This window comes from Globicephala melas, chromosome 15 (genome assembly GCF_963455315.2).
Source record: "Globicephala melas chromosome 15, mGloMel1.2, whole genome shotgun sequence".
Lineage (NCBI taxonomy): Eukaryota > Metazoa > Chordata > Mammalia > Artiodactyla > Delphinidae > Globicephala > Globicephala melas.
In genome coordinates this window covers 37,225,815-37,294,484 of record NC_083328.1, presented here as the reverse complement: position 1 = coordinate 37,294,484, position 68,670 = coordinate 37,225,815, and the positions used below count along the sequence as shown (strand labels likewise).

Sequence of the window (68,670 nt, the reverse complement as noted above, 5' to 3'; positions counted from 1 at the left end):
GTGATTCGGGCTGGGGGGGCAGTGGGGGAGCCGGTTTGCTCAGCGTTAAGCCTGGCTCCACTCCGTTGGCTGTGGAATTCCTCCTCTGATCCAGCTCCAGATTGGCCCAGCAAGAAATTGGGGGAGAATTGATTTGTGCCACATCCAGGCGACCGCAGGCAGGGAGCCCCCTGCCCATCCCCCCCATCCCGCCCTCGCCCCTCCCTACCCTCCCCACGCACCCCTGGACAGCCTGCTGGCGCCACTGTGAAAAGCAGAGCCAGGACGGTGGGTCAGGCCCGCCTACAGGGGTCTTGTCATCCCGAGGCAGGAGCCCAGCAGGGTCTCCACGGGGCTCGCTTTGCCAGCCAGCACTGTGTCAGGCACGAGACCCAGGGATGATGGACACGCCCTGGCCTGAGTCCTCCAAGGACAGGGACATGCCTGTGGGGAGTGTCAGAGACTGGGGCTGTCACCGGGCCTGGGCAGCCAAAGTCGGGGTTGAAGGGAGAGCACGGATACAGCCCGGTTCCCTTTCTTTGGCTCTTTCACTGCCCACTATGAGCTACAGGGAGGAGAGGGAGGCCTTAGGCATGCTTCCTGGAGGAGGCAGCCTTGAGCTGTGCAGTGGGGATGGGGATGGTGGAGCTTGGCTGGGCAGGGACGAGAAGGTGAGACCCGCGGCCCCAGCCAGGCTGCGTGTCCCCCCTGGGCCAGGCCTCAGTGAGGCGGCTCCGCGGGCCAGGCCCAGGGCGGGCAGCCCTCATCTGGCTCCGGCTTTGGTGAATCAAACGTGCTCTTCCCACGGGCCCTGCAGCGACCGCCGTCTCATGGCTGGCTGAGCGCTCTCAATTGCCTGGAACGTCTCTCCCTGACACCCCGGCTTCCCTGAATGCCGGAGTCGCCCCAACAGGCCGGCATTGTACGCCGAGCCCCTTCTGGAGAGTCAGCCCCGGAAGGCCTCCTCGCTGGCCGGGCCAGGGACAGGAGGAATCGGGCAGGGGCCGCCAGGAGGCTGAGCCAAGATGCTGGGGAGGGGTAGGCCCCAGAAAGGTCTGGCTTTCAGAGCCAAGCAGTTTGCCTGCCCCTCGAGGTAGCGGACGAGGGGAGGTCTGCGGGGACCCAGCTCCCCAGCCCCCCGGCCCCCCGGCTCCCCGGCAGTGCAAGAGGCGAGAACAGGAGTCTCAGAAGGGATGATTCCTCCTTGGGAAGAGGCCGAAGTGGGGCTGGTCCAGCACAGGCTGCCCCACGCTGATCCTGCCAGCACCAGCCCCGAGGCATCAGTGGGCTCTGGGCCTCGGTTTCCCATCTGTGAAGTGGGGCCATCTGGGTTCTGCTCAGTTGCCCAAGGCCCTTGTGCGGAGCTCATGTGAGGCAGGTGACCCCTACCCATGGCGGCCATTTTTGGGCCTCCCTCGGCCCCCTGACCCCCATGATTTTGTGTTCATGGCCGGGGCTGGGCTGCCCAAAGGTGTGGGTTAGTGTCCATGCCCCTGCGGTCCTGGGGGCGTCCAGGCCCAGGGCCAAGTATTATTTTGACTGAAATCCTGCTGTTGGGGCTGACTATTCCTGCCTTTCATTTCTGTCACATCCTGTACATTAAAACTCCATTAACTCGAACCTCTTGTTTTGAGGGACAACTGTGCCAACAGCAGCTGTGAGGCCCCCGGTGGCAATGGAGAGGGACCGCCTGCCCACTAGTCTGGGCTCCAGGCAACCCCCTCTGACTGCCAGGCCCAGAGCCCCAGGCCGGCCGGGGAGCTGTGGTGAAACTGGCCCAGCGTCTGGTTGCAAGAGCCCTGACTGACCATCGGACCGGCCAGCCTCTCCGCCTGGCTCCAGCTGTCCTTACCTAATGCCACTTTGGGGAGGGAGGCTGGGTGGCCGCCCCCATATGTGTTTCCAGCCGGTTTGGGGTGGGGGGCCGGGTGAGAGCCAAGCCCCAGCCTCCTGCCTTTGCGGGAGCAGACTGCCCTGTGTCCAAACCGGGGCGGCCAGGCGCCGGCTCGCTGCTTGCAGGACAGGCCCTTGTGGGGGTAGGGCTGGGAGGAGTCAGGGGCCAAGGAAGGCAGCAGGCCGAGCCCCTCCTGGTGTCCCTCCCTGCCAGCTGCTGGAAGACAGGCCCAGCTAGGTGGGGAGGGGGCTTCCCAGGCAGGGCCTGCGGAGGGGAGAGATTTTTGCCTTGTATGTTGGCTCTGAGAGGAGGGATGACCAGCCCTGGCGTGGTGCTTACCCCAACCTGGCCTGTCCACGGGTTAGCTCATGTCACACTCTCTGCTACCTCCAGTGTGATTCTGGGGCTCTCTGCATTCCACGGACGGGGAGACTGAGGCACAGAGAGGGGACGTCCACTGTCCGAGGCCGTAGGTTGCAGAGAGGGGGTGTCTGTGCTCAGCTCTCTCCAAGGGGCTGTCCTACTGCCCGAAAGTGTCTAGGGGCTGCCCTGACTCTGGGGTGCCTCCCTGTCATGCTGGGCCCTCCTACTGCCCACTTCCTGCCCCTCTTGCCTCTCACCACCTCCAGGAAGCCGCCTGGACTGCTCTGCTCAGAACTGGCCCTGTGTTCCCAGCCCCAGCCACTGGCAGGCCACAGTGCGGGCATCCACGTCCCGGGCACGGCCGGGCACTGGCCTGGGGCCTGGGGCGGGGTGGGGGCCGCCTCACCACATGCTGTCCAGGCCGAGCAGGCGGGGCCAGGGCTGGGAGAATAGGAGCCTTCATGCTGCAGCCCCGGCTCCGTGTGTGCTGCGCCCCGGCCCAGCCCGGCCCACCCGCACCGCGCCCCCCCACTGCTGCTGGTGCCCGCGGTGCCCTCCTCCGCTCTCGCGGCTGGCGGCAGGGCCTCCCCGTGTGGGACCGGGCAGCCACCTGCTGCCCACAGCCGCAGCCACACAATGGGGCCCTTGTGAGCCTGCGGCCGGCGGGTGGCGGGCAGTGCCTCCCGGCCCACCCCAGGCTCAGAGCCCTGTTGTATGAGGCGGCCGTCCTGGCTGGGCAGCACGGAGCCGGATGGGCGGGCCCCACTGCCCTGGGCCACAGATGCCGGGCCCTGTGCCCCCGGTCCGGTGCGGTTCCTGTCCCCGAACCCCGTTAGGGTGAGGCGGGCTGCCGTCCTGAGGCGGGCTCATCCAGACAGAGGGCTCCGTGCCAGGGCCCCTTCCTGAGGAGTCTGGGGTGGCCGGCAGCTGAGCACCCACTGTGTGCCGCCATCCACTTCTGGCTTCACCTCGACCCCCAGAGCTCACCTCCTCGAGGCCAGGGCAGGGCAGGAGGTGGCTGGCCATGCTTGGTGGGTGCTAAAGCTGCCCCAGGAGTTGTCCTGCTGCTCCCAGGGGCCTGGGGTGGCCCATGGACACATCCTCCCGGGGAGGGGTCCCCAAAGAGCCTGCCAGGTGCTGCTCTGGGGACAGCCACCAGACTGAGGGCTGGCAGTGTCCCCGTGTGGGGCCGTTGGGACACCTAGGTGCAGACAGCTCAGGATATGGGGTTTGGGGTTCAGAGCTGAGTTGCTTCTTGTTGCTGCCCCAGGGCCCGTAGGGAGCTTGTCCTGGAATCCTGCCGAACAGGGTGGTCACCCGAAAGGCCAAGGGTCTTGCTGGGCACAGAGATGCCCAGTCTGTAGGCTGGAGGCCAACAGCCTCGAGTGCCAGCCTTGTGACTTTGGAGTCTCAGGGCCACAAGTCCTCTGAGGGGACAGAGATCTTTCTTCCCCTTGCCTTTGCTTTGTGGCGTGGGCAAATGGCTTTATCACAGATTCTTCTTCTCCACCATGGATATGACGTGTGACCACAGGGTCTCTCGTACCTAGCAGCTCAGTACATGGAGGAGGCTGTCTTCCCTGGGAGAGTGGAGGCTCAGGGAAGCTCAGCTGAACAGGCAGGAGAGCTGAGTGCCTGGATCTAGGCATGCCTCAAGCTATGACCCCCAAATTCATGATCCAGACACTTGCGCTTTTCACTGAAGTCCAGGAGACTGACATTTCTGTTATTTGCTTCACAGGCCTTCAGGACATTGGATGGATCCTGGGTAGGGGGAGGAGCACTGGGACGCGCTCAGGACCTGTGACAAGTGAGCCCCGTCCCCTTCCCTTCTTCTGGTGACCAAGGCTTCAGCTGCCTGTGCCCATACCCACGTGTGGCCCTGAGGAGCATCACTGTCCATCTCTGGCCTGGCAGACACAGCAGGCCCACCCCTCCTTGGGGTCACCAAGCAGCCCCCTCCTCCTTGCTCCTCAGGGCAGCACGCACCGGGCAGGGAGATGCTGCAGCTGTGGCGGGCTCTGCGAAGATGTGTCCATTCAGCTGGGCCTGTCGGGGGTCTCTGAGCAGCTCCACCTCCAGCCTGCTCAGGGTCACTGACTCCTACGCCTGACCCAAAGCCAGTACCGCCCTGGGGCGTTGTCTTTTGTCTTCGGGTCACACCAGACCACGGCCTTTTAGCCCTCCCAGAACTGCTCCGGGGCAGCTGGGAGAGGGGGCCACACCTCTCCTTAGGCTCAGGGCCCTGTAGTGTCCCCTCCTGTCCCCCTCTTCTTCCCTCAGTCCCTGGCTATGCCCAGAACCCGGGGTGTCTCAGAGGTAAGTCAGTGACACGAATTTCAGGGTTCTTTTCTGGCAAGGAGAGGTTGGACAGCCACAGCCACGGGCCCTATCACTCAGGTCTCCTCGGTGGGTGGGGGCGGATCCCTGAACTCAAAGGTGCATGTTCCCTGCCAGAGGGTCCTCAGAGAACAGCCCCTGCCCTGCCTCCCTCTTCAGAAATGGTGCCCCCCGCCCAGCCCCCAATCAGCAGCACTCTCTCCCAGCTGTTCTAGACGAGGTCTGTGTCCCCCAGGGCCTGGGCAAAGCTGAGGATTTCCTCCGGCCGGGGGCCCACAGCTGCGCTCACACGTGTGGGAGGAGATGAGGAGCGAGAGGGGGCTGCAGGGGGGCGCTCGCTGGAGCCCCTCCCGGCCGGGCAGCTTGGGAGGGCCAGGGTGAGGGAGGCGGGCTGGGGCTGACTCAGTCCCAGAGCCTGTATCTGTGGGCTGAGGGGCTGTGGCGCCCGCATCTGAGGCGGAGGCTGGCACTGGCCATCTGGGGGACCTGGCCGGGCACCGACCGAGGGCCCTGTGCTGGGTGCCGCTCCACGGCCACCTCCTGAGGTTCCTGACCATCTGCGCACGTCTCACCTTGCACTGGGCGTCCAGATCTGCATTCGGTCGGGATATGGGGGTCGGGGTGGCAGGAGGCACTCCCACCAGTGGCACAGGGTCCTGGGGTGGCTGCAGCCCCCATAGGCTCCTCCCTGGGGCCACTCCCCGGCATCAGTGCAGCATGGTGCCTGGTGCTGTCAGGTGCTACAGATAGGCTGCAGTAGCTGCTGTCTCAACAGGGCAGAGGGGGGCATCCCCATCATGGCACCCCTATAACCCTGGCTGCTGAGCGCCCATACCTGACCCCGCAGCTCCTGGGTCTCCATGTCCTAGGGGCCCAGCTCCTACGAGGACAGCCATCCACTCTGCCAGCCTCAGGACGCAGGTGGGGAGGGGAGGCCGGGCCTGGTCCCAAGCTGATCAGTTCTGTTCAGTGGGGTCTGGGAGCTGGGCAGGGTGGGGCCGGGGAGCATGGTCACCACAGGGTTGTTTAAATTAAAGAGCCCTCCTGAGAAGGGCCCGGTGAGCCCAGGAGCACAGGGCCTGCTGCTCTGAGCTTTGCTTTATGACCCGATTTTGATGGTGATTAGCTAAGTCGGTCACAAGACAGGGAGGGGCTCGCTGCAGGGGGACCCACAGGGGGATGGTCCCCTTAGCCCCTTCTGCCCCATCCGGGCAGCACACGCCAGGCCTGCCCCCTCCCATGCCCCTCCACGTCCAGGCCAGGAGGGGCAAACCTAGACTCCCAGGTCCCCCCAAGCCTCCTCAGTCGGCAGGTTTTCCTGAAATCACCCCTGGAATCCTCCTCTTCATCAAAATCTCCTCCCCCAGCACACACACCCGTCCAGCCAAGGAGCAGGGGCGAGTGGGGACAGCCAGTGTGCACCAGGTGCCTGCTTCCCCACCCGCCAGCTCTGGCCCGTTATACGGGCGCTCAGCCTCCCTGGGCCTCTGTTTCCTTATCTGGGGCTAACAGTTGTACACGTGTTGGATTGTGGTGTAGAGAATGGAGCACATTTTGTGCAGTCCTTCCAATGGTGCCTGGCGCACAGGAGCACACTAAGAGTTTGTTAAATAACCACTACCTCTCAGAGCCTCACGCCCTCTCACGAGGGGAAGGCCACCAACGTCAAGTTTACAGATAAGGCGAGTCAGGCCAGCAGCACACAGTAGGTGCTTAATGAGTGCTTGTTCTTCTTTGGAGTCTTCCTGGTAGGCACTGGCCCCAGCCAGAGCCAGGAGTCCCTGAGAGGTGGCAGCCACCCTGGGGTCTGCCCTCCGGGACAGTAAGATGCCCTAGGGAGGGGCTGATGCGAGGCCCAGCTTTGCTCCCCAGCAAAGGACCCGAACGTGTGGCCCGAGTGTCTGAGCTGAGCCTCGGGCAGGCGTTTTGGGGCCGACCCGCCAGGGGTGCAGGTCAAGCCCCGTGGAGCTGTCGCTGGCCCTGGGCAGCTGGGCCAGAGACGAGGGATGGTAGAACAATCTAGCTGAAATAAAGATCTTAATAGCAAAACCACTTCTTTCGAGGAAAAACATGATATGCAGCCAGCCGGTGCATGCACATGGGGGTCTGGAAAAGAAGAGAAATCTGCGCAGAGCTGCCTCAAACCTGCTGCTAAATTATTAAACTCCTGCGTGGGGAGAAGCAGTAAAATAAAACCTCCACCGCTTTAGTCTCTCTCAGAAGTGAAAGGTTCCCGGAGATGGGAAATCCAGACCACGCAGAGAGCCGCTCCATAGAAATAAAACCGTCAGATGTCGGTTTGAAAATGCTGCGGAGAAACAAAGCCCAGATAAATCACCTGCTTAAAGCCAGCTAGCCACCTCACCGCTGGGCCTGGGCTGCAGAGGCTGCTGACGGATAGGGTGCCAAGCAGGGGAGGCTGCAGTAACTGATGATGGAGGTGCCGGGGGCCCAGAAGGGCACAGGGACCTTGTCTGCCTGACCAGACATGTCTGGCCCAGGCCTCCTTTACTACGGGGTCAGGAGGGGACCAGCCTGGGGTAGCTGGTGTGCCCACTCCCTCCTCGTCTTGCCAGGCAGCCCAGGGAGTCACCTGGAGACCCAAGGTCCTGAAGAGCCCACTCCAGTCTGGACGCCTGAAGTTGGCCTGGAAAAGACTGCTCCCAGGAGTGGCCTGGACCCTGTTCTGAGAAACCCCAGGCTGGGGACTGGCTGGGAAGGATCTTTAGAGGTTGCCTGGTTCATCCTGCTTCCTCTCAGCCAGGTGGCAAACACTGGCATGCATGGCATTGCTCCTCATGTGGCGCCTGGGGCAGACATCACTAATCAAGCCCTGCACACACTTTTGCAGAAATGGCTTCCTGACCTTTTCAGCACATCCCTCCAGGCAGCCATGAGGGGTCTGATGGCCCTGGCCTGAGAGGTCCAGCCCACCCACAGCCCAGGGAAGTCCCTGCCACAGGAGAAGCAAGGGGTCTTCCCTCCTCCCCAGAACTCCCAGCCCTGACCCTTCATCCACCTCAGGGCTGATGCCGCCCTCCTTGATCCTGGAAGCCCTGGCACCCGAGCCTACCACGTGCTCCCTTCCTGGGGGGCTCCTGCTCTGTGCCTGGGGGGTCAGTCCTGTCGGGGAGAGGACAGTCCTGTGGAGGAAAGGTGGATGTCAGGGGTGTCACAGCCTCTCCCACTGTGGGGTGAAGGAACAGGACCAGGGCCAGACACCTCGGGTCCACGCTGCCCAGCCCTCCCTGCAGCCCTACAGAGCCATCTCTCTGGGTCCCTAGTCCTGTCCATCGTCCTCAGGTCCCGTGTTTGGTCCACTCATTCTACGTCCCCCCACTGCCCCAGGGCTTGATGGAGATGACGATTTACCCCCACATGCAAGGGAGGCCTCCGGGGACTTGGGCTGATTGGAAATACATCCCTCTGCGCACATGTAGCAGCCACACCAGGTGTGGTCACAGGCCACAGAGGTGAGCTTCTGACCTCGGAGCCCCAAGACGTCCTGAGGGCCACCTCCTATGGCAGGGCTGTTCCTGATCCAGGGTCGCTGCCCTCCAGGATGAACAGTTTAGTTGACAATGTAAATTTAAACCCAATGCACAGGTCAGGTGACCACGAACGAGGCCCGTGGAGCCCCCTGAGCGGGGCCAGGACCCCCCCACCTGGGTCAGGAGCCACAGCCACAGACCGGGCCCGGGTGGATGTCTCGGGGACAAGGCAGAGACAGGAGAGCTGGTGGAGTGCCCAGAGGCGGGCCTGCTGGGCACCCCAGATGCCGGGCAGAGAGCAAGTTCCCTGCCCCCACCCGCCATGTCCAGGGATGGGGCCTGTGCTAGTGTCCTGGGGCCGCTGTGCAGATGTTCACAAATGGGGGGCTTAAAACAGCAGGAAGGTGCCCTCTCTCAGTCCGGAGGCCAGAGAAAGAAGTGAAGGTGTGGGCTGGCTCTGCTCCCTCCGGAGGCTCCAGGGGAGGCTCCTTCCTGCCACTCCAGCTCCTGGTGGCCCCCGGCGCCCCTTGGCTGGTGGCCACCTCCCTCCAGCCTCTGCCAGGTCATCACTTGGTCTCTTCCTGAGCCGCCTCCTTCTCTCTAAGGAGGAGACATCAGCGCTTGTGACATTAGTGACATTAGTGTTCATTCTGCCCTGCCTGGCCTCACCATGATTTAATCATACCTGAAAATGGGATCACAGCTGAGGGTCCAGGTGGACATGAATTTGCGGGGACACCATTCAACACAGTAAAGACACCAAGTGTACGAGGGGCAGCATGTGGGGCAGGCCGGCCTGGCTCACGTCCGCCCTTGGGGCAAAAGCCCTCTTGGAGCCCCAGCCTCTCCTCTGTAAAGTGAGGCCACCTGCCCTTGACGGTCCCAGGCTCTGTGTCCTAACTGGGAGCCTCTCCCTGTCCTGGGAAGGTGCGCTGGTGGGGGGCTCCAAGGGTCAGAGATGAAGCTCCGGGCAGAGGTGGGGTGCTGGGGGCAGGGAGTCAGTGCCCAGAGCTGGTGTGGGGCAGGGGGAAAGGGGGTCCAAGTTGGCCCCTGGTTTGAAGCCTCAGGCTCCTTCCACTGTGGCCACGGACAGCCCAGGAAATAGGCAGCCATGCTGGGTGGAGCAGGGCAGAGTCTGCTCGAAGCACCCCCAGGTGGGGGTAGACCCCTTGACAAGTGTTCACAAGTGGCTTGCATGGCTCAGGGGCCCCCTGTCCTGGACCTGGAGTGGACAGTGGGGACAGGCTCACAGGTCAGGGAGAACACTGCGGTGCTGGGGTCCTGAGGGAGGGGAGCAGCATGGGGCTGGGCCCTGGCCGAGTCTGGGCAGGGGTGGGGGGGTGGGCTCCTGGGGTACTCACTGCTGCCCACCCAGGGTGCCTGGAGTGAGGATACTCTGTGGTCCTCGGGGGAAGCTGACCTTCCACTCTCTGCTCCAGGGACCTTGGACAAGGCACCTGTGTGTGTTTGTCCAGCCGGCCCTGCAGTGTTGGTGGGTGGGAGCGCGTGGCAGGGCCCTGTGTGGCTGGTCACAGCCCACAGGCCGGCTGCAGGAGGCCTGAGCACCCTGAATGTCAGTCCCAGCCCAGGGCCCCTCCAGGGCCGAGCAGATGAGGGTGAGGGGGCCCCGGTACCCCTGGGACCGGCCCTTGGCAGGCTAGGCTGGGCCACGGGGGGCACACCTGCTCTGGGGAGGGTGGGGGGCTTCCGGGCCTGCAGCTGTTAGTCCCCAGGACAGACATGGCCTCCCCAGCAACAGCTGGGCCGGAGGCTCGAGAGCCAGGAGAGCCCAGAGCCCAGGCTGCCCCCACCCGGGGATCAGTTACAGCGGCGGGGACTACAGGGAGGGGGGAAGGGAGGGGTGGTGGATGGGTGTGCGGAGAGCACAGGGCTGACCCTGCCCATCCCCCCATCCCCCAGGTGTGGCACCAGCTCTCCCCTGGGTGGGGGGGTGGGCATGGACGTGGATGTCCACCTCCTCCCACAGCCCAGGGGTCCTATTGCTCACTAGAAACTGTCCCTTGGCCTCCCCTGGCCATCCCCAGCCCCAGATGTAGGCAAACCCCCTCCCATTAACACTCCAGGCAGCGCACAGTGACACCCAGAAGCTGCCCCTATCCGCTTCCCGAGACTGGTGACCACTGACCCGTGTCCTGGGGCTGAGCGGAGGTGGGCAGTTCGGGGGGCAAGATGGAGGCTGCGCGGCCTCGGTGAGGGAGGTTGCAGGGGCTGCAGGGGCGGCTGCCCTGTGCGGGTGCCCGGGCACACGGCAGGTGCCCATCAATGCTCCAGGCATCAGCAGCCCCAGCCTGGTGAAGCGCTGACCGCACAGGATCGTCAGTCACTCCTGTGGGTGCCTGTCTCACTTCCCACAGCCTGAGATTCTGGGGTCAGAGCAGCACCTGCCCTGAGCAGGGGGCAGTGGGTCTCACCCCAGGCCTGGCGGCAGCCCACATATCAAGAGCCAGCCAAGGGGCTCCCACAGCGCTGGCCCCTCCTCTCCTGGCCACGCGGGTCCTGAGGTCCCCATCATGACCATGGACCAGAGCCTCCCCACTGGCTGCGTGGCCACAGAGGGACAATGTCCCAGACCCCCGCCTTCTGGTCTGAGGTGGCCAGGGTGGTCAGACTCGCTCAAATGTCTCCATTACTCTTTCTGCTGAAAGGTGAGTCTGCAGGCTCCCTAGATCCACTCCTGCCATGGGGACACATCCACCCCACCAAAGGCCTGGGGTCTGCATGGCCTGGCCTGCCTGGAGCCCCTGGCATCTCGGGGCACTGGGGCTGTCTGGCCGCACTCCCTGTCAGCCAGTTCAGCGAAGGACAGGCCAACCGTCAGGGCCAAGGACTCCCTGGCCCGGCCAAGTGGGACCAGTTTTCAGGATTTGGGGATTTTGAACCAGCTGCTGTGGCAGGTGTGGTCGGCCCGGCTGAGCAGAGTCCGCCGGCCGTCGGGAGAGTTGCCAGCCAGCTGCTGGAGGGTGTGGGGCGGCCAGCCTGGCCCCTTGCCCAGGCAGCAAAGTCAGCAGAGAGTGGACGGGGCTGGGGGTGGCAGGAGGCCCCCATACCCCATGTAGTTCACCACTGCCCCCACCAGAGCAGAGACCACAACCCAGCTTCTCTGGGCCCTACGGACAGCCAGGGCGGTTGGCTGGCCCTGGGTCTTGGCCTGAAACCCCAGGTTCTCAGTCCAATGCGGGAAATCCTCACCATCAGAGAAGAGGCACAGCAAGGACACCCTCCTCCCCCAGTCCTCCCTCTCAGCTTTGGCTGGAGGGCCCCTGGGCCCCTGGTTTTGTGTCTGGAGCATTTGTGAGCTGCTCACACCCCCCAGTGGCCAGTGCCAGCTTTGTTCCGAGTGATTCGTAGAGGCTTGTGGGGGCCCAGTGATCGGGAGCCACCGGGTGGTGCTGTGCTGTGGTCCACTGAGAGCACAGGATCAGAGGGGGTTCTGAACTCTCTCTTGGTGGGGGCAGGTTTAGGGGCTGAGGAAGAGGAGGGGACCAAAAAGAGGCTGCCTCCAGTTGGGATCCTCAAATCAGAGTCTCAGTGCCAACAGGAAGCCTGGAGAGGGCGGGGGGCTTAGGAGTGAGTCCCACGGGCACCCTTGGGCCTTGGGGCAGCTGTGTGGGGTGCTAATGGCCCCCCCATCAAATGGGCATGCCCAGCACCCAGGTGACTGGGCACCAGCTGTCCCCGTGCAGGAATGGTGGTCCCCCTGCTGGAGGGGCCGAGGCCTGGCCAAGGCCTGGACTGGTGGACACAGACCTCCAGGCAGGTTCCTGAAGAGTGGGCAGAGGCGTGACCTGCTCAAGGAACCCCCCACCCTCTCCTCTCCTGTTCTGTCTATGCCACCCACACCGCCCTGACGCCTATGGCACTGATCCCCAAGGCAAGGACTCCCCGTGGAGAGCTGTCCACCAGGGAGAGGAGTTTAGGGAAACACTGGGGAGGTGTCATCCAACCAAGGGGCCCCAGGGACCCCAGTACAAGCTGTGGGCCTGGGGCCGAGCCGGGAGAGGCTCAGGGCAGGGGTCTCCTGGAAACTTCCAGTGGAGTGGACAAGAGGGGCAGTAATTATGACCTCTCTGTTTCTGAGGAGGATGTTGAGGCTCAGAGAAGTTGAGTGACCAGCTGAGGCCACACAGATGACCTGGTAGGAACTCGGCCCAGCGGTGGGTGGCACTAGGGGAGTTTGTGGCCATGGGTGGCGCTCGGGCGCCATAGGCAGGCGGAGAACCCCGGCTCTGGTCGCTTCCGCCCTTGCGCCGCTCAGGAAGCACCACAGCTGGGCCCCAGCCCCACCGTTGCTCAGGCCGCGCCCCTCGCAGAGCCCGCCCCCGCCCTCAGTGACCGCGGCGCCCAGCAGGTGGCGCCAGAGGCCGGCCGATGAGCGAGGCCCGCGTCTGACTGCGACCCTCCCAGCGGCGCGTACCTGGGTCAGGGCCCGGCAGTGCAGGGGTGGGGATGGGGCCTGGGATGGGGGGTGGGAGGGCGCGGCAGCCTCTGCCTGGGGACCGCGTGGCGCAGGGAGCAGGCCCTGGCTGCGGCACCCCGAAGGTTTCCCTTGCGGAGGGAGGGTTGAGTGGGGGTCTGCCTCCTCCCAGGAACACCGACCCGGGGAGGAGAGGTGGGTCCCAGCGTCTGTGTTGCCTTCCCTTCTGCTCCCCCTGCACACAAACTGACCCCCGCCCCACTGGGGGTCCAGGCAGGGAGCGAAGGGTTGGGAGGAAGGGGAGAGGTAGGTGGGGTCCAGGACCGATGGAGGGAACACAGCAGGGGACGTGGGGGTCCCAGGAAGAAGACCCGCGGGGGGGAGCAGTGGCAGAGGAGACATCAGTGGGCCCCCGGAACAGTTGAGGGTTGGTAGGGGAGGGGAGGTGGGGGCCCTTGACCCCTGAGTCTAGATTCCCTCCCCTCCCCCTTCAATGCACCACTTCAGCTCAGACCAGGCCCCCTCCCCCATCCCATTTCCTCCCAGCGTGTTGAGAGCCTCTCATTTGTTCTTGCCTAATGCCTTAATTTGTCTTTTCAGCCAATTATCACAACGTCAATTTGATGCTGAGAGGCTCCACGTAGAAGCACAGGCAGGGCTGGCCAGTTCTTGGTGGCTCTGAACGTTTCCTGCTGAGGCCTGAGTCCCCGCCATCCTGAGAGGTGGTCCCTGTCAGGGTGCTGTGGGATGCTGGGGGCACTGCCGGGCTGGGGGCTTTACACCCACATCTCACCTGGTTTTCACAGATGTGGCCATAGGGCACGGGGGTTTCGGGAGCCCCGGCTTCATGTTTCCTGATGTCCCTGCCCTCCTATTTGTGTCGAGGTCATCGGCTTGGCCTGTATCTTCAGTAGAAAGCCCGGTCTCTCTGCACCTCATCCCCCTCTTGGATGGGGCTGGGGTGAGCAGTGTCTGGGTGAATTCCTCAGGCCTGTCTCCCAGCTCTTTTGTTCTCTTTTGCCCACATACAAGCTGCTATGCAAACCCTCAGTTCAGGGTTTCATACTAATGACCACATTTCTCATACTAAAGGTCCTATTTGGTTGTTTTCCATATCTGCTGTCTTTTTTCACACTATTGGTTTTTACTTCCACTTTTACCTCTTTAATCACTTTGTGCTTATTGTATGATGTCTTTTGATTTTTCTGCTATTATTATTTTTAGTCCTCAAAGTGCCAGTGTGTCTCCTGCCGTCCCTCATGCTGTGAGGTCATCTTTGTCAGGAGTCATTTCTTCCATGGAGCCCCCGCCCTGGGGTGGACGTTTGCCTTTCTTGGGGCCTGGGTGGTCTCTGTGTCCTAGAACAGACTGAGAGGCCCACGGTCTCCAGGGATGCCGCCCAGCCACCCGGAGGAGCCCTCCCAGTGCACCCCTTCGGCCTAGAGTGGACGCCTGGTCACTCTCAGCCATTGGCCCAGGGCCTGGCTCTTGCTGAGTGGACAGCAAAGCTGGCCCGGCACTTGGGAGGGTGTCTCAGGGGTGCCCCTTTCTCTTGAGCAGGCGGGGGGTGGGGGTGGGGCACAGCCCCTCCCCTGACTCTGTCTCCACTGAGATTGGCTGGTCCTGCCCTCCTGGCGTTCCAGGTGGTCCCTTCACGGAGGTGGTGGAGGGACCAGCCCTGAGCCCGGGGAGGAGTTTGCCAATGAGCAGTGCTGACCAGTGGTCACTGCAGCTAAAGGCCTGGGGCTGAATCCAGCCCTGGTACTAGGAGCCAGTGGTGTGGGTTGAATTGTTGAATCGTGTCCCCCCAAAGGTATGTCTACATCCTCTCCCCCAATAACTGCGAGTGTGACCTTATATGGAAACAGGACCTTAACAGATGTGACCAAGGTAAGTCAAGGCCGTGAGGGTGGGCCCCATCCAATGACTAGTGTCCTTGTAAACTTGGACACAGACACGCAGGGAGGTGGACGTGTGACCAGAGGCAGAGATTGGGGTGAAGGAGCATCAAGGATGCTGGTGATACCAGCACCAGGATGGAGGCAGGAGGTCCCCCAGAGCCTGCGGAGGGAGCGCGGCCCTGCCCATACCTGCATTGTGACTTCTGGCCTCTGGGCTGCCTTAGTCCACATTGTGTGGTCCTCTGTTGCAGCTGCCCTGGAACTTAACGCAGGGGACTGCGGACAGGTGCTGTGCCCTCAGGGCCTCAGTTTCCCCATCTGGCCCTTTCTCACAGTGGTGACTGAGGTTCGGGAGTAGCACTTGGAGCTGGATCCCTCCAGGCACCTGGTGAATTGCTGGTTTCAGCCCCGGTGGTCCCGCCCAACCTGGGTACCCCGCCTCCAGCCACCTAGACATCACGAGGCAGCTGGATGCTCTGTTCCTGGCCGCTGCCGCTGAGGCCCAGTCACCACTCTGGCTCTGATTGAATTAGGTCAGACTTAGTCACCCTTTAAGGGGCTGTGGCCTTGGCGTGTGGAGCTAAATGGTGGTTTAGGCCTGCTGGGCACAGAGCTGGTTCCAGTGCCGCCAGAATTGCGGGCTGCGGGGCACCTGCACCATCGCTGGCGCTTCCTGCAGCCCGTCTAATGTGGGGCTTGGCTCCAGGGCACCTGAGAGGGACTCGAAGGCGGGACATGTTCGTGGCCTCCGTGGGGTCCCTAGCACCCTGCAACATGAATCTCAGTGCACGGGGCAGCGTCCCCGTGGTGTGGCCTTTGATTCCACAGTGATTCCATCCTGGTAAGCCTCTCTTGCTCCTGAGACCTCCAGCCTCTTTGCTTAAAGCCACCTGAAGGCAGGTGTAAAGCATATGTACCAAGGCCTTCACAGCCACACCTGTGCCCGTGTGCGCCTGAGCAGCCAGGCGGGCTCAGAACATGGCCCATCACAATGGGTATTTTCGTTGTGATGGTTCAGTTTCGTTGTTTTTACTGTTCCCCTTTACAGATGAGGAAGCAGACAGCTGTGGACTGTCCTAGGTCCATAGTTGGTCAGGGCAGAGCCAGGGTCCCCCAGCTGCACCCCTACTTGGGCTGCCCCAAGGAGGCCGGGCTGCCACGCCAGGTGTCGGGACGCGTGTGTGGCACCTCCCCGCGGGTCAGCTGGCTCACTCAGAGAACGGGTGGCCGGCACCCTGGTGTCAGGGCAGCTGCGAGCACAAGACGAGGCCCCGGATGTGCTGGGAGGCTTGGTGGATATTGTGGGTGGAGTTTGCTGACAGCACGTGTGGACTGGGACAATGAACATAACAATTTTTCTCTTGAAAAAGTCAGAAGTTCTGGCAATGCTGGGCCTCTGTTCTCGAAGGGCAGCCGTCGGCTGGAGCTGAGAGGGACCCCTGCTTAGCCTGAGGATGGCAGATGGCCCAGTCCCACCCCTGACACAGAGGTGCCATCCCTCATTTAAGTTCCCACCAGCCGGAGGCCGAGGTGTTTGGGAGCCTGGCAGTCACTCCTGGCTGGGGGCTCAGATGCTGAGATGAGATGGGGGCGGGGCACCCATCCCCTAAGTCCCAGCACCACGATTTGCTGAGACAGAGCAGTGTGGGCTTTGCGTTTTCGTGCTGACTTATTGACAACTTTTTCTCTAATGGGGAATTCTGCCTCCAAATGCCATTTGACTCTCAGATGTAAATGGAATGAAATAAACTGATGATCACTAAATGCTAACCTATTAGAAGAGAGCACTCCTTTGGCATCTGGTGAGCGAAGTGGGCTTCTTAATTGATGTACAAGTTGGTTGATGTGAACAAATCCAGACAAATGTGCTCCTCTTGATTTGCCTCCGAGCGGGAAATTAAGTGACTCAAGTGGACTTTGTTTTTTTTGTTTGTTTGAATTAATTTTTTTTGTTGTTGTTGTTGTTTGCGGTACGTGGGCCTCTCACTGTTGTGGCCTCTCCCGTTGCGGAGCACAGGCTCCGGATGCGCAGGCTCAGCGGCCATGGCTCACGGGCCCAGCCGCTCTGCGGCATGTGGGATCTCCCCAGACCAGGGCACAAACCCGCGTCCCCTGCATCGGCAGGCAGACTCTCAACCACTGCGCCACCAGGGAAGCCCCCTGTTTTAATTAATTTATTTTTTATTTATTTTTGGCTGCATTGGGTCTTCCTCGCTGCGCGCGGGCTTTCTCTGGTTGCGGCGAGCGGGGGCTACTCTTCATTGCAGCACACAGGCTTCTCATTGCAGTGGCATCTCCTGTTGTGGAACACGGGCTCTAGGCATGCAGGCTTCAGTAGTTGTGGCACGTGGGCTCAGTAGTTGTGGCTCAGTCGCTAGAGTGAGGCTCAGTAGCTGTGGCACACGGGCTTAGTTGCTTCACAGCATGTGGGATCTTCCCGGACCAGGGGTCGAACCTGTGTCCCCTGCATTGACAGGCGGATTCTTATCCACTGCACCACCGGGGAAGTCCCTCAAATGGACTTTGAATGCACCGACACCAGAACATACTAAATGTGGAAACGCAAACGCAGAAGTCCTGCAGAGCTCTCATGTTTGGGGGGGAGAGTGGGGAAGGTATGCCTCTCCCTGCTCTGGGGATGCAGCCGTTTCTCCCCTGGGGGAGCTGGGGCCACAGAGGACCCGGCCGGGCCATCTGGACATCTGGCCACAACGAGCGGGGTCTCCGAGGGGAGACCAGAGTCCCGGAATGCACACAGGGTTAGCCCAGGACGAGGGGCTGCAGGGGGTTACCAGGGAGAAAGGGAGGGAGGGAGCCTGTAAGAGTTGAGCCTCTCCAGTGTCCTGGGGCCACCAGGACAAATTATCACAAACCTGGTGACTTACAGCAACAGAATTTCATTCTCTCATAGGCTGGAGGCCGGAAGTCCAAGATCAAGTTGTAGGCAGGGTCACGCTCCCCTCTGAGGCTCTAGGTGAGGATCCTTCCTGCCTCTTCCAGCTTCTGGGGCTCCAGGTATCCCTTGGCTGTGGCCACGTCACTCCAGTCTCTGCCTCCATCTTCACGTGCCTTCTCCTCTGTCTCTCTTCTTCTGTCTCTTGTAAAGACACTGTCATTGGATTTAGGACCACCCTGATCCAGGAGGACTTCATCTAAGATCTTTCACTTAATTACATCTGCAAAGACCCTGTTTCCAAATAAGGTCACATTCTGGGGTTCTGGGTGGACATGAATTTTGGGGAGACACTCTTCAGCCCAGTATGGGCCCTTTAACACTCACAAACCGACAGTGGCCACAGAGCTCCAAGGAGGAGGGCTTCCTGGAGGAGGTGGCAGGGCTCTGCTGCCCAGAGAGCTGATATATCTCCCCCTTGGGTTCAGGGACCAGTGTTATTTGGGCAAGATCATCCAACACTAGCTGAGACCCTGGTGTTGGCCCAGCTCTGTACCAGGCCTAGGGCAAGGGTGAGATGGGCCCGGGACAGCTTCCCAACATCCAGGTGAGGAACAGGATGTGTGTGCAGCGGGAAGGCACTGGTTGGGAATTTGAGTATTACCTGTTCTGTCCCTAAAAGGACGGAGGGCTGGGAGCGATCAGCAGGTGAATGGATAAGTAAACTGTGGTCCATCCAGATGGTGGAATATTATTCAGGGCTAAAAAGAAATGAGCTATTGAGCCATGAAAAGACACTGAGGAAACTTTTTTTTTTAATGGCTCATTTAAAATATATTTATTTATTTATTCAGGTGTGCCGGGTCTTAGTTGCAGCACTCAGGATCTCTTAGTTGCGGCACGCAGGATCTTCGTTGCAGCACGTGGGATCTAGTTCCCTGCCCAGGGATCAAACTCGGGCCCCCTGCGTTGGGAATTCCTTAAAAGCATATTACTAAGTGAAAGAAGCCAGTTTGAAAAGCCTACATACTGTATACTTCCAACTACATGACATTCTGGAAAAGGCAAAACTATGGAGACAGTAAAAGGATCAGTGGTTGTTAGGAGTTGGGAATAGGAAAGGATGAACGCGCAGAGCACAGAGGATTTTTAGGGCAGTGAAACTACACTGTATGATACTATAATGATAGATACATGTCATTACACATTTGTCTAAACTCAAAGAATGTATAAGGCAGAGAACCAATGCTAACAGAAGCTACACACATTAGTTAATAATAATGTATCAATCTTATCAATCATTGTAACATTAATATTAACAAACATCACAAATGCAAGATTGATAGTAGAGGGAATCTGGTGTAGAGGGAGAGGGGGAATATTGGAACTCTGTGCCATTTGCTTTGTTTTCTGTAAACCTAAAATTGCCCTAAAATGTAAAGTCTATTAATTAAAAAAAAAAAAAGATGACAAGGAGCCAGTTCCTGGGTTTCCGGCTGCAGCAAGGCCACAGCAGGCAGGGCATGGAAGTGTCAGTGGGAGCCCCCAACCCCAGGCTCTGTCCAGAACCCTGTCCCCCAAGACCCTGGCCTCCCTGGAGCCCCTCCTAAAGGCCAAGCCATGTGTCCGTCACCCCCATCTTGGATCCAGAACCTGCAGCCCATCACTGCCCCGAGTGCCCTACGTCGTTCTGGCATCCGCTGGGTGGATGGCATTGTGGCCACTGGATTATTAAATTGCACTTGATTGGGGCACCTCCAGGCTGGCTCCACGGTGTCCTCAAGGGCAGAGGAGGAGCGGAGGGCACCGTGGGGAGGTCAGCTTCAGCCCAGGCCCCCGAGAGGCTCCAGGCACGGGCTGCCTATCCTGGCTACATGATTGGCGGGGCCCGTGACCAAAAATCAGGAGAAAAGTGCCATGAATGGTACTAATACAGAAAATGTTTTCCTTTCTTCTTCAGTCTCTGACGATTTGTCCTGGTCTTTTCATTGGTGATTTAATATTGTTCTAAGTGAGGAAAATTTTTAAGTTTAAATTATTAACATGAATTTTACCATTCGTCTCTGTATTGTGTGATGTCAGTTGTAAACACAGCTGTAAGATGTTTCACTCTTCAGTGAAACCACCCAAACTGCGTGATTCCTACTTGACGGTGAGTCCGCGCATGTGTGTTTTGTTGTCACCATGTTAGTGGAAACGCTGCCCAAGACTCAGGCAGCTGATTTCACCCTCGAATTCACACACTCTGCAACCCTCTGCTTTGGTGAGCGAGGTGGCACAGAGGAAAGGGGCTACGGTGCTTTCTCTTCCTTCTGCACCATCGTTTCGGTGTAACTGGGTGGCTCATGTGGGAAGAAACACGGGTGAGAATGGCCGGGATGGGTCCCTGCCCACGTGTGCTCTCAGGACACCACTGTCTTTGTCCTGTTTAACTCACGTTCTGGTTCCAACAGAGGCAGCCCCTTGGCTGCCAGCTGCCCCCCCTACTCCACCCCACTTACTCAGTTGTAGACATAACATGCTCACCCTATGTACTGGATTGAAAAGCATCCCCCCAAATTCATGTGACCTTATTTGGAAATCAGGCCTTTGCGGATGTAATTCGGGATCTCAAGATGAACTCATCCTGGGTTTAGGGGTATCCTTCTAAAAAGAGGATGCAGAGAGATACAGACCCGGAGGAGAGGCCTGTGAAGGCAGAGGCAGGGGTTGGAAGGATGCGGCCACAGCCAGGGGAGGCTAAGGACGGTCCCACCTCCAGAAGCTGGAAGAGGCAGGAAGCAGATTCTCCCCTAGAGCCTTAGGAGACAGTGCGGCCCTGCCGGCACGCTGATTGAAGACTTCTGGCCTCCAGACCGTGGGAGACCACACCTCTGTGGTCTTGTCACATGTGGCTGGCTCTTGTCATTTTGTACATTCAGTCTCACCCCCAACGAGCTGACCCCAGACCCCTGGAAGGAGGCCCTGCCGCCCAGCAGCTCCTCATGTCTAGAACCCCCGCTCCCGGCCTTTGGGCATTTCCCGTCCCTGCCCCTGGGGGTTCAGGTTGTTGCAGGTGGAACCAGCCGAAACCCACAAATCCAGTCAGGGCCACAGGGGAGGCTGGTCTATGCAGCCTACAGACTGCGTGGGGAGGGGGAGCTGTAGCTCTGTGGGCGCATCACCGCCTTCCGGTCAGTCCCCCATTCGGACCCAGGCCCCTGGCGCACAGCATCCCCAGTCTGGGTGTGTCATCCGTCTCTTGTCCCAACACTGCTGTCTCCTCATCCCTGGGCTCCAAACCTTAGGTCTCCCCCGGTACCTCCGTCTACCCCCTTGGCCAGGCAGCAAGGGAAGCCCACAGCCTTGGTGCCGGGGGGGGGGGTTGGATGCCACTCTGCCACCCTCTCCCAGTGACCTCAGGAAAAGGGACAACCTCTGTCATTGTGCTCAGGAGGGCAGTGCTTGCACGTTTGTCCCCCAAACACTCCGGGCTCAGGGCAGGCACTTGGCGAGTCTCTGCTGATCAGGGACGCTGTCTGCAAACAGGCACCGCCAGCCCCACTGCATGTCTGCTAATTTTGGAAGCTCGTGCCTTCCCCCTCCCTCTGGAGGCCTTCACACCCGCCACTGAGTCAGTATCGACAGCTGTACCCGACACCACATGGGCAGGATGGTCCTGGAAATGGCCGTACACCCCGTGTGGACGGGCCTCAGCTGCTCCCCGTCTCACCCCCGCCCAGGCGGAGCCTGCAGCCCCCAGAAGCAATGACCTGAGGAGGTGCGGAGGACCAGTTCCACTTATGGGGAGACTTTGGCAAGAGGGGGCTGCTGAGTCACCCCAAGAGGCCTCTCCAGGATGACCCAGGCCCTGCCAGAGCCCCTCCATTTGAGGGACAGCAGGGTGTCCTGAGCAGGCCCCAGTCTGGGTGCCCAGGCTTGCTCTGCACCCAGACAAGCCCCCACCCTCTCCAAGCCTGTCTCCCCACCTTCAGATGAAGAGCTGGGACCCGAAGAGCTCTGCTCTCCCGCCCCCAAGCGGCAGGCTGGGGAGGGGCCCACCTGTGAGGGCAGTGGGGCCAGGCCAGGAGGCATAGGCCCTCCTCCTGGGGGACTGGCCACGGCACTCAGCCGTCTTGACCCTCTGGACTCACTGACCCGAGGGCTCCACCTCCTTCACTAGGCCTGGGTGGGGCCAGGCTCCCCCCACCCCCACGTTTCTGCCCCTCTCCTAGCTAAGCCAATCAGAGTGCGCAGGGCGGCCAGCGGCCTCGCCGAGGTGGTGCAACCAGCAAGTGAGGGAAGAGCCTTGGCAGGGGTGGGGGTGGGGGTGGGGCGCCCCAGTGACCCCAGGGGTGCAGGTTTTCTCACCAGCGTGAATGCCAAGTCTCCTGGAGTGTCTTCCACCCAGATTCCTTGTTCTCCCTTCCCCTTTACCAGGGGCTGGCTCTCTGGTCCCCATTGTACCCTGAACCTCCAGGGTGCTCAGCACAGCACGATGCCCACTAAGCCCTGGGGTGAAGCCCCCCGCACCCCACCTCCCAACCCAAAGGCAGGGAAGCCGCATCTTAACAAAGTGCCCACTGAAGCCGGAGACCACGGCCAGGAGGGTCAGCCCAGCCTCTCCCAGGTCCCTAGGGGCTCAGCCCTCACCGAAGGCCCCACGCGTCCCGGGGAGCCCACCGTGGCGCCTGCAGATGCTCACTCACCAGCATTCACACCTTCTGCACCCAGGAAGGATGTTGCCAGGGGACATGGTCTGGGAGTGCTGGTGGCTGAGGGAAAAACAGCCAGCGTGGAGCAGCCAGGGGGCTTCTTGGAGGAGGGGGCGTTCAAGCTGACAGGTGGGGAAAGGGAGGTGGGTTGCGGCCAGGGCAGAGGCTCCGCGGTGGGAGGCAGCATGGAGCATCTGGGGAGCAGAGAGGCCAGATTGGCAGGAGGGTGGAGAGGGTTTCACAGCCCCCCAGGACCCGCCCAGCTCCTGGGTGTTTCCAGGTGAACTGGAGTCAGCCTCTGTCGCTTTTGAATAATTACGGGAGCCTCAGCCTGGGTGCCTGAGTACAGGCAGGGGCAGAGTGGCTGGGGGGATGTTACGTCCAGCAGCCACTGGCCTCCACCTCTGGAAAGGGGGATCACAGGCCACAGCAGAGCTACAGAGAGGGTGGGTTTCCCATGGGAGGGGTCCGGGGGTCATCCCTGGGGAGTCCCTCGGGCATTGTCCCGTTGCCATGGCTCCTGGCTGCCACTAATCCTCACCCTCCTCTCTGGTGCTGGCGTGACCTCCGCAGAGTGTCTCAGGGCTTCACCTCACTTGATCTCCTGGGGCTCAGAACCAGGGCTCAGAGGCCAGGGGGTGCCTGGCAGGAGCGGGGCAACAGAGGAGAGGAAGGCAGCCTCAGGGTGGACTGACCACCTCTCCAGGCATCTTTTCTCCTTTGGAATCAGAGCCCCCAGGGGGGCCCAGGTGAGACACCCCACAGATGTTACAGTGTAGGGGGCGTCCCAGCCTAATGCTGGGTTGTAACTGACCAAGCACCTGAACGCTCACAGGGCCATGTCCCCCCTGTGTGCCAGGCACTGACCCCCCCCCACGACCCTGCACCCAGGACAGTGAGCCTTGGAGAGGCTCTCCCTGGCCTCCTGTCTCCACTGCTCTCTTTCCCGTCACCCTGATCCTCTCCACTTATGACAGTCTACAGTTACATCCATTAAATTATTTTTGATCTATCACCCCTCTCTCTGCCAGCCTTGGAGCTCACAGAATACGGCCTTGTCTGTTTTGTCCGTAGCAGCATCTGCACCATCCTGCAGAGCCATGGCACCTGGGCACGCAGGGAACTCTGTGTCTCCCACCTAAACGCATCCAGAGGGTGTGTGTGAATCTGCTGGGTATGCGACAGGCCACATGCATGTGCCAGCCAAGCGGGACATGCAGCCTGGCCCTGGCTTGCCACTTCGTCCCATCCAGAAGGCCTCCTGCACCAGTCACCTGGGACATCTGGACCTCAGCGTGTGCCGTCCTGCTGCAGCCGCTGTTCCCAGCAGGTCATCAGGAGAGACATCAGCTTCCTTTCGGGCCGCTGAGCCTCCATCTGCAGGCCAGGCTGGCAGCTGCCCGTCTGATGGCCAGCAGGACTCCTCAGCCTTTGGACAGACTGGCAGGGACTACAGGGGAGGGCTGCACTCCGAGGGGGTGGTTTTCCACTCCCCAACTCCATTTCCCCTTGGCTGGGCTCCTGGCCTCACGTCCATGGGAGTGGGGTCTGTGCAGCCTCCTCGGAGAGAGAGCTGGGGGACACGAGGGAGAGAGCCTGGGGTCGGGGAAGGGAGGCTGGTGACTTCCTGAGCATATGGGGGTCTGAGTCTGGCTGGGGAGGGGGTACTGTGTGTTCCAGGAAGCAGCCCAGCCTCCCCAAGGGGAGCCTGTGTGAAGAGCGGCATTGGCCTCCGGGCTGGGATCCTTAGATCTCTAGGTGCTTTTTCTTGATTAAATCATAAGCCATGCTCCTTGTAGAAAATGTAATATCACAGAAAACCATGAAGAAGAAAAGAAAGGGTCTAGGCATACAGCCCTGCTGAGGGACCTGCCAGTACCTCCATATACAGGGGCAGCGGGACGCTGTCCCCACCTGTCCACATGCAGCCCATGGCTGCCTGCATCCCCTTGGGTGAGGGTCCTGCTGTCTTGGGGGTCAAGCCATCATCTGAGAGCAGCTCATTTCATTCAACCAGAGCTGAGCTCCCCCAGATGGGGGCAGGGTAAGGGTGCTGGGGGCTGCATCCTGGTGAGGGAATGTCCAGACCCCACCCAGCTCTCCCTGCCTGATGAAGCACAGGTGCTCAACGCTGCTGGTTAAAGTCACTGGCTGTTAAGGTGCGGCCCCTGAAGCAGCAGCAGCAGCACCTGGGAGCTTGGCAGAAATGAAGATTCTCAGGCCTGCCCACCTGTGGAGTCAGCACTCTGGGCGTGACCGGCAGACACCTGCGTTTAGATGCCTTCTTTTGGGTGACTCTGATGCCTGCTAAGGGGAGACCCCAGAGTGAGCCACCCAGCCAGCTGTGGCCACCTGCTGCCCCTTGGCCGTCGTCCTGACCCCCATCTCTCGGACACAGCCCCACTCTATCCATCAGAGTCAGCCTCCAGCGCTTCACCCCGAGTTGAGGGCCCCTCCTCAATCCTCCTCAGACTTTCGGAAGGGCACTTTGAGTCCCCTCAAACCCCTTCTGGGGACAGGACCCCCCAAGCTCGGGTCTGCGGCCAGAGCGGACAGAAGAGAATGTAGTGGGGGTGCCGTTGTCATCGGAGTCGCCGCCTACGGGACGAGGGTTGCGGGTGAACTGCGGAGGCCCGGGGAGGAGCAAGGGACAGAGGATGGACTGGGCGTGGGGCCCCGCGGGGAGCCGAGTGCCCGCCCCCAGCCCCGCCCCTCGCCCCGCCCCAGGCACCCCCACCTCCCTCCGACGCTTACCGCTCCCCGCCTCCCTGTCAGCACCCCGAGCCCCAGAGAGGAGCCCAGAGTCCTGAGCCAGCGCAGCGCGGGCACTTGGCTCCCCGAGGGCCCAAGCGGTTGCCCTGCCCAGGTGAGTGCCGCGCGCCCCTGCCCCCCGCATCCCCGCCCTCGCCCCTTCCCTCCGCTCTCGCCAGGGTCCCTCACAGATCTCCTTTACCCTCTCCACGAGTCTCACCACCCTGCGCGCAGCCCTGCGCCGCCCTGGCACTCCTGGAGCTCTCCTGCCTCCGTCCTGAGTCCCTCCCCTCCCCTTCCGTCTGCTCCCCAGCCTCGGCCGCCATCCTCTCCCACTCCCCCGCTCCCCACCCTCGCCATCCTCCGGCCTCTGGACCCGATGTGCCAGAGTCAGGGCAGAAACCTCAGGGAGACTGGGTCGACCCGCTCTGGCTCTGCCCACCGTGCCTTTCCCGGCCCGACCTCCTCACGGAGGGCGCCGCAGCGGGGCTCGCCCAGGGGCTGGCGAGGGTGGGCGGCGCAGCCGGGAGGGTTCGCGAGGAGGCTGTGGCTGGAGTGGGTGCGAAAAAAGCAGACCGCGGAGGGCGCAGGAGCCGCGGGGGCCCCTGGGTGGGGGGTGCTGGCAGAGGGGAGGCGGTGGTCCGTGAGCGGTGGGAAGAGTGCAGGCAGTGTTGGGCCAGCTCCAGGGCCCTGCCTTGCAGAGCACAAGGTGCCTGGTCCTGGGGTTCCCGGTGTGCTTCACCCTGGACTGGGGAGTAGAGGGGTTGGGGCCCTGGCGGCTGGGGCTGGAACCCTGGCGTGTCCAGGCCTTGGCACCTGTGCTCTGGGGGCCACCCTCTCCAGAAGGGAGCACGCGGCCTGGAAGTTCACCTGTGTGCTATCTGCCCACCCAGGGTCCAGGTGGGGCCCTCACCTGCCCACTTGCCTTGTCCCTGCCCCTCCTGCCGGCCTGGGGTTCTGGGGAGAAAGCGAGTGGGAGAGCGCCTGCTGCGCAAAGTGTGAGGCAGTCCTGGCTGCTGCTGAGCCTCCTTTGAAGAGAACAGGTTCCTGGGGACAGTGGCCACTCGAGGGGAGGACGGGGAGCCTCCTGGGCAGACGTGGTCGCTGGCACCGATAACAATGACCCACCATTGGTTCCCAGTGAGATAGTGGCCGGGAGTTCTGAGAAAGTATGCTGGGGGCCAAATGTGGCTTTGGAAACTTCTTGCAGGGCATGCAGACCCTGCAGAGACCCTGAGGAGGGGGCTGTACCAGCCTGGCCTCCCTGTTGCTGCATGGAGCCCACCCTCACCCACCTCGGTTTCCCCCTCATGTGGAAGGGATACCCCAGACCAAGGCTGCCTTAAGGACAGATGGAGCGTGTTTCAGGGGAGGGACAGGAATGGGGGTTGCCATTGGCTGCACCCACGATCCAGGCCGTCCCAGGGGAGGCAGGCCTGGGTGGGGGCCCTTGGGTGGTGCTGAGGCCTGTCCTCTTAGCCACGACATCCTCCGCCCATTTGCCCCCACCCTGCACAGGTGAGGCCCCAGGACCAGCAAGCCTCGATCTCGATCTCGGTGGCTTCCACAGCTGCCCCTGGGCTGCAGGGCCGGCTCCTTCCTGCTGACCTCACACTGGGTGAGCCTAGAAGGGATTGGACCACGCTGATCCTCCCCCAGGGCATGGCACACTTGAGCACCGAGGCCCCCTCCCAGGTCCCCTGGGGAGGCTCTGGCACATTCTCCACAGAGCCCAGGGCTCCTGGTGCTGGGGAGGAGGTGCTGGGCTGTTTGGGGCACGTGGGTGGGAGCGGCTATTGAGCACTACTATGTGTCAGGCATCTCAGCAGCTATTGAGCGCCACTGTGTGCCTGGACTCATTTCCTCTGCTCAGTGGCTTTGTAGGTGTCACCTATTACAGGGAGCCAGGGCTCAGAGAAGTGGTGTGACTTACCTAAGACCCCTTGGCCAGTGTGTAGGGAAGGGCTGGGGCAGGGGGTGGGCTCTATTCCCTGTGCCACAGCAGTGGGCAGGTGGTCCCTTCCTGGTGGGGGCCTCTGGGTCAGAAAGCCCCAGTGTTGGCCCGTGGTCGTTCCTCAGCTACCCCCCACCCCGAATCCCTTACCCGCAGAGGGGAAGGGCTGGAGGGATAAGTTCCCCACGAGCGTGTGATTTCTGTGACTAAGAAGATTGCTCTCTCTGAATGATGGCTCTTGCAGAATTATGTTCCAAGAGGCAGGAGCGGCACGATCAACCTAATTTTGTTCTTCACTTCTCTGAAGTTTAACTCAGGCGTTGGGGTATCTGGGGGGATGCAGGGGCCTGGCAGTCTGCTCAGCACCCTCTGGGTTCTGGGCAGCAGGAACACCTGGACGCTTCCTGAAGACAAGGTGCTCATCTGATTTAGAATCAAACTCACGTTCAGGTGCGTCTGAGCTCCTTCTTCTCCACCCAGCCCCCAGAAAGCCTCTGCTTTGGATATCTTTGGGGAGAGGGTGTAGCCCCAGGACTCTCCACCCTGATGCTCACACAATCCACCTGGCTGTCTCCAGACCAGCGTCCTTCTAGAATTCCTTCCCCATTAGCACCTCAAGGGAGCTTTAAACATTATTTTACATTTAATTTCTTTTTAAAATGTGAGGGGGCCCCTCTGTGCCAGGCCCTGGGGAACAGGGATCAACAGGTCAATTCCCACCCACCAGATCAAGCCTGCAGGTGTCCAGTCTCAGAGTGTCCGGGGTGTCCCTCCTGCCACCTGGGCACCAGCCCCACCCACCCCTGCCCCCAACCCAGAGCACAGCCCAAGGGACCCCCAAGCTTTGTATTTTAAAACATCTTTTTTATTATTTATTTATTTATTTATTTTGGCCACGTCTCGCGGCATGTGGGATCTTAGTTCCCCAACCAGGGATCGAACCTGCACCCCCTGCAGTGGAAGTGCAGAGTCTTAACCACTGGACCACGGGGCAAGTCCCCCCCACCCCCACCCGCCGCCAGCTTTGTCTTGAAATGCGTCATCCCTTGGCAGCCTACCTTGGCCTTTTTTTTTAACAGAATTTTTGTCATACACCTCATATCAGGTCATGATATACAGCAGGTGTGCTCAGCACCTGGACCAGCAAATTCAGCAACGCACAGAGAAAGGTCTCTTTCCCCTTCAGGCCAGCCGGAAGCCTCCTCCCGGTGGGGATTCCAGGGGTGACAGCGTTTCTCTCTCCCCCGGCTCCCCCAGTTCCCCCCCCCACCCCGCTTACGGAACCTGTTGTCCTATCCTAACCCGCACTGTTCTGGGTTTCCGTACAGGCAGCCCGTCTGCGTTCTTCAGGGTTTTCTCTTCGTCCTCGACTCTCTGTAGGTTGACTCTGACGCTGCTGCATTTTTTCTTTATCCTGTTAGGGACAGGGTTTCCCTTTTGAGCAGGACTCTTGCCCTGAGTCAGTTCTGCAGGTACCTCTGCACCCCCACCACTGCACCTGCTCCGAGGGAGTCCTTCAGCCCCTCTTCCGATTCCCCCATTCTCTCTTCATCTGTGTCCAGACTTTTGTGGGGCTTTTTTTTTTTTGTCCAGATGATGATGTTTTTCACACCCAAGAGTTGTAGTTTTCAAAAATAGACACTTGTTCATTTTACTCCTTAGACAGAAGCCAAATTCATTTCAGAATATTTTTATCCATTCCTAGAGGATTCTAAACATTTTAACACATATCTTAAGCACACTTGTTCAGTCATTTGCTTTTATTTCACCTGAAACGAATCCACTGATCCACCTTCTCACTGTTGATTTTCTGGGTCGCGTTTCCCAGTGTCTGTTAGCATCCGGGTGTGTCCGCCCATCTGGAACAGAGGGTTTTTCCCTGTTGTTGTCAGAGTTGGTTATTCTGCCCCCTTGTCTACAAGATTTCAGTTGCCCTCCCCAACCCTGGGGTCCCCAGTCCGGGCCTGGCGGCCTCTGTGCTGAGGTGACTTGGGAGCACGGGGGCTCAGCTGACCCTGGCTTGTCATTACGGCCCTTTCCAGCCCCGCTCAGGCCCTTGTCTTGGTCCCCTGGGGGCACTTAGACTCCCTGCTAGCCCCACATCCCCTGCCGGAGGTGTCAGCCCCCATCTTCCCTTCCTCCTCTTCTCATCAATGGAGGTATTTATTTTCTCCTGAGCATCACCGTTTTTATGAACAATTTAAACATAGAGAAAAGTACAAAAACAATATAATGGATACACGTGTGCCCATCACCCTGACCTGCAGATGCCATTCCCCCATCTTTGCCTTGGCTCTTTCTCTACAAAACCCCATCACCCCGAAGCCTTCCCTCTGTCCACGCTTCCCATATCGTTCCCCCGCCACACACGCACACGTGCATTTCCTCCTGGCCAGTGGCCCAGGCTGTAATTCGTCTCCGCCTGTCATGTGTTTGCTTGTTCATGGTGTGGGGTCCTCATATACCCCTTCCCGCTCGGTGCCCTCTGCCTGGGGCTTCAGACTTGCTGTCCTTGGGCTGGGTGATGGCCCTGCCAGAGAGCATGTGCATCTATGTCCCTGGTCGTCTCCTTGGCCCAGTGACATCCATGCTGTGGCGGATAGCTGTTGGGGGCAGGGAAACCAGCTCCTCTTGGTCATGCGGCTGGGGCTTTGCTGGGGTGACACGGACGTGGCTCACCAGTTGGACACTGGCAGAGCCTCTGCAGCCTGAGTTCTGGTTTTTCAGCCACACGGAAGGCCCGGCACCCTCCGATGGTTCCAGGAGGCAACCCAGAGTCCAGCTTTGGGGTCACCCAGGAGAGCGGGCTTGGCCGATGTCACTGCACTTCTGGCTGGCCTGGGCTTGCGGTGCCCAGCCGATGTTTCAGCCTCCTTATCCCTCCCCCCACCCCTCTCCACCTGTCCTGCGAGTCCCTGGGGAGGTGACTCCCACCATCCTTAGTCCCTTATCTGCAAGTTGGGTGTATCAGTGCCACCCCCAGGACTCCACAAGGCCTCAGAGAGACGGTGCCAGCCACAGACTCGAGAGTGGCCATGGGTGAGCCAGGAAGGGGGGCATTGGGGTGGAGAGGGACGGTCAGGTCTCTGGAAGCCATCGTGGTATCGACAGACGGCGTCTGGGCTCACAGGGCCGTCTGCCCGTTGCCCCCACGGCAGCTGTCCTGCTGCTCCTTCCTCTCTGGGCTTGTTTTCCAAACAATTTGCTTAATGTGATTCCCAGCCCAGTTGAACATGAGTAATCATGTTTACCTGGCGCCACGGGGTAATCCTGCGCCTCCTGGGCCAGTGGGGCCGGGCGCAGGGGAGACACCCTCCTGGTCAGTCGCTCCGTGTGCTTCATTCTCTTGCAGTGGATGCGCCCGGCGCTCCCGCTCACCCTGCCCTGCCCGCGGCGGCCACGATGGAGCCTCTGTTCCCGGCCTCCCCACTGACCAGCTGGAATGCCTCCTCGGCAGCCACAGGCAGCGGCGGCGAGAATGGGACGCTGGCGGGGCTGGTGCCCTCACCGGGCGCCCGGGCGGTGGTGGTGCCCGTGCTCTACCTGCTGGTGTGCACAGTGGGGCTGGGCGGCAATGCGCTGGTCATCTACGTGGTACTGCGTCACGCCAAGATGAAGACGGTCACCAACATCTACATCCTCAACCTGGCCGTGGCCGACGTGCTCCTCATGCTGGGGCTGCCCTTCGTGGCCACGCAGAACGCCATCTCCTACTGGCCCTTCGGCCCCGTGCTCTGCCGCCTGGTCATGACACTGGACGGCATCAACCAGTTCACCAGCATCTTCTGCCTGACCGTCATGAGCGTGGACCGCTACCTGGCCGTGGTCCACCCCATCCGCTCCGCCCGCTGGCGCCGCCCTCGGGTGGCCAAGCTGGCCAGCGCCACGGTCTGGGCCTTTTCTCTGGTCATGTCACTGCCGCTGGTGGTGTTTGCAGACATCCAGGAGGGGTGGAACACCTGCAACCTCAGCTGGCCAGAGCCTGTGGGCCTGTGGGGTGCTATCTTCATCATCTACACGTCCGTGCTAGGCTTCTTTGGGCCGCTGCTGGTCATCTGCCTGTGCTACCTGCTCATCGTGGTGAAGCTGAAGGCCTCGGGCATGCGCGTGGGCTCCACGCGGCGGCGCTCAGAGCGCAAGGTGACCCGCATGGTGGTGGTGGTGGTGCTGGTGTTCGTGGGCTGCTGGCTGCCCTTCTTCATCGTCAACATCGTCAACCTGGCCTTTGTGCTGCCCGAGGAGCCCGCCTCCGCCGGCGCCTACTTCTTTGTGGTCGTGCTGTCCTATGCCAACAGCTGTGCCAACCCCTTGCTCTACGGCTTCCTCTCCGACAACTTCCGCCAGAGCTTCCGGAAGGTTCTGTGCCTCCGCAAGAGCTACGGCACTGAGGACGCGGATGCCACGGAGCCACGGCCGGGCCAGAGCAGCCGGCTGCAGGAGGCCATGCTGCCCGCACGCAGCTGCGAGGCCAACGGGCTCATGCAGACCAGCAAGCTGTGAGCGTGGAGGCCGCGGGAGGGGACCCCGGGAGAGGCCGTCCTGGGTGTGTGGAGCGGGGGCAGGTGAGGGTACAGGAACCCACTGCCACCTCTTCTGCTTCCCTTCCCGGAGAAGGAGGGGGACTGGAGCAGAAGAGGAGAAATAGCCAGACAGCAGTGGGGGGAGCGGCCTCCCAAGGCAAACAGCAGACTGGAGAGGCCAGGCCGAGTGAGGCGTACGCAGATGCCAGACCCTGGAGGAATTCGGCTTCCTGTCCTCTCCACCCCCGAGAAATGTGCTCCTCCCACCCCCCAGGCCCGAAAACGGGTCCCAGAGAAGATGCCCTGGCAGCCTCGCTGGGAAAGGCCTTGGGCTCCCTGGTGCTTGGGCCTCTTTGCGAGGCTGGAAGGAGAAGAGCCAGAATGTGGGGGTCACTCACCCGCAAGCCCCCATCTGAGACAGCCCTGCCCAGTGCCGCCCCCAACTCAGTTGTCCTCAGTTGTCCCAGAGCAGGATGCCGACACCAGGAGGGTGCGGGGAGCAGGCAGAGCCGTGCTGAGCAGGGGAAAGCCTGGGTCAGCGCTACCTGGGCCTCGGCACGGACCCCAGACAGAGGCCAAGCCCTGGAAACGAGATCACATAATAAGGGCGCTTGTGTTTGACAACCGCTCCCTGAATAAATTAGAGAATAAATGTTTGACTCTTTCCCAGAGCAAATATTGTCCCTGGAGCCGATTGAAGCCAGTGCAAATCAGAGCAAGTGGATCATACTCGGCTGGATGGGGGTAGGCAAACACCCAGCTGGAAGTGGGCAGCGGGACACTTAGATGATAAGGCAGGGGAAAGTGTACACAAGCCAGCTGAAAGGAACGACAGGGCTGGGGCTGTCCCGGCTCGCCTCCTGGGGGTGGCAGGGTTAGGATTTGGCCCCGGAGGATGCAGGGGATGCATCTGATTCTTCCATGGCTGGTGGGTGCGGGGAGTCGGTGGCTCATTTGGGGCCCCTGCCCCCATCCCTGATCAAGTGGGAACACGGCTGCCTCCTGAGCCCCAGGCTGTCTCTGCCACTCCTGGGCTCCGTCTTGGGGGTGGGGGTGACTAAAGCCACCCCCGCCCGGCCCTAGGGGGAACAGCATCCCAGGGAGGGATGGGTGCCTGGGAGAAAGAGGTTCGTTCAACCAACCACTTCCCACCACCCCTGGGTTCGGATGCAAAGTGCATCCACTCAGAATAATTTGGGGGAGCAAGCAGATGGCTCAGAAATATCTGCCCAGGTCAATTTCTCCCAATTGATTTGGCATCTTGATCTCCCTCCCCAGGGTAGCGCCAGCCAAGAGTGCCCGTGTGGGGACTGCAGACACCAGCAGCAACCTGACCAGTCCTGCCTGTGATGGGTGTGAGGGGCGTGAGTGTGTGTGCATGTGTGCCTGTGTGTGAGTGTGTGTGTGTATGTGCCTCTGTGCGTGCATGTGCCTGTGTGTATATATGTGTGAATGTGTGGGTGTGTATGCGTGTGCATGTGTCTGCTTGTGAGTGTGTGTGCCTGTGTGTGAGTGCATGTGTAGACATGTGTGTGCCTGTGTGTGTGCCCAGAGCCTGATGGACCCAGCGAGTGGAGGAGCTGATTCCAGGCAGCCCATGGACCCTGGGTCCGGGTGGGAGCTGGTGACCAGGACTGGCCATGGTGGGACACCGAATGGGAGGAAGTGAGGACTAGGCACTGCTGAGAGCCTGTAGGGAAGCGGGGACAGGAGTGTTCCAGGAGAAACGTGAGCCCAGGGAACCGTGGACATGGCACGGTGGGCCTGGGGATGCAGCCTGGACTGGCCACTGCCCTCCGCACCCAGCACAGGCTGGGCACAGCTGCGGGGACCACAGAGCCGCCACCACACTGCTTGCAGGTCCCGGGTCCACAGGCCCTGAGTGGGGCAGGGGGCGGGGAGAGCAAGTGCCCTCGGGGGGTGACCTGCTTTACTGTCTCTCTCTCCGCATCGATGGGTTTTATTGGCCACTGGGCTCCAGTGGCTCCCAGAGTGACCTTACTCAGGAAATCCGGCCCGCGGGGCAGGGTGAGGCTTCCTCTGGGATCGGGATGGGGGGAGCTGTTTGCCAGGCAGGGGGGGTGCAGGGTGGGAGGGGTGGGTGACGGAGGCGCAGCCCCCACAGGCAGAGCCGGTGTTGTAGCCCCACAGTGAGGGAGACCAAGGCTGGCCCACCCTGAGGGCTGAGTGAGGGGTGCCCTGGGTAGGGCCCCAAGGAAGGGTCAGGAAGGGCCCACCCTCTTGGGCATTTTGGGACAGGAGGAAGGCAGACCATGGGTAGACACCAGGAAGAACTTCCCACAGGAATCTGGGGGCTGAGAGCTGGGACACCCTTTGGGGGTGTCAGGGAGGTGATCGACGTTGAGAATAGGGTCTTGGCTGGTCACCTGTCAGGGCCCCAGCAGAACCCTGGACTTCAAGGACTGGGTGGGCTGAGGACCTGGAGAGACTGCTGGGTCCATGACCCCACTCCATCCTGGCTGATGGGGATCCCAGCCCTAAAGTGCTGCCTCCCCTCCGCTGCTGTCCTGTACAGACTGGCCCATGCTATCCTGGCTCCTGAGGGCTGGTCTGGCCACCATGAACCTGAAGTGTGTTTGCTGAATGAATAACTGAGTGATTGATGTGACAATTGATTGATAATTGAGTGATGGCGGCTCTGTCCAGTTGGGGTCCTTACCTTGAAGGTCCAGTGACTGTCCAGGAGCCTGACTGGGGTCCCCGTCTCCGTCCTTCCCTCCCCGAGCTCTCACCCCTCTCCAGGGCCCTTGCTCCTCCCTGTCCCAGGCCCACCCCCTCCCCACTCCCTCAGGCTGCATATCTGGACATGGTGGTGACAGCTATGCATTTGTTGTATCTGCACTGATGGGGGTCTGGGGGCTCCACCTGCGTGGGTCCCCACACTGGGGGCAGCAGGGTCTCTGCCCGAGCAAACCTCCCTCCCCTGGCCCCTGCCTCTGGGGAGGGGGGTTGAGGCCCTTTCTCAGCCACTCTCTTCCGTGGCATCTGCACAGACAGCTGACCGTGGCTGCGGGGTATAGGGCGCTGGGCCTGTGGGTGTGGGCACCGGGGCACCCCAGGAGGGGGAGGGCATGGTCCTCCTGGTGCCATCCACAGGGGCCGGCGCTGGGCAGTGGGGACTGGCCATGATTCCCTTCTGCTCCCACCCCGAGTGGCTCCCCGTGCCCCCCACTTGTCCCACCCACCCCCGCCCCCCAGGAAACAGGTATCCCCTCCGTTTGGGCAGTTTGAGGAGGGTTTAATTAAAGGATGTTTTGCAGAGTGGTGGGTGGGTAGTTTTACCACCTGGCGGGTGGGGGATGGGGCTCTCAGGACAAGGAGACCCACGGCCCTCCTGCAGCCAAAGGCAGCAGCCGTTCTGGGGACGGAGTGCCTACCCTCTCCCCTCCCCCTTCCCACACGCTGCCAGGCTCCCATTGCTGGGCACCTGAAAGGTGGCCTGGTCCGTAGGGGTCCGTGCCCTTGTGGTCATCAGGCCTGAGAGGGCGGCCCTAGGATGAGGGTCAGCTTCCAGGGTCCCCCGACCTCTCCCCACACTGGAGCCCGGCTCCCACCCTCCCTCCTAGCTGAGCCCCCAGGGGCCATGCTGAGGGGTGCCTGGGACCAGGCAGGATCTGGAAGCTGTTGATGCAAAGGGGAGGGGACCCAGGCTCCCCTGAGCTGCGCTGCTGGGTTTCCTTCTCCTGACCCATGGCTGCGGCCTTCTCGGCCCTCTCGACTGTGGACATGTCTGCCCATGTGTCCTCTGGAGCCACCCTGCTGGGGCCCACGAGGCCTGGCCCAGGGGTTCCCTGAGGGACACAGATGATGGTAGTGATCAGGCAGCTTGGAAACAATATCTGGACGCGATGCCCTTGGTGGTCGGTATAGAAGGAGCACTCCTTCCCTCACGGATGAATCTCCTGTCCTCTCAAGATTTCTCCGTCCATCTGGGGGCTCATTAGAAGGCAGGAACCCCACCCTTGCTCTCCCCAAGGCAGGCGCACTTCCTAGCGTCATGAGTTTTGGCTTCAGGACTGATGTAGAACAATATTTTCTATTTTTACAAAATCAAACCTATCCCTCTTCTGCTTGGGAAATTCCTCCTTTTTTTAAAAAAATATGTCTTTCCCATCCAGAAATTAGCTAAATATTCCCACGTATTTTTTAGTTGTGGTACAATACACACTCCCTAAAATGTGTATGGAGGGACCAACAACACTTTATTGGTTCATCATCGATAGATAACCTGGATGTTCCCACTTTTTGGCTGTTGTGCGTTGTGTGTGTCCCACATATTTTTAATGGTTATATTGCTGACAACTCTTTACTTCACTGATATCTGCTTTAGTCCATGAGGTGACCCTTGAACGCAAATGCCCCCTCATCCCAACCCCGCTTGTACCTCGGGCTCTTGTCCCCCTGGGTGACTGGCCTCTGGGGGTTCCTGTTGTCTGCCTGGTGGTCACTGCACTCATCACCATATCTTCCAAATCTGTTTCCATGTCCAAGAGAGCACACAGAACTGAGCTGGCTCCTGCCTACCCATTCCTCCAAGCGCCCTTCAACACTATTTTACAAAGTTAGAAAATGGCTGTTATACGCAGGTGTTCACCGTAGCACAAACAATAGCCAAACGGTGGGAACAGCCTGAATGTTTATCAACAGGTGAACAGGCAAACCGTGGTCCATCCGCACAGTGGGGCGCCCCTCAGCCGTGGCAAGGGGTGAGGGGCCAGCACACACTACAACACGGACGGACACGAGAGGCCACAGAGTTTGTGATTCCACTTACACAAAATGTCCAGAAGCAGCAAATCCATAGACAGAAAGCAGGGGCTGGGGGCGGGGGCGGAGGGGGGGAGTGCCAGCTCGCGGGTTCGGGATTTCTGTGGGGTGATGAAAATGTTCTGGAACCAGATAGAGATGTGGGTTGCACGACGTTGTGAATGTACTAAATGCCACTGTATTGTTCACTTTAAAATGGTAGATTTTATGGTATATGAATTTCACCCAAGTTTTAAAAATGGGTGTTTTGTTGGAATTCCACCAAATGGATAAACTGATATGGGAAACTGGCTCCCGCAGGATCCATCTCTCAGGCTGCCCTGTATTCTAGTCTTTTCCAACTTTCTTCTCCTGCAGCAGGCCAGTCCTGATTGCACTGAGGCCCCGCAGAGGGTGCCTAGAGGCTGCTGCTCTGACTGGGGCTATTTCCCTTCTCGTCTCCTAAGCGGTCAGGGCGGCAGCCTGGGCCTGTGGATTTCTGAGTCTCGGGCCGCCCATCACTTTGCAGAGATAACAACTTCACCTCATCCTACCCTGTTCTCAGTCGCTGTTTTTAAATAAACCTGGGCTGGGGGGATGCAGGCACCGCCGCCTTGCCCTGGACCCACCCACAGTGTCCCCTGGCACATCCCTGTGCTCTGAGGCTCTGGCCGGCTGCCTCCGAGGGGTTCTCGGCCACACTAAGGGGAGCCCCCACCCTGCCCCTGGTTCTCTGAGCATGGGGGGTGGCCTTGGATTTGGAGTTGGTCAGACACCCTCTGGCCTGGCCTGCTCTGCTCTCTTGGGTCGCCAGCTGGGAGCAGGTCTGTCCCGGGAGGCTCAGCCGAGCTGCCCCAGCACCGCCCTTCCAGGCACCGTGGACAGAGTGAGTGGGAGGGAGGCCGAGCAGCCATGGGGTCTGAAGCCTTCACGGGAATGCCCACCCCGCCCTGCACCCTCAGGGCCCAGCGCAGCGTGGAGGGCTCTGTACCCTGATACCGGACAGGGGAGCTGAGGCCACACAAGGAGCCAGAAAGAGCCCAGGCTTTGTCTGAAGCTGCTGGACAGGGGCTGCTCTCCTGGCCCCGCCCGGCCAGGTTGGCCTGCAGCATGCAGTGGGTCTGGGTCCCTGTCAGGGTGGCAGGGGAGTCCAGGACCTGGGAGGAGAGAGGGACATTGGGGTCCTTGCAACCCCCCGCACTCCCGTTCGGGCATCTTTATCTCTACAGTGGAAACTTCCCAGGCACCACGGCCCCCATTAGCGCTCTGAAGTGGCTCCTGATGCCCTGATGGTTGCCAAGCACCTTGGGCGTGTCCAGCTATTCCAGCCATAAAAGGACACAGGCCAAAGGGCCAAAGTGCAGCCTGAGGCTTCTCAGCCCAACTCAGCATCCCGGGAGGGGCCAGGTCCCAGGATGTGGATGGGGGAGAGGGGTCCCGGCCTTTCCTCTGGCTTCCCGAGGTCCCACCCAGCACCCTCTAGTCTCTAGTGGGGCCAGGGCCTCACCAGTCAGAATGTCCTACTCCAACCCCCGACCCCTTGGCTGTAACAAGCCCCCCAGAGTCTTGCTGCCACCTGCCATGTGCCACGGCTGGGCCTAGTCGGGCCTTGGGGCTCCTGGGGGCAGGAATCCCTTTGAGACCCTGATGCTATGCATCTTGTGGTACAGACCCCTGCCTGTGCTTGGGGTCTGGAGTCACAGGCCTGCTCTGCCCAGGCCTGAGCTCAGGGGCCCATGTCTCTGAGTCTTAGCTTCCTCATGGGGCTGTAGGGCCTGCACGTGGGATGCGAGGGTCTCATACCTGGGACGCCAGGAGCCCCCATCCTGGTCCAGAGCTGGCCGAGATCCAGCCTCGGTGGGACTGTCACAGCCCTCAAGAGAGGCTGCAGGCCCAGGCCCTGGGGTGGGCTGCTGACAGAAAGCCCCCTCCCAACTTACCTCAACATAATAAAGGCTATATATGACAAACCCACAGCCAACATCGTTCTCAATGGTGAAAAACTGAAACCATTTCCTCTAAGATCAGGAACAAGACAAGGGTATCTACTCTCACCCCTATTATTCAACATAGTTTCGGAAGTTTTAACCACAGCAATCTGAGAAGAAAAAGAAATAAAAGGAATCCAAGTCAGAAAAGAAGAAGTAAAGCTGTCACTGTTTGCAGATGACATGATACTATACATAGAGAATCCTAAAGATGCTACCAGAAAACTACTAGAGCTAATCAGTGAATTTGGTAAAGTAGCAGGATACAAAATTAATGCCCAGAAATCTCTTGCATTCCTATACACTAGTGATGAAAAATCTGAAAGAGAAATTAAGGAAACACTCCCATTTACCATTGCAACAAAAAGAATAAAATATCTAGGAATAAACCTACCTAAGGAGACAAAAGACCTGTATGCAGAAAACTATAAGACTCTGATGAAAGAAACTAAAGATGATACAAACAGATGGAGAGATATACCATGTTCTTGGATTGGAAAAATCAACATTGTGAAAATCAACATTGTGAAAATGACTCTACAGATTCAATGCAATCCCTGTCAAACTACCAATGGCATTTTTCACAGAACCAGAACAAAAAATTTCACAATTTGTATGGAAACACAAAAGACCCCAAACAGCCAAAGCAATCTTGAGAAAGAAACATAGAGCTGGAGGAATCAGGCTCCCAGATTTCAGACAATATTACAAAGCTACAGTAATCATGACAGTATGGTACTGGCACAAAAGCAGAAATATAGATCAATGGAACAGGATAGAAAGCCCAGAGATAAACCCACGCACCTATGGTCACCTTATCTTTGACAAAGGAGGCAAGAATATACAATGGAGAAAAGACAGCCTCTTCAATAAGTGGTGCTGGGAAAATGGGACAGGTACATGTAAAAGAATGAAATTAGAACACTCCCTAACACCATACACAAAAATAAACTCAAAATGGATTAAAGACCTAAATGTAAGGCCAGAAACTATCAAACTCTTAGAGGAAAACATAGGCAGAACACTCTATGACATAAATCACAGCAAGATCCTTTTTGACCCACCTCCAAGAGAAATGGAAATAAAAACAAAAATAAATGGGACCTAATGAAACTTAAAACCTTTTGCACGGCAAAGGAAACCATAAACAAGACGAAAAGACAACCCTCAGAATGGGAGAAAATATTTGCAAATGAAGCAACTGACAAAGGATTCATCTCCAAAATTTACAAGCAACTCATGCAGCTCAATATCAAAAAACAAAAAACCCAATCCAAAAATGGGCAGAAGACCTAAATAGACATTTCTCCAAAGAAGACATACAGACTGCCAACAAACACATGAAAGGATGCTCAACATCACTAATCATTAGAGAAATGCAAATCAGAACTACAATGAGGTATCACCTCACGCCAGTCAGAATGGCCATCATCAAAAAATCTACAAACAATAAATGCTGGAGAGGGTGTGGAGAAAAGGGAACCCTCTTGCACTGTTGGTGGGAATGTAAATTGATACAGCCACTATGGAGAACAGTATGGAGGTTCCTTACAAAACTAAAAATAGAACTACTATAAAACACAGCAGTCCCACTACTGGGCATATACCCTGAGAAAACCATAATTCAACAAGAGTCATGTACCACAATGTTCATTGCAGCTCTATTTACAACAGTCAGGACATGGAAGCAACCTAAGTGTCCATCCACAGATGAATGGATAAAGAAGATGTGGCACATATATACAATGGATATTACTCAGCCATAAAAAGAAACGAAATTGAGTTATTTGTAGTGAGGTGGATGGACCTACATCCACTCATACAGAGTGAAGTAAGTCAGAAAGAGAAAAACAAATACCATATGCTAACACATACATATAGAATCTAAAAAAAAAAAAAAAATGTTCTGAAGAACCTAGGGACAGGATAGGAGTAAAGACGCAGACGTAGAGAATGGACTTGAGGACACAGGGAGGGGGAAGGGTAAGCTGGGACAAAGTGAGAGAGTGGCATGGACTTATATATACTACCAAATGTAAAATAGATAGCTAGTGGGAAGCAGCCGCATAGCACAGGGAGATCAGCTTGGTGCTTTGTGACCTCCTAGAGAGGTGGGAGGGAGATGCAAGAGGGAGGAGATATGGGGATATATGTATACGTATAGCTGATTCACTTTGTTATAAAGCAGAAACTAACACACCACTGTAAAGCAATTATACTCCAATAAAGATGTTAAAAAAAAAAGCCCCCTCCCCCTGCAGACAGGGAGTCCCAGCAGCCTCTCCCCAGTGGGGGCCCATCTCCTGCCTCCCCCACTGTCCCAGGCCATACTAGGGGAGACAGCCCAGTCCATGGAGGGGACCAGCTCCCAGCCCACACAGGCTTGGGGGTCTACACCCCTTGCCAGGCCTCAGTTTCCCCACCTGTCAAGGGCGTGGCCTGGCCTGGCCTGTGTGTTTGGGAGGGTGGGCTCTGCTGTTCACGGGTGGGTGTGGGACATTCCTGGCTCCAGCCTCACTCAGGGTTGATGCTCCTGAGGGATAACTGAGTTCTGTGGTGGCAGGGGAGGGTCACTGTGATCCCAGCTGTGTCCCCTCCCTGGGGACAAGGAGGTGCCTGTTTGTGAAAAGGATGAGTGGACCCCCACCCACCCCCCCACCTCCCCCATCAGCCGATGATGATCTGGAGAGGATCTGCCAGGGCCAGGTGGATGTGGGGCCCCCAGCCAGTCAGAGATCCATCTCAGGATGCTTTGGGCTCCTGGTGGGAAAGAGTGGGGGCAGGGGTAGGACGTGATGAGGAGACAGGATCAGCCAGGCCGGCATTCTGTGGGCCTGGACTCTGAGGTGGAAACCCCCATGCCTGTCCAGCACCTGGAAGGCCCTGGCCTGCTCAGCCCAGCCAGCCTGCAGCTCCAGCCACCTCTGCATGGCCCAGGACCTCAGCCAGCTCGCCAGGCTCCGGTGATTCCAGACGCTGCTCTTGCCAGGGCCCCAGCAGCCTCACTGGCCCAGAATCCTCATTCGGAAGGGAGCAGCTGCAGGAGGGGATGCCAGGGGAGGGCCAGAGGGGAGGCGGCAGGTGATGGGGCCACAGGGGCTGGACAGAAGGTCCCAGAGTGGCCGGAGGACACGTGGCAGGAAAGGAAAGATTCAGAGTGGGCTCGAGGGTGGGGTAGCCTGATGGCTCCGACCATGGGGTGGACAGGGGCTTCCTGTGGAGTGAGCATGGCCAAAGTCCACCCACACCCGTCCACAGGAACGAGGCCAGCCTGGTCACTTCCCGTTGCCGCCAGGCCCAGCATCAGCACACCTAAGTAGGAGGTGACACCGTGGGGGTCTGGGGCTCCCCGGGCTCAGGTGCACATCCAGGTATGAGCTTCCTCCCCCTTCCAGCCCATTCCAGACAGACAAGGGGATGCTGAGCCCCAGAAAATCAGCCTACCAGGGCTGGTGGCATGTTCACCAAGGACGAGACCCGTCCCGGCCGGGACAGCACCGTAACCTGCTCCATTTCATCCTGTCTTGTGGCCTCTGCTGCCCTCGAACACCCTAGAATCCATCATGCTTCCTGCTAGCGTTGGCTCCAGGAGGGCCGGCATCTGCACTTGACCCCCTTCCCCCCCTACCCTGCAGCCTCCCTAACAACCAGCCTGGCACCCAATAGGTGCTTTGTAAAGCTCTCCATGGCAGTGGTTCCTGGCACAGCCTTTATATGCAGAATAGGTAGCTTGACCAGGGGAGCAAACTCCATCGTGTGTGGAGATGCTCCGGCCCACCCTCCACCCCCCACCCAACACGTGCCCAGAACAAGGGCCTGCTTCCTGAATGTCTTGGTGTGAAACCTTCGTCTGTGTCATCTCCAGCAGGGCAGGCCCGGGTCTGTCCTGCTCCTGCCACAGCCCTGTGCTCAGCTCAGCGTCTGCGTGCAGTTGGTGCTCCATCTCAGCTGGCATCAGTCCTGGGCTGCGGGGCTCCAGGAATGACTGCCGTTGAGGGCTGGATGTGGCATGGGGACTGCTAGAGCTCAGCGTCCGGCTTGACCAGGTGGCCGCTGAAGGTGATGTAGAGGTCACCGCGCTCGCTGTAGATGGCGTTGTCGCCATCCCTCTGGAACATGCGCACCCAGACAGCGTCACCCGCGGCCAGCGCCAGCAGCGGGCTCTGTGTCTGCATCCTGCTGCGCTCACTGGGCTGCGCATACAGCACGGCTGCGGCCCACCAGTTGCACGTGATGCGCAGGTACGTCTCCTTGTAATTCCAGGTGTGCACGTTGAGGCTCAGGATGTAGACGCCGGGCACGGCAAAGAGGAAGGGGCCGGAGGCCAGGTCGAAGGCACCGTCCAGGTCCACCAGCTCCGTGTCGAAGGGCACGGCCTGGAGGGCATCGGTGCTGTGCAGCCCCTCTCGCCAGCCCACCGAGAAGGTCACGTAGGCACGCTGGCACAGGGTGCCCGGCGGCCCCACCTGCCCCTTCTGGCCCTTGTGGCCACGGAGGCTCCAGGAGCCAAGCGGGCCCTCCTTCCTGCTCCTGCTGGAGCAGTCTCTGACCCCCGCTTCACTCTTCTCACCTGTGAGGGGGTGCGGGTAAGGGGAAGCCCCTGGTCAAGGTTTCAAGGGTCAGATTCTCTGGCCACACGGCCTTGCAAGTGACCTCACCTCTGTGAGCCTCAGTCTCATCTGTCAGGTGGGCGCTAACCCGCCCTCCACGGGGCAATGAGAAAGAAGCCACACCCTGAGGTCCTGGCAGTTCTGAGGCCTGTGCAGATGGTCACATGGGGATGGCTGGGACGGCGGGGACGATGGGGGTCCAGTAGCTGCCAGAGGAAGTGTCTGAACTGGGTTTTGAAGGAGGAGAGGCCTGGGAAGTTGGTAACCAAATCCAACCTCAGTGTGGCCTCCGTCCAGCCTTCAGGGTGCCTCCCTCTTAGAGCTCAGCCTGTCTTGCCTCTCAAAGGGGGCGCTGCTCCCAGACCCCCTTCCCACCTCCCCTTGGGGTTGGGGAGCAGAATTGAAGGGAAACTCAGCCCCGCCTGCCACCCATCCCCCCACCATCTCCCCCAATCCACAGCCCCTTCCCCAGGGCACCCTGTTCCCACAGGAGGAGGCGGCTATGGGGAGCAGGGAGCAGGCCCTTGTGTGCCCCCCTGGGGCCCAGCCTTCCCAGAGCTAGCCTTGGGCCGTCGCCCTGCTCTCCTGCCCCTCTTCCCATGCCCCTCATTGCGGAGTGTCCCTGCGGGGCTGGGGGCAGTGGGGCCACCTCTCCAGGAACACTCACCTTTGAGGATCGAGATGTCGATGGTGGGCCGCACGTGGGGCAGTCCCACCCACTCATCCCTGTTGCTCATGCGGGTGTGTGGGCATGTGGGCTGGGGGCAGCCGGGGGCCAGGGTGGGCAGCTGCAGTGCATACACAGCCAGCAGGGCGGCCCTAGGCCAGGCCAGGCCCCTGCGGGCAGCATCAGCAGGAGCAGGAGAGCAGAGGCTGGGTCGGGAGGGCAGGACGGGAGGAAGAGGATGGGGGAGGAAAACGGGGAGTGGAGAGGGGACACCCCTGCTGAGCCCCCACCCCCACAGCAGACCAACTGTGCCCCCTTGTGTGGGGGAGACTGCGCTGGTGGGACCAGGGAGCTGCCTGGGTGAGGATGGACAGTTGGGACCCCTGGAGGGGCTGCAGTGGGCGTGGCCAGAGCCTCATCCTGCACCAGACAGGGCACCTGGCAGAGCCCTCCTGGACACTCAGACCCCTGCCCCGACAGACATCACTAATGGATCCCCACACACTTTCCCCTGGACCTGGATGTGGCCCCAGCATCCCCCCTAACACAGCACCTGGGGACCACCATCGATCGGAGGGGCCAGCACGGGGGACCATTCACACCTGCCCTTCCAGAGCCCCAGTGAGTGACCAAGGCAGCCCCACCCCATGGGAGCTGGTGCTTCCAGATTCCTTCTCCGGGGCTGCTCCCTCCTCCCCATAGCTGCCTCCCTCCTGGGGCCTTAGGGCCTTAGCTCTGGGCAGTGGCAGGCACCCTAACTGCCTATAGTTGGGGAGTCCCGGTTCCCAAACCCCCCATGGCTGGAGACCCCGCACCTGGTAGATGCAGGGAGAACTGTATGGAGGTGGGGGCTCTGAATCAGCCCTCTAAGTCCCCCACCCACCTGGGCTGGCCAGAGCCCTCCGGGAGGGACAGCTAGGCTGCTTCAGGGAACGGCAGCACCCCAACCACTGGTGGCTGGGCCCGGGGCCCAGGTGGTTGGGGTCAGACATGAGGCAGTTTCTGCCCGGCTGCCTAGCTTGGCAGAGGGCAGCACCCTCATCCTGACCTCCCGTGGGCCAGGCCAGGCCCCTGTGGGTAACTTGGGGGGCTACCCCATGTGGCCCCCACCCGTCTGTGGGTAAGATGGTCTTTAAGCCCTACCAGTCCTAGGCCTCTCGCCTCCACCTCCTCTCCTTCGGGAGACCCTGCCTGACACCTGATTCATCCACGCCAGGTGGAGGCTCCACTTTCCAGCTCAACCAGCAGCTGCTGGGGGGCCCTGGGTGATCCCCACATCATTTGGGCCTCAGTTTCCCTGGCAAGTGGGTCCTGCCTGCCCTGGTTTCCCCATGTACATATGAGAGGCTCAGCCAGTGTTGGTCTCCTGCAAGGGCAGGCGTGTGAGGTCGGGATCCTCACTCTTCCCTGTACCCTAGCCATGCTGAGCAAAGACTCAGGCTCCCTCTTCCAGGAAGCCCTCGGGGACTGCAGCCCAGGGTGAGGTCCTTCTTCTTACATAGTAGGTCTGAGACCCACTCCCAGGCTGAGCTTCCCTGGCAGGTGGGAGCCCTCCTCTCCACCACCTCCCCCTCAGAGCCTAGCAGACCCTCACCCACCCCCCTAACCCCATTGGACTCTGCAAGACCCTCCTGAATTCCTCCCGTGGAGGAACCTTACAGGAGTGGGTATCTCCTGGGGAGCCCACTCCACAGACAGGCCTGTGTTGCTGGGGCCCTTACCTTGTTCCCCCAGAGGTCTGGGGTCCCAGGCATCCTGGCCACCTGGCCCTGCTCAGGATGGCTGTGAAGACCCCCACCCACCCCCACCCTCCCTGTTACCATTTCATGATCAGGTGCTGCTGCCTGCCTGGCGTCTCCGGCATCTCTACCCAGTGGCCCATGAAAGAGCTCTTTCATGCCCGCCCCAGGTGCCCATGGCTTCCCTCTGGGCCATCTAAGACCAACAGGCCTCAGGTCAGCTTCAGAGCTCCCGGGCAGGAGGCTCACGTGGCCCTGTCACCCACCGCCCAGTCTGCCACCTGCCGCAACGTCAGTGCAGCCCTGCCACAGGGGATCCAGTATCCTCCTGACAGCCCATGGGCCACAGCATGGCTCTGAGGGCCTGGGGTGTCAGGGACTGGGGAGTTGAGGGTGAAACCATGAGCTGGCAGCCATCCTCTGTCTGGGGTGCAGTGACTTAGAGAGGAGTCAGGGAGGCTGGTGAGGAGGCTGGAGGCCAAAGTCAGGGGAGATAGACCACCATGCCTGTGCTGAGCCCACCTGGTGACGGTGACGCCCTCCTGTCTCTGGCTGGGACAGGAGGGCTGAGACTTTTGGGTGAAGCATGGGAGAGAAACGTCGGGCCAGGTCCACTGTGTCTGCTGCCACCTCCCGCTGCACCCTCCCAGGGTCACGGTGCCCAGCGGGGCAAGAGGCCTGCCGTGACACTGTGTTGGGGGCCCTCGGCATTAGCCCAGCCTTTCAGTGGATAAGGGTTGTGTCCCTGTGATGCCAACCCCCTGGCAGCAATGACTCACAGGGCCCCCCGGGCAGTGGCAGGCGTGGGCTACGCCCACACCAGGGCCTGGCCTCATGCTTGCTCTGGGCCTGAGCAGCTGGATGCTAGGTCCAGGGGCAGGGCCTGGCGCCTCAGCCTCTGAGCACGGGGACATGTGACTCCCTGGGAAGCGCCCCACCACCACCACCAAGCCAGGCTGCCTGGCAGAGGGAGGCACAGATGTGGCTTGGGGAGCTGTGGCCGCTGTGCAGGAAGAGAGGCCGTGGGCAGCTGGGGCTGGCTCTCTCGCCTCTGCACATGCAGGCACAGCCCCGGGTCCGGCTCTCCCCTCAGGCTCCCCATGTTGGCACTCCTCACTGATGACCAGGGAGGGGGCAAGGATGAGGGTAGAGGGCAAGACTGAGGGGCTTCTCGTGCCAGGCTGAAGGGGAGCAGAGCTGGTGAGGGCTGTGGTTGGGAGATCATGCCAGCTGGAGCCGGTTCCCAGATATCCCCCAGCCTCCCTGAGATGCCAGTTCACACTCCAGTGGGGCTCGGTGGCCTCCCACGCCTTGTCAGCAACCACTGCTGGAATCTGGATGTGGGTGGCCTGGACGGAGGGCTTTCTGTAGGCATCACCCAGGGCTGGATTAGTCCAGGCTCCGGCGGGAGCTGCTGACTGGCCTCAGTCAACCTGCGGAAGCTCCTCTCTGCCTGCCCCACTCTTGTCTCTGGGGTTTCTGGGGCTCCCAGAGAAGGGCAGACGCCCAAGCTCTGCTGCTCCCTGCATCTGACCTCGGTTTCCCAACCTGTTAAATGGGCACCAGTGGACTCAGAGTGGCCAGAGTGTCCTCTGTGGTGGATGAAAATGCCGCAGGCTTCAGCCACCCTCAGGGCCCTGATGTCCCCCCGTGACTCCCCGCTCCCCACTCCTGCAGGGGCCGAATCCCTGTGGGTGGGTGTAGCCATCTGGCCACCCTCCAGACTCCCCAGGGAGGCTAATTCTCCAGTGAGACGCAGCCGCAGCCTCGGGAATTCGCCGTGTGGCCCAGAGCTACCCAACAGCTCCAGGGCCTGGTCATTCGTCTCTACAAGGGGACACAAGTGCCAGCTCACAGGTGGTCATGAGACAATTGCAGGCAACGAGTGCCCGGCCCCCTGGGGCTGTACCCGAGCCCTCCCAGCTTTGGAGATAATGACCTTCGCACAGCACCTCCACTTAGCTCCCCATTAGCAGCCACCCGGCAGGGGTGGGGCACAGGGACAAGGAGGCCCTCGTAGCTGCTGATGGGGACGCTGTGCTACACAGCCAGCCCGCCTCGGCCTCAGGCGGTAATGGGGCTCTGAGTGGCTGGCGTGCATGCGGCCGAGTTATTATCTCCCAGCCTCTTAATGGACACTTCCCGAGTCCTGTTGATGAGCTGCCATGGGCGAGGGGCCAGTGGCCTGGAGCTCGTCCCCAGGGGGCACAGTGAGAGGGCCTCATGGCCACCGTGAGAGCACCTGGCCCTGCTTGTGGGTAGTCCCTGATGCTGTGCCCAGTTCTGCCCAGAGCCATGGACACAGAGTGTGGGGCCAGGTGGGCAGCAGGGCTCTGTGGCCCTCACCCACCCGCCCACAGCCCAGCCTGACTCACTTGCTGGCTAAGGAGGGGGCTGGATGAGGAGCCTGGCCACAGAGGTGACCAAGGTGCTGGGGGTGGAGGCCCCTCCAGCCCTGACCCTCCACCCCCCAGCTCAGGGTCTGGTGCACACCCTGTGCCGGGTGGGGGTGGCAGGGAGAGGTCCCACAGTTCCCCCGGCGGTCACTGCCCCAGGCCCCGCCCCGCGTGGCCCCTCACAGCCTGGGGGCCAAGTCCCTCAGGGGAGAGCTGGGCCAGCAGCGTGTTCTGACACCGCTGCTCCAGGCTCACCCCCCACTAATGAGGGGAGTGCCGGCTGGCCTCCGGTGACAGCGTCCAGGGCACATGGAGGAAAAGGAGCAGGGCTTCAGTTATCACTGCGGCCACCAGAGCCTGTGACAAGTGGTGACAGGAGGTGACACTCCCTCTGAAGCATCCAGCAGGTGGCCCAGGTGGGCAGAGAAACTGTCAATGCTTTGGCTGTGCCCCGTGTGGTCAGCAGTGAGCAATGAGGGGGGGCCTCGACAGTTCTTGGCTGACCCCTCTCCCCAGGTGGTGACTGGGGGCGCCCCAAGCAGGAGACCCCTGGCCCACCATGGCTGAAACATGGGGTCAACAGGCAAAGCCCACCTGTCCAGGTACACTCTCTGAGTAGAAAGCTAACATGCTCTTTATTTGAGGGGGAGATGGGTCTCTGCGCCCGCCAGGGTGCCCGCCCGGTCACTGGTAGCCGGCCAGCTGGAGGACGGTGGGGTAGCGGGTGCGGTGGGCCATGCACTTCTGGCGGTCGATGAAGAGGCTGTTCGTCTTGACAGCGATGTCCTTCTCCAGGCTCATGCGCGTGTCCTCCAAGTTGTGCAGGCACTGCTCTGCTTCCAGAAGCTTCTCCCTCAGAGCCGCCAGGGACAGGTTCAGCTCCTCTACCTCGCTCACCAGCCTGGGGGGGTGGGAGGAAGGGGTGAGTTGGGGCTGCCCTGGGACGCCTGGTCTTCTGGGTGGGGAGAGCGAGGCCCAAGGTCAAAGCTTGGGGGCCCCTGTTGGGGGTCTTGGTCAAGACATTTGGCCATAGAAGTGCCCCCAAAAGGCCCAGAGGGAAACCCAGCAGCCACACTGGGAGAGCGCCGGGCCAGGACACCACATGAACTTCTATTCCTCTATTCCTGGCATCTGGAAGTGAGATGGGCGCCCCTGGACCCGAGTGAGGACCCAGTTTTCTGAAGGAGTTGAGGGACAGGGAAAGAGGGATGCCCAAGGCAGGGGTACTTCTGCTTAAAAGGCGACTGTGAGCTCAATAAGTTAGAAAACAGAAGACGTGACCCCACCTACGCCTCAAGCCGGGGATGTGTGTCCACCGTGACATTGGAGGTGTGGACGGCCACGAGCAGGATGGTCAGGGCGGCCGTGTGGCCTGGGGAGCTCTGCCTCCCAGACCCTGAGATTCCTCACCAGGGTGAAGCAGGGAGTGTGGCCGCCCCTGGCACTAGGAGCCTGGCACAGTGTCCCCCAAGGGACGCATAGTATCCAGTCGTGCTGGGGCAGGTTTGGGGACGTGGGAACCGTGTGTGTGTGTGTGTGTGTGTGTGTGTGTGTGTGTGTGTTGTGCTTGTGTAGGGCCCAATGTCTTTCCTCTTCACATCTGCAGAGCTGTGTGTGGGGGTGGGGGGAGGAGTTCAAGGGGGCCCCAGAGGCTGAGGAAAGCCCGGAGGTGGGTGGACGGCACCCTATGGTGGTTGGTGACCAGGCCCAGCCCAGGACGGCCCCAGCAGCGACAGGCACCTGAACTGGACAGCGTCTCGGCACAGCTCCATGTTGCGCCGGTGGGAACGCTGGTACAGGCGGGTCTGGGCCACTTTCAGAGGCGCCTCCTTGTCCCTGATGGCCTGCTTCAGCGCTGCGACATTGTGCTCCTGGTCCACGATCTCCCGCAGTGTCTGCACACAGGACAGTACCTGTGGGTCTCCCCCACCACACCCCAAGCCCTGTGCCACGTCGAGCAGGCGGCTCTGTCCGCTGGCTCTGGGGGAGGAGTGGAGGCAGGGAGGATGTGCACGGCCACCTCGTCCCTCCCATGGGCACCCAGAGGCCTGGGGGCGGTGAGGACAGCAAAGCTTGTGGCACAGCAGCTCTGGCCTGAGAGCCCCCAGCCCTGTGGTCACCAGCCCCCGACCCTGGTCGGGAGCTGGAGAGACAAAGGCAGCAAAAGTCACCCTGAGAGCTTAGGGTCAGAGCCCTGCCAGGCCAGGGGCCAGCACCAGGGACACCCCACTAGGCAGCCAGGCCCTACCTCCTTCCACCCTCCTTGCTCCTGCTTACATCACCCGCTGGTCAGTCACTCCAGTGACAATGCCACCCCCCCCAAATGTCACTTGGTTTCTCATCAGCTTAATGAGGGCCCAGGGAGGAGTGAGGGCCCTGCTTCAGGGGTCCCTCAGGATGGGCAGGGCCAAGGAGGGGCAGGAGCCAGGCCAGGTCGTGACAAAGGCATAGTGGCCAGTGGGGGAGGAGTGGTCTGGGTTACCCAGTCTGGGCCTGGTCTTTCTCTGTGGTTACGTTACCAGGGGGTGTCCAGCCCTAGAGGCTGCCCTGGGCGAGGTCAGGTCGTGGGCTGGGCGTGGCCTGGCGGCGGGATGGGCGTGGCCTGGCAGCGGGATGGGCGTGGTCTGACGTGGGTGGGCGTGGCCGGGCGGCCCCACCTTGCGCAGGTAGTGCTCCAGCTTGTGGCGCGCGTCCTCCAGCTCCTCACAGCGCCGCCCGAAGGCCAGGTTCACGGCGTCGCACTGCAGCCGCAAGTCCTCGGATGCGTCCTGCAGGATGCAGTCGACAAGCTTCCGCAGGTTGACTGAGGCCAGGCGTTCGCGCTCGGCGCGGTACAGGTTTTCCTGGGTGAACTTGGCCCAGGTCTCGGGCGTGGAGGCACTGCGGGCAGGGAGTGCGCGGGCACCGCGGTCGGTGGGGGCAACCTGCCAATGGCTCCGGTTTGCACCAGGGCCTCCCCGCGCCCGCCGCGCCCAGTGTACCCTGCGTCGCAGCATAAACTACCACCCCCAGTCCTAGCGCCACTCCCCGTCCCGCCCCCCGCGCCACCCGGAGCGCCTCCCCGCGCGCTCCCCGGGCCTCCTGCTCCCCCAGCTCTGCCCCGCTAGCCCCGCGACCCCAGTTCCCCACTCCGTGTCTTCCGTGCCTCCTGCGCCCCCAAGTGGTTCCCGCGCCCCAGTGCCTCCTACGTCCCTGGGCCCTGCGCCACCCCGGGGCTGTGTTGCGATGGGTGGTGGCCCAGCGACCCCTGCCGGCCTTATGCGGAGCTGCAGCCAGCCGCCCTGCCTCAGGCGGCCCCCCACCCTGGGTCCTGCCTCCCTCGCAAACCCCAGCCCCTGTGGTGAACCGTGTGTGCTGGGCACTTGGGCGGAGGTCCCGCTCGCCTGCCCATCCCCAGGAGCAGAAGAGCTGCACAAAGGACCCCCAGCGGAGGAACTAGGAGCCCAGGTGGGATCTCGCAGGTGGGGGCGGGGCGTTTGTGCACAGCCCCTGCGGAAGATCCCACCTCTCCTCGAACTTGGTGGAGTGCGGGTAGAACTGCAAGTCGGAGCTCTGGTTGTGGTAGTGGCAGCAGGCTTCGTCGATGTTGCAGGCCTCCACTTTGTCGGACCAGTCCATCTCGCACGTTTCCTTGTGCTCGCGATTCATCCTGGGGAGAGCGGGCAGGGCCTGCTGTCTGTGCGGGTGGGGAGCTGGGCCCACCTGGGCGCAGGGCAGGGTAAGCCCCCCAAGTGGCAGGGTAGGCCCTGGGATGCTGGCCTGGGTTCTGGATGCCCAGGCCCCTTGGCCATGCAGCAATCTGCCACCCCTACCTGCCCAGTGCCTCCACCCAGCCCCTTGCTTCTGGCTATGACTGGGGACAATCCCTCACTTCTCTGAGCCTCAGGGCCGGGTCACCCCAACTTCCTGCCCATAGCTAGCCTGAGGGGTAGGGGGACATCCCGAGGGCAGCCCTAGAGGCCACTCAGACCCACCGAATCTGGTTCACGACCTGCATCATGGTCCTTTTCAGGAGCTCCTGAATGTTCCGGATGAGGTCTGCCTCCTGGGGAAGAATACCCCCGTCCCTGGTGAGAGTCTGAGGACAGCCAGGCTGGTGGGGCCCACAGGCAGCCTCTCAAACCTCTAGGAGGAGCTGAGATTTGGGGTGACCCCCAGTGGAACTGGGGGCTCTGCCAGCACCTGACCTCTGCTGGTGGCCTTGGGCCCCAGCTTCTTTCCTGGAAATGGGACATGAGCCTGGCTTTCTCGCCGGATTTATTCTGGGCTGTTTGGGGTGGTGCAGTGGGTCTTTTCTTCTGGGGGCTTCTATGGGCTGTGGGGAGGATCACCCAGAAGTGGTTCCCACTTGCTGGGCACTTAGCACCCCCTGGGCTCTGGGGCCACCCCTGCAGCCTGCCCAAGACACTGAGGGCACCAGCCTGCCCACTGGCCCCTGGACAGCCTGGTGACAGCCTTTGAGGACCCCGGCCACTGGGGACCAGGAGCCCCCCTGGGGCTGCCCCTTGGGGCCTTGGGCTCAGAGAGGCCTTACCCAGACAAAGGACACAAGGGGAAACCCTGTGTTTCCTCCTGCTACCCTGACAGTTTCACTTTCTGGGCAGGAAAAACTCTTACCCCCTGATTTGAATTTCTCCTCTGTTGGGCTCTAAACCCTGCGTGCCCAGTTCTGACCCGTGGGTCCATCTCCCTGTCCTGGCCCCTTTGTTGTCCATGTACTGCTGGGCAGGGGACCTGGCTCAGGGCAGAGGGTTCACTCCCAGAGCCTTGGGAGGTTCTTGAGTGAATGAGTGTGCGGGTGGGGTGTTGGGGGGACAGAGGAAGGGCCTGGGGCCAGGAGGAGGTAGGTACTCAAGGTTCTGTCCTGAGCTTGGGGTTTGCAGGGGGTCCCTGGGCACCTGGGCTGGCTGTCTGTCTCCCCCATATCTCATGAGTGCCTGTGGCCTACAGCCTGTTCGCAGGTGAGGCTCTTCCCTGCCAGCATCAGGGGCCTGGCCTGGGTGACTCCCTGATCCTTTGGGGGCTTCCCCAAGGACAGGTCCTGCCAGGTTCGGAGGGGAAAGGGCTCTTTGTGGGATGCATGTGGCCCCCACCCCCCTTTATCCCGTCCACGCTTGCACACTGGTCTGAGGCTGGATTTCCAACACGGGCATGGGGGGCGGGGCATGGGGGGCTCTGCCTCTGGGAACTCAGGGTCAGGCTTAATTTGCATGACCCAGGGTGACCAAAGGGGCTGTTCAGCAGGTGCCAGGACCCAGGGGTGACTGAGGGACCACACAGTGGGTGCAGGCACCACCATGACCCAACCACATCCCAACCTCAGCCACTCCTGGGGCTCAGCTCAGGCCCTTCCTGGTTTTCAGGGGTGTGTGGAGGGGCATCAGGGCTTATGGGGTACTGGCCAGGTCCCGCCCTGCCTCAGTGGCCTCTGACTGTCTCAGCCTCAGACAATCGTCCCAATATACATTCCAGGTATGAATGCTGCCACGGCCTGGGCCCTGCCTCACCCCCACGTGGGAGCCATAATGGGGCAGGGGGCAGAGCAGGAACCCTGGACCCGGAGCTAAGGTGAGTGGATAAGCACCAAAGTCCAGCCCCTGCCCCCAACCATGCTCAACCCCCATGCTGGGACCTGCCCCCAGGCCACAGTGCACCCAACCCAGCATGTCCTGGCTGGGCCCACCTTGCAGGGAGCAAGGCCTTGCCCAGCACCCACTATAAGGACCAGACTGTGGGAAGGCCAGACCCAGCACCCTCCTGGGGCCAGGGATGGCACCTCCCCCTGGGCAGTCTGAGCCCTGCCCCTGCCCCCAGCCGGGACGGCCCCAGTCGGTTCTGGTCCCCCACCTACAAGCAGAGCCACCTTCTCTGCGCCTGGGCATGTGCTTGTGTGTCCCTGCATGTGCTGAGGGGAGCAGGCTCCCTGTGCCTGTGTGCAGCCACGTGGTACATGGGCACCAAGGCATCTGCCAGCCGTGTCGTGGGGGCACACGGGTGCCCACTCTCAGCCCAGGGAAGGTCATGCTCCCTGGGGAGAGGTGGGGCGGCCCGGTCTGCAATTCTGGGGGCTGGGAGGGGCCGAACCTTCAGCAGCTCCATCTCCACGCAGTCACGCACAAGGTCGGGGTGCTGGCGGCGCTCCCGGCACTGCAGGTTGTCGGTGGCTATGGAGAAGGGCACGGCCGTGGCATCCAGGGTGCGCTCCAGCCGCTGCTTCTGGGCCAGCAGCAGGTCAGTCTCTGCGACCAGCTCTTCCACCTGGCGCTGCAGCTCCGACTTCCAGCAGTGCATGTCCTTCAGGCGCTGGCCCACCTTCTTCGTGGAGTCCTGCTGCGTGCGCTGCGCCAGCGCCTCAGTCTCGGCCACCAGCTGCTGGCTCTCGTGGTGCTGCCGCTCCGACTGGTCGAGGTCGGCAAAGGCCTGGTGGTAGCGGGCATAGCAGTTCTGGAACCACTCATCCACCAGGTATTTGGCCGTGCGGAAGCCAGCGGTGGCCAGGCCCGAGGACATGTGGGCGCCTGTGTTTCGGGCCACATCGTACAGCTTGCGGGGCAGCTGGCATGCTGGCACCGTTTGCGGGGCGGGCTCCTTGGTCAGAAGTATATCTGTCTGCGCCATGGTGTGCCCGGGCACGGGGTGGGGGGGGGGAGAGGGAGGAGGGCCACTCAGCACGGTCAGCAGGGCAGCTCCAGCCACTCTGTCCCCAAGCAGGACATGGCTTCTGGTTTCGTAGACAGGTACCCACCAAGCCCTCCTGTTGCTAGGCAACAGGGATCCGCCCCCCCCCCCGCCCCCGCGGCCCTCTTAAAGGGCCAGGCAGGCCCCAGCCCCACCTGTCCTGGCCACGTCTGGCACCTGCCTGGAGGAACTGCATCTGGACCACACCCGAGGCCAGGCTCTTGTCTCCTATGTCTTACTGGTTCCAGTGGGGCTGTACCCCTGGGCACACAGGTGTCTCTGACGGGGAGTTGAATTCAGCCTCCAGTGGGTACCTTGAATCAGATGCCCAAATCTTCCCCACAATGTAGGTAGGTCCTGTCCTGGGAACAGTGTCCCCAAGGCCACCCAGAGCCTGGTGTGTGTCTCCTGGTCCGCGGGGAGGGGTGAACATCTCTAAGTTCCCCATCCTGGGCTGGGAGCCTAAGTGTCAGGGCGATGCCCAATATGGCCAGCAGAGGGAGCCATTGGCCGTGAAATACTGTGCAGCTGGCAGGGCAGCGGCTCCTGGGGTTCTCCTGAGTCAACCCAGCCGGCAACGCTGTGGCCTGGATGACCTCTGGCACCTTGCACTGTGACCCATCCCATGGACCCACCAGTCCTCGTAACAGGACATACACACCCCACCCCCAGCACAGTCCCGTGGTCCCTGCCCCTCCACCTCTCCCACTGCTGCCCCATCCCCCACTTGGGCCACACAAGCCCCCAGAGCACCTCAGATGCACCAGCCTGGGCTTGCCCTTGGCCTGGGCACCCATGCCCTCCTCCCAGGGCCCTGAGCCTTGGCACTGGCACCCCTTACTTGACAGATGACATTTGTACCACCTGGCACACAGTAGGTGTTTCAAAAATGTAGGCTTTGGAGACAGCAGCCCAAGACCTCCTCCAACTCAGCCCATCATCGGGGCTGATGGCCTGAGGAACCACTTTGAACTTCTCTGTGCTTAGTTTCCCAAGTGGCAGTGGATACACAGGGCCTGCTGGTGGGGGAGAACCACGGGAGGGACCACTGTCCACCTTTGACTTTGAACCTGCTCTTCACACACCATCTTTCCCCTGTGGCCAGAACAGGATGGACCTGCCCAGGGTCCAACCCAGGGAACCAGCCAGAACACGTGGGACTGGAACCGAACTCCCTGACATTGCACGACCCTGGGGTGTGGCGGGTGGGCCAGCAGGGGGCCCTCTTCGCATGTGGGGGTCCCAGTCTAACTCTCCCTGTGATAGGACATGGTCCCCAAGGCGGGGCTCTGGGCCAACCTGGCCCTGACCCTGGACAGCAGTAGATCCCACGGCCTCCGGCCTTTAGTCCAGAGGCGAGTGGCGCTCATGGAATGAAGACTTCTGGGACGACTCAGGCCCTGCGCTTTACCACGTGGCTGGACAGGAGGCCCACCCCCCCTGCACCCTGAGCCTCAGTTTCCCCATTCGGGGAGTGAAGTTACACCGGCCTCTGCATGGAGCTGCTGTGGGCATGGCCTGAGTGGAGGCCAGGAAATGGCTGGCCTGGTACCCGGTGCTGGGAGTGACAAGCGCCCCCCTTGGCCCCTTCCCACCCCCACACAGCACCCCTCCCCGACCCAGCCTTGCAGGGTCTCTTGGGGTGAATCCCCCATTGCAGGAGCTGAGGTGAGCAAGGTCTGTGCAGGCAGGTGGGTACAGCCACGTGTCAAGACGCAGAGGCGGGTGCATTGATTTATTAAATTTATGTTTCCAAATTGCATTAGCGTCGGGAAAATTGAGTCTCAGGACATGCCGGGACTGCCCAGCACCCTTCTCCCCAGCAGCATTCAGGCAGTGGCTCAGAGGCTGCGGTAGGGTCAACAAAGCCCTGAGGCCCCAACACTCCCCTCCTCCCAGGGCAGCTCTGGAGGGCACCCCCCAGCATGCTCCTCCCTTGGGGTCGGCCCCTTTAACAAACCCTTCCCAGGCCTGGGCCTGATCATTCTGGAAAAACTGAGATAGGAGGAGGCAGATGAGGAGGGAGAGGATGGCGGGGTAATGACACCCCTTCCTGAGAGCTCGCCGGCAGGCCTGCACCAGCATCCTCGGGGGCCCGGCAGCTACTCTCCCTCTGTGCAGAGGGGACACTGAGCCGTGGCCCCAGCAGCACAGCTGGGAGGCAGCAGGCCGACTTGGCACACAGGCCGCCAGCATTTGCCCCAGGACCCAGCAGGGGGAGCAGCTCAGAGAGGACAGGGCTCGGCATCTTGGCGGAAGCCCCTCGCAGGGCGGGGGCATGCCCAGGGTCCCCGATTTGGGCCCTCTGCGCCCCGTGGCTGGACCTTCTGACCCCAGTGCCCCCTTCTATGGACTCAGAGTTGGATGGGTCAGCTGAGTCCCTAGCAGCTGGGGGTGGGTCTTCAGTCAGCTGGGGGCCATGGAGGGCACTCTGCCTCAACTGAGCCCCCGGGGTTGGGACCCGAACACGGGGAGGGCGGGGCCAAGTTCACCTGGGCCACAGATGGGCCTTCTGGCAGGGGATGGGGGACAGGGTTACAGCTCCATCAGGGCGTCCCTGTGACAAGGACGATTAGGAGGGAGAGGGCCCACCTGGAGGACGGTCCAGAGGCTGCCCTGGCCCGCACCCCGAGCTCCCAGCAGGCATCCTGCAGCACAGCCCGGAGGTGGCTGCAGAGCACCGACCCCAGCTGTGCAGGATAACCAGGACGCAGGGCAGCCCAGGAGACACACACCCCTGCCGCAGGCCTGGGGTCCTGTCCCCACACACGGCCTACAGCAGGGTCACTCTGGAACGGCTCTGACCCATTCCATGTCACCGTCCCTGGGGACCCCTGTGGGCACCAGTAGTGGATGAGCCTGGTGAGAAGGGCTCCTCCTGCTGGGTCCAGCCCAGCTTGCCCCTGGCCCAAGGCCCCTGCTCACTCGCGGTCCAGCCTGGAATTTGCCAGATGGGGAGACAGGAGCCTGTCACTTCTGCTCAGCTTCACAGCCTGCAGCTCACCCTGAGAGGCCCAGGTAGCCATGATGGGCCCAAGGTCACTCAGATGCCAGGGGCAGAGATTCAGCCATCTGACCTCCTCAGACCACACACCCCCACCACACCCTCCCCACTCTCCCACCTGAAATGACAGCTCAAGGAGCCTCTGGCCACCAGCAGACCACCTGCCAGGCACAGGCAGGAGGTGCATCCTCACCTGTCTCTCCTGGGGCCAGTGGAACATTTTAATAACGGGAGGATTTGCAACGGTTCAGACAGCCCTGAGCCCGGCCTTGGCCACGGTCACAGTGGATGCCGGGGAAGCCACGGAGCAGGGAGGGGCCCCACATGTAGGAGGGGAGGATGAGCAGGCCTACTCCTCCAGGTCCAGCAGCCCAGAGTGTGGACAGGAGGCCGAGGGGGAGGGGGAGGGGGCTCAGGAGGGCTTCCTGGAGGAAGAGTCCCCTTGGCTGAGGCTCGAAGGGCACACAGTCCAGATGGGGGCAGGCACCCCCAAGGCTGTGGGGGGGGCATGAGGGTGGTCTGACCCCCAAGGCGGCCGTGGAGCCCCTTCCCTGGGGGCTGTGAGGCCCGGCAGAGGCACTGGTGCTGCAAGATCGGACAAGTAGACAGGACTTGAGTGTGGGCAGGCAGGCAGGCGGGAGCGAGGCTGCAGCCAGAGGCCTGGCCCCCGGCCGAGGTGGGCTCCATGCCACATCCCTCAACCAGGCAGCCGGGTGGACAAGAGAGAGTCTGACAAGCTGAGGACTCACTTGGCTCGGCTCCCCGGCCTGGCCCTGGGTGGTGGGGGGAGGGGGGGCTGAGGGCCACGAGCACTGTCCTGCCCACGCCTCACCAGGGAGGACATCACACGCGGGACGCAGTTCATCCACCCGGAGGTGGGCGCTACATGTGGCAGCTGCAGGTGGCCGGGGCCTGTTCACCCAGAGGCTGTGTGGCTGGGAACCATCATGGGATCATGCCTCTGTTTCCCCATCTGTGAAACGGGGATTCGGGTATTCTCTCCCTTGTAGTATGTGAGGATGGAGGGAGGCGTGTGTGCAGCTCCTGGCACGGCTGTCCCCTCGTTTGGGTGGCCTCACCCCCCTGGCCTTGTTCCCACCCTCAGGTCCTTCCTGTGTGAGGTCTGTGGCGTGGAGAGGTGGCCACAGGTGGAAGAGAAGGCTGAGAGGGTCCAGAAACAGGTGGTCCTGGGTACCCACCCGGGGCGGGGGGCGGCAAGGAGCTGATGGTTGTCGAGCAACAGGGGGCTGGGAGGTGGACACCATGCCCTCAACCTTCACCGCCGCTCAGGAACCCTGCTCTCCAGAACTAACTGCACACATGTCCAAGCTAAATGGGTTTTATTTTTATGTATGTGGAAGGTTAGTTATGCCTCTCGACCTTGGAGAACTGGCCCTCCGTAGGGGATGTCCTGTGTGCCCCCGCAGTGCATGCCCCCTCTCATCACCCAGGGGCCAGCGGGTCCCAGGGTAGGTTCTGGGCTGTGTTTGTGGATTTGCTCTGCAAGCTGCCGGATTCTAGCTTTCTGGCTTCTGGCTTCTGCCCCCAGGTGGGTGAGGCTGGTGTAGAGGCTTAGGCCGGCTTCCTGGGGGGTGGGCCCAGTGCCTGCCCACTGGTGGGAGGAGCTGGTGGGTAGGGCAGGTCAAGGGGCGTGTCTAGAGGTGGCTCTGGGCTCAGGAAGTCTTAGGCAGCCAGTCTGCTGATAGGTGGGGTTGTGTTCTCGACCTGTTGGTGTTTGGCCTGCGGTGTCGCAGCTCCGGAGCCTACAGGCTGTTGGGTGGGGCCAGGTCTTGGTGCTAATGACTCAAGCAAGAGATCTGCCTCCAGCGAGAGTTTAACGCTCCGGACATTTCCGTCACCAGTTTTTGTGACCCCAGAGAGAGCCACAGCTGCCCCCACTTCCCCAGGAGACCCTCCAAGACCAGCAGGTAGGTCCCTCCCAGGCTCCTGCGGAGTCACTGCCTGGGTCCTGGTGCAGGAGACCTTGTGTGTGCCCTCCAAGGGTGTGTGCGCCCTCCAGTCCTGTGGAGCTCCTGCGATCAAGCCCCGCTGGCCTTCAGAGTCAAATGCTCTGAGGGCTCCTTCTCCGGATGCCAGACCCCCAGGCTGGGGAGCCTGGGGGAGCTTAGAACTCTCACTCCTGTGGGAGAATTTCTGCTATATAATTATTCTCCAGTTTGTGGGTCACCCACCTGGCAGGTATGGGACTTGATTATACGGTGAGTGCCCCCTCCTGCTGAAACCATACAACTCACGTGGGATTTGAACCCAGCCAAAACCCAGATTGGGACTTGAACCCACAGGCTGGGACTCAAACCACTGTCTTTTAATTGACACACACCTGGTCTCAGGACTTAATGAAGCTCAGGTTCTTTATGTCTCAGCACAGAAGGAATTCAGCGAGAGGCAAAGTGATAGGTAAGAAGTGGATTTATTTATAGAGATACACATTCCATAGACAGAATGCGGTCTGTCTCAAAAGGCGAGAGCAGCCCCAGAGCATGGGGTCCTCTTGGAAAGTGAGAGCAGCCGGCCCTGAGAGAAACACACTCTGCAGACAGAGTGTGGACCATCTCATAAGGCGAGAGGCCCAGAAATACAATGCGGTTGGTTTTTACGGGCTGGGTAGTTTCATAGGCTAATGACTGGGAGGATTATTCCAACTGGGAAGGGGTGGGGATTTCCAGGAATTGGGCCACCACCCACTTTTTGGCCTTTGATGGTCAGCCTCAGAATTGTCCTGGCACCTGTGGGGCTGTCATTTAGCTAATGTATTACGATGAGCATATAATGAGGCTCAAGGTCTACTGGAGGTCGAATCTTCTGCCAACTTGGGCCTAATTGGTTCTAACCAGTTTATAGTCATAACCACAATGGCTACGTCATTCATAAAGGGTTGTGCCATCTCATCTCGTTGTGGTTTCTTCTTTGTCTTTGGATGTACAATATCTTTTTTTGTAGGTTCCAGCCTTTTTGATCGATGGTTATTCAGCAGTTAGTTGTGATTTTGGTGTGATCATGAGAGGAGCTCAGGTCCTTCTACTCTGCCATCTTGTCTCCTGTTCTCCTAAACAGGTTTTAGAAGAAGCTTTAAAACTCCAGAACAGACGAGATAGCGTGTAGAACCCAACTGCAGGAGGCATGTGGATGTCTGGCTCTTGACGGAAGAGGAGGAATCACTGGGCGCAGGACAGACAGGTGAATACTTATTGAAATGGCTTTACAGAGAAACTTCTGCCCAAGGAAGAGGAGCGGGACGGAGCTGCAGGGACCTAAGGAACGAGGCGCGGATGGGTGCCCGCCAGTGAGGTGACCCGGGAGAGCCTGTCTGCATCTGTAAATCGCAGTAACGAGCCACCGCTGGAGGTAAGAACCGTGCCTGGCACAGAGCAAGCCCTGAAAGAGTGTTTGTTACTACTGTCACTGCTTCTTTATTGTGTATAACACACATAACAGAAAATTTACCATGTTTACCATTTTAAAGTGTACAAGTTGGCAGCATTGAACACATTCACAAGGCTGTGCAAGTACCACCTTCATCCAGTTCCAGAACTTTTTTGTCACCCCAGATGGAAGCCCTGTCCCCATGAGCACTCACTCCCCGCCCCCTTCCCCCAGCCCCCAGCAGCCCCCAGTCTCCGTCTGTCTCTGTGGAGTTCCCTGTTCTGGATGTTTCCGGTAAGTGGAATCATAGGTATTTGTCCTTTGGCATCTGGCTCCTTTTGCTGCACAAGCTGTTTTCGGGGTGCATCCAGGTTGTAGCCTGTGTCAGTGCTTCACTTCTTTTCACGGCTGAGTAATACTCCACCACCTGGCTCTAGCTCATTGTGTTTATCATCTTCAGCTGGTGGACCTTTGGGCTGTTTCCACCTTTCAGCTTTTGTTAACAGTGCTGCTGTGAACGTGGGCATCAGGTTTTTATTTGAACACTGCTTTCCATCCTTTGGAGTGTGTTATTGTTTTTATTACCCAGACACCACTTGAAAATAATAGAAACCTGAAGGACTTCCTGCCACCAGCACACCCCCATCGAACCAGGGGAAACGACAGCAGTTTGAAACCCAGTGCGGGCCGGGCTGCGGAGAAACCCACCTTTGTCTGTCCTGTGGGCCCGGCCAGCTGGGCCAGCTTTTCTGGGAGCAGTTCGGCAGGTGATGTCGAGAGCCATTCCTGCACCCGACATGGCAATTCCAGCCCTTGAAATCCAGTCCTAGGAAAGAATTGCAAATAAGGGGGAATCTTTAAAAAAAGGAAAAAAGTCACTTGTACCAAGCTGCACAGCACTGAAATTTATAATCAGAACAAAGTGGAAAGAAGCAGTGTATCCAACAATTGGGCCGGTGGAGCCACAAGGAAGATTCAGTTCCAAGGACACGAGTGTCTGGGATCTGGACACAGATGAGCAATGCCTGAGATGTGTTCATGAAACAGAGGGCCCTGAGACGTGGGGTGACTTAATCATAGCATGGTGCTACAAGGTTGTGCTTCCCACAGAGCGTGAACTCCCCATCCGTGGAGGAGTTCAAGCAGCCATGTGTCAGGTTGCGAGGGAGAAGCCTGGAACCGGAATGGGTAGGCTGTCCGTGAGGCCTGGGAGGGTTCACACCGCCCACTGCAAGGATGCCAGCACACAGCAGGCAAGGGAGTGGGACCTGGAGTCAGCCCACAGGAGCTGGACAGAGGCCAGGCAGCTGGGAAAAGCCCTGGCCATCCCGAGGAGGAGGCGGCACAAAGGGAGGACTTGCCCTGGTCTCCATGGGCTCCCACGAGAGATGAGTTCCTGGGGTCCTCCATCCACTGTCTAGTGGGCCTGGACTCCATCCGCCCACCCCGCGGAATGACAGAGGGATCGGGGACAGCTGGGGGACGCCAAGCAGCTCACAGAGTCACCATCCCCACCAGGTGTCTCCTTCCAACGCCCCCGACATGCGACACTCAGGCAGCTTGCACCCTGTCCTGTGCACATGTGCCTTGCCCCTGGGGAGAAGGGGACCAGCCTCGGATGCAGCACCTCGCTCCGTTGAGGGAGGCCTTCGGGCAGACGCTGCAGGAAGGACCTGCGCCGGGCCCACCGGCTCTGTGTCTCTCCTGGGGGCTCTGGATTGCCGGTGTCCCCAGTCCTTGGGCTCTGTCCCTGTCTGTCCACTCCACCTTGTCCTCTGCAGGAGTGTGTGGCCCACCGAGACCCGGGACTCCCACCCTCGGGCTCTGAGGAACGTCCCTCGAGCATGCCGGCTGGTGGAATTTTGGGGGAGCCATGGGGTCCAGAGCCGCACACCCCACTCTCACTTATGCCAGCCTGTTCCTGCTGACCCCCACTCCTGTGGCCTCCGGTGGCCCCGCCCCAGCATCTGCTGGACAGTCACCCTGAGTGCCGCTGGGTCCCGTTTACAGATGAGGAGACCAAGGCCCAGAGAGGAGCAGTCACTCTGGCAAGGCCGCACAGCTGGCATCCATCTGGACTGGACAACTCTAGAACCTTCTCCCAGGGCAGCTGCTGGGGCATCTCTGGACAGCCGGCCCCTGCCCTTCTTTTAATTCCTCAGCCTTCTGGGAATGGGGGTCTGCAGCTGCTCAGGAGCAGAGGGTCCAGGGACAGCCCCTGGGCAGCAGACTTGCCGCTGTCCAGGCTCGGCTGCCATGGGTCACTTCACTTCCATCTCCAGAGGCAATGTTAGGAGAAAGGTCACGGCAGGAATTTCAAGGAAGATTTTAAATCATGTCTCTTTCCAGAAAGGTTTCCTCCTGGGGCCGCCAGGCTTCTCGCACTCTCTGACTTCAGGGGCCAAAGGCTGTGTTCCACCCCAGATGTCTGTTCCTCCAGGGCATGCCCCCCCTGGCACTGCTTCTCAGTGGGGGAACCTGCAGGCTCTGAGGTTAGGGGTGGGCCCAGTGCACCCACCTGGACAGCAGGGGTTTTCTTCTCCTGGCTGGAGCCAGACCCCGAGTGCCTGGCATCCTCTGTTCAGCAGCAGCCTGTGGCCCCACATCTGTGCACAGGGGCCCCCCAGCAGCCCCCTGAAGCTAGGTGAAGCCCTGGGCCCCACTCTGGTCAATGACAGGGGAGCAGAAGGGACCCGAGTCACTCATGGGCAGAGCATTAAAGAGCTGGCGCCGCTTCTCCACCTGCCCTGCCCCTGCTAGGTGGCTGGTGGTGTGTCCCTGAGTGAGGATGGCATGGGGCAGGCCCTGGATGGCCCACCAGGGACCTGAAATACCTTTGCTGTGGGAAGCCACCAAGATGACCAGACCTCTGTCACTACTGCAAAACCTGGCCCAGCCAGGACCTGGGTCATCCCAGGCTTCAGCACACCCACCCTCCCCACATCCACACCCATCCTGGAATGCTCTCCAACACCCTTCCTTCTAATTCACCCCTCCCCCAGGAAGTCTGCCCTGATTGCCTCCTGCAGTCTCAGAACTGGCTTGGGCCTCCTCCTTCCTCTGCCTTCAGTAGTCCAGAGACAGGGACACATCCCAGCATTCACAAACCTTTGTTGGAGTAAAAGGAACTCAGACCCAGCTAAGGAAATGCAAGAAACCAGCTAGAGGTGTATGCAAGGGAGAGGTGAGAGGCAAAGGGAGGACAAGGGGGCCAAGTGGGCAGCTCACAACACAGAGCACACTCTTGGGTTCGAGCCATCACCTGCCCGCTTGCTGAACACCACTCCCATTAAAAAGACAAATCCAATAATAATGAGCAAACCAGACAAGAACTGCCCTACCCACCAGGATTTCTGAGGCCCCTGGTGGACATCAGCCAATAGGTTTCAAGGCTGACAAACCAAATGTCATTCAGGGTCACATTAAAAGAGGTATATATTCCCAAATGAGGGAGGTTATCATCCTACTACTCCACTCTGGCCACAACTTGTGTGGGAGGTTGGAAGAGACTATTCAGGGGTGGCAGTGTTGGCTAAGTGGGGCATGCCCAGGGCAGAGCAGCCAGCGAGGGCAGGGACTGACACCACACCCCCCAGGGAAAGGGTCTTTGGAAGCACAACTTTGAGAAGAGGGTTCAAGGGATGGCTGGGCATCAGCAACCCCCCTCCCCCACGTAATTCAGCCCCTCAAGCTCTTGAAGTGCGTGGACCCACCTTCTAACAGTGCCTTGGGGGTGCTCCTTGGGGTCTGACCCCCATGTGTGTCCTGCTCACCCTGGTGTCCTTCATGCCCATCACCCTGGGGAGACTGCTGACCCAGCTGTAGACTCTCTTCAGTCCTGTTGAGGGGGGCCCTGTGGGTGCTCCGAGGGGGGACTCCTAAGCCAGACCCGGCCGACTTAGGCATCCTGGGCCTGCCTCCCACCTCCCAGTCCAAGAGTTTTTGCAAGAACAGCCAAATCCCTGATTTATCAGCTCAGCTTTATCTCCAAAACCTCCTACAATTTCCCAGAGAACAAAATTAAATACAGGATTTAGGAGAGATTTTGCAGGGCCAGGAACAGGCTGACGTCTCAAGGCCGCTTACGCCTGGGCTGAGTGTGGGAGGGTGGGCAGAGGGTGCCCAGCCCAGCCCCCACCCAGCCCTGGAGCTCAGTGGCCACAAGGCACATGCAGGGGTCACAGGCCCCCTGCACCCGCGTTCCCCTTCACCACCCCTGCCCCATCATTACTGGTGAGCTTTTCAGAACTCGTAGAAGCTCCATCACCTGGGCCCCAACGCCCAGCTGGAGTGGACACACGTGTGGTCCTGCCATGGGCAGGGCAGGATTTAACCTACCTCCCAACCAGCCCTTTTAAGGGCGAGGAAACTGAGGCTTAGTGAGGTCAGGGCATCTCCTGACTCTCAGACCCCAGGCAGTATTGGGGTGCTGGGACGTGGCCTCAGATGCAGCACTCAAGCTGCACAGTCCTGGAGAGGCTCCCGCAGGGCTCTCCTGCCTGCCCACCCATGGGGCTCCCCCATCTCGCCACATCCCCAGTAAAATCCCTGGACACGGCTCGGGGAGCACCCCCAGCTGGCATTGCCTGTGTGCCCTCAGTCTGTGCCAGGGGGGAAGGTGTGCTGGCTCCGTGGGGGGGGGTGGGCAACAAGGGCTATGGTGTCTGGTGCCTGGACCCTGCCCCAGGGGGCCCGCACCCTGGCCCACGTCCACCAGTGCTCTGTCCCCAAGGCAAACCACGCCCGTGAGCATCATGGGGCTGTGCGCCCTTCTGGAGAATCATGGAACATCAGGGTGGTCTTGGGGACCTCTGGGCTTGCAGTGGGGTCAGAAGTGAGGGTCTTAGGATGGTCCCTAACTTCGTAGCCTCCTACAGGCTGAACAGGTGGAAGCCGGTGGGCCAGGCAGGGAGCCGGGGAGGCTCCTCAACCCCAGGCGGGTGTCCACTAGCGGGGGGCTCTGCTGGCCTCAGAAGGACTGCAGGCTCTGGCGCCTTTGCCCGGTCACCCCTTAGCCAGGTTGGGCCCAGCAGACCCCCGTGGAAGTGACTGGACTGACCAGCGATGGTCACATCCCCGTCCTGGAGGCCCTGGTCCTGGGGTGGCAGATGTGGCGTCATGGTGGAGGCAGCGGGGGTGTTGGACGTTGGGTCGTGAGCAGGTCCAGGGTCCGCCGAGCCCCCCACCGACTGGGGGACTTTGCGGGAGCCTCTTGCTGCCTCTGTAACAAGAATAACAGGACTCGCAGGCCTTTTCCTGGGAGCGAGGATGGACGGGGCGATGGGGAGTGGGGCTGGCCCAGGGAGGGGTCCAGACAGCTTGGGGTTGGGCTGAGGCCTTTCGGGGTATTGGTGAGGTCAGGCCCCATCTTGGGGACAGAAGGGCCATTTTGACACTGTTAGTGTTCGGGCCCGAACCCTGTCTGAGCCCTGTGTCTCGGGCCTCAGCGCTGGCTGTCCTGGATGCCCTGACGTTCTGCAGGTCTCAGGGGCTGCTCACACACCCCTCCCCATCTTATGCCTCTGCAGCCCCAGGAAGAAAGATGTGTGGGGTCCTGGGGCGGCCTGGGGCCACACAGCAGCAACACATCCTGGGCCAGCCGTAAGCTGCAGACCCTGAGATCCAGGGGACCGGGGCCTGGAAGGGGTGTCAGGGGGCCCCCTTTCCCCCACTGCACAGGGGACCCCGGGCTGCAGCAGGGATGACTGTCCCCCCCGACTCTGACCTCAGCTGGCCTGCCCCGGCACCCCCGCCCCTCCTGGCCAGCCCCCTGAGGCAGCCACACTCCCCACCCCCAGTTCTCCGCACCCCGCAAGTTGTGGCCCCAGCGACCTTGGGCCGTCCCGGTGGAGTGTCGGCGAGCGAGCCGCTTCTGATGTTAAGAGTCTCCAGCAGCAGCATCTGGAAATGCCTCTGTCGGCAATCGGGCCGATTAGGGGTGTGCAGGCTCCAGATAAGAGCCCGGGGGTCATTTGGAGGGCAGACACAGAGGACCGGTGCAGAATGCATACTCTCCACCCAGCCCCTGCCTCCCGCCCACCCCTCCCTCTCCTCCGGCCCCTCTGGAGGCTCTGGTCAAGGGCACGGAGCTGCCCTGAAGTCAGGCCTCCCGGGTGAACCCTCATCCTGCCTGAGTGCTCTGTGGCTTCTGGCGAACCCCTAAGCTGTCTGTGCCTTGTCTGCAAAATGGAGCCATGGTCTGCTTCTCTGGCTGTGGGGTAACTACAGTGAGGTGTCTAGCCCTCTACATGGCAGGCTGCAGCCCACGGTGGGCCAGGGGCTCCTGTCTTCTCGGTGCTGGGGGATTCTGGGACCCATTAGGGAGGTGGGTGAAGTCTGACCCTCCTCCCGTAACCCCGAGGCGCTGGCAGTGGGGTCTGGGCCCGATGCCTATTGGGCTGGGCTGCACTACGCCCCCCGTCAGACAAGAGGAGTCAGGGTCCCACATGCAGTGTGACTGGGGGGTCCCCAGTCCCCAAACATCCCCACACCGGGGACCCCAAGGGACCCTCCCATCACCTTTCTGTGGTCAAGCCCCATGGGACCACCTCATGCTCTCCCTGCAGCAGCAGCTCTCAGCTGGGGGTGACTCTGCCCCGGGGACCCTTGGCAACGTCTAGAAGCATTTTTGGTTGTCACAACGCCAGGCGAAGGGGTGCTGCTGGCATCCAGTGGGTAGAAGCCAGCCCTGGGCCCCAGTGCACAGAGGCGGGGAGACCCTACCCTGGAAGGGGCATTGCTTTTCCTGTGGGAGATCCTGAGAGAAAGGGTTCTCTTCTCTCCAAGACAACACCTTTCCAGCAAGAAAGAGGAGACGGCGCCCACACACCCCCAGCCCCGTTACCTTGGCCAAGGGCATCCCAAGTGCATCTGAAGGGATGTCAGGCCCGAGGCGGCACCAGGAGACCAGTGGCCCCAGAAAGGATGCAAACAGCCCCATTGTAGCCCCTCCAGGGCTGCGGCGGGAGGCTGGAGGCCCGGCTCCACCCAGCACTTAGCCCAAAGAGGACCTGAAAATAGACAGAGGACGTCGGCTGGACGGCACACCAAGCCCCAAAGGCCCTCGCAGGAGTGGTGGACGTGGCGTGGAGCCACTTAGCTGAGAACCAGGGCCACTCAGAGTCTCCAAGAAGGAGCAAGCGGCCGGTTAAGTGCTTGGAGGAGAAGGGCAAGGTCACCACAGGGCCTGGCCAAGGGGTCAGCTGTAACCCTTCCCATCCTGCCGACCTCTCACTCCCTGGCCTCCCCGCACCAGCACACCCATCCTTCCCACAAAGCCCCCCAGCCCTGCACCCGCTGCCCTGCTCCGGGCTCATGTGCACCCTCCACTGACGACCCCCAGCCCTGCCTGGTTTTCCAAGCTCGGGGGCCAGGGTGGAAGGCACGGTCCCCAGGTAATGTGCGCCTCCCTGCTTCAGCTCCTCGATTCTTGATCTCTGTGGCTGTGGGAAGCAGCCTCAGGTGGAAATTTAGCTCCTGGGTGTTGTTCCTTCCCAGGCAGGCAAGCCGAGGCAAGCTGGGACACGGATCTCCGGCCTGGGCTGGCCAGCTGGGGCTCCAGAGGTCAGTGCAGACACAGTGTCCCAACAATGACAGGGACCCCAGGAGGCAGGGGCTCAGTTGCTGCCCTCTGAACTCTAGGTGCTCCCAGAGATGGGGGGGACCACCGTTCAGGCCTCCATCCTGGAGACCATCCTGGAGGGCCACAGTGCAGGGGCCATGGGGGTCACAGGGAGGCCCCCGTCCCAGGCCCTGAGCCTGTCGGAGGCCAAGGGGAGACCCTTAAGTGGGCCTGGCCAAGGCCGGAGCCCTCCGTCTCTCTCCCCACAGGCCCAAGTCTGCTCAGCCCGGGAACCTCTGGGAGGTAGGTGGGCAATGGAATCCAGGTGGGGCTCCCCCCTGCACTTGGTGACGCTCGCCCGCCAATGGCAGTGAGTCATGCTGGTTTTCTAAGACCCTGTGAGCACCCAGGGTGTGCCCGGAGCTCTGGGAGTTAGCGAGGGATTGGACGGGCCTGACCCCACCAGCCCATCAGAGACCCAGTCTCTGCCTGCCTTGCACCTGGACGGCTCATGACCACGAACCCAGCTAACGTCCACCCTCTGGGTCCCCCAAGAAGGGCAAGGAGGTTCCTGGGACTTGGGGTGTTCTTTGTGGGTAAGGTAAGGTCAAATGTGGCTCCGAGGAGGGGGGAAGACCTCTCCCCCAACCAGGCAGGCCCA

General features: G+C 60.6%; 3 protein-coding genes across 3 annotated transcripts; 1 reads left to right on the top strand and 2 right to left on the bottom strand.

Moving 5' to 3' along the window:
• The first annotated feature begins 24,783 nt into the window (after positions 1–24,783).
• Positions 24,784–31,778, top strand: SSTR5 (somatostatin receptor 5). The gene is made up of 2 exons (XM_030872635.2): positions 24,784–24,856; positions 30,048–31,778. Exon 2 carries the CDS (start codon positions 30,098–30,100, stop codon positions 31,193–31,195), a length of 1,098 nt encoding a protein of 365 aa, XP_030728495.1. The 5' UTR covers positions 24,784–24,856; positions 30,048–30,097; the 3' UTR covers positions 31,196–31,778.
• A 10,211-nt stretch (positions 31,779–41,989) lies between these two features.
• C1QTNF8 (C1q and TNF related 8) lies at positions 41,990–44,239 on the bottom strand. Its single transcript, XM_030872145.1, is given in 4 exon segments — positions 41,990–42,540; positions 43,248–43,344; positions 43,347–43,453; positions 44,131–44,239. Coding segments are annotated over 4 exon segments (864 nt in total).
• A 3,827-nt stretch (positions 44,240–48,066) lies between these two features.
• TEKT4 (tektin 4) lies at positions 48,067–54,000 on the bottom strand. Its single transcript, XM_030872224.2, has 6 exons — positions 53,467–54,000; positions 51,357–51,427; positions 50,888–51,031; positions 50,040–50,262; positions 49,123–49,277; positions 48,067–48,283 (listed from the first exon to the last, which is right to left on the bottom strand). Exons 1-6 carry the CDS (start codon positions 53,998–54,000, stop codon positions 48,067–48,069), a joined length of 1,344 nt encoding a protein of 447 aa, XP_030728084.1.
• Between the last annotated feature and the right edge of the window lie 14,670 nt (positions 54,001–68,670).

Excerpts from the sequence above, each read along its gene's own strand:
- SSTR5 (XM_030872635.2), top strand. The coding sequence starts at position 30,098 with ATGGAGCCTCTGTTCCCGGCCTCCCCACTGACCAGCTGGAATGCCTCC.
- TEKT4 (XM_030872224.2), bottom strand. The coding sequence starts at position 54,000 with ATGGCGCAGACAGATATACTTCTGACCAAGGAGCCCGCCCCGCAAACG. Across the intron at positions 51,032-51,356 it reads CAGGTCGTGAACCAGATTCG|GATGAATCGCGAGCACAAGG; the intron begins GTGGGTCTGAGT and ends CGCTCTCCCCAG. Across the intron at positions 49,278-50,039 it reads TGGAGCACTACCTGCGCAAG|ACACTGCGGGAGATCGTGGA; the intron begins GTGGGGCCGCCC and ends TCCTGTGTGCAG.